Source organism: Zingiber officinale, chromosome 1A, assembly GCF_018446385.1.
Source record: "Zingiber officinale cultivar Zhangliang chromosome 1A, Zo_v1.1, whole genome shotgun sequence".
Lineage (NCBI taxonomy): Eukaryota > Viridiplantae > Streptophyta > Magnoliopsida > Zingiberales > Zingiberaceae > Zingiber > Zingiber officinale.
The window spans coordinates 100,720,137-100,792,225 of NC_055987.1; the positions used below are offsets into that span (position 1 = coordinate 100,720,137).

At 43.0% G+C, this 72,089-nt stretch overlaps 3 protein-coding genes across 7 annotated transcripts; all 3 read right to left on the minus strand.

The window, feature by feature from the left end:
* Positions 1-21,808: 21,808 nt before the first annotated feature.
* On the minus strand, positions 21,809-24,090 carry LOC122027645 (L-type lectin-domain containing receptor kinase SIT2-like). Its single transcript, XM_042586643.1, has one exon. It carries the CDS (start codon positions 24,088-24,090, stop codon positions 22,102-22,104), a length of 1,989 nt encoding a protein of 662 aa, XP_042442577.1. The 3' UTR covers positions 21,809-22,101.
* A 407-nt stretch (positions 24,091-24,497) lies between these two features.
* Positions 24,498-30,526, minus strand: LOC122027654 (uncharacterized CRM domain-containing protein At3g25440, chloroplastic-like). 5 transcript variants are annotated; one of them, XM_042586651.1, is made up of 5 exons: positions 30,311-30,526; positions 30,149-30,247; positions 28,775-29,096; positions 25,355-25,762; positions 24,498-25,242 (listed from the first exon to the last, which is right to left on the minus strand). In XM_042586651.1, the coding sequence occupies exons 1-5, from the start codon at positions 30,403-30,405 to the stop codon at positions 24,712-24,714; spliced, it is 1,455 nt and encodes a 484-aa protein (XP_042442585.1). In that variant the 5' UTR covers positions 30,406-30,526; the 3' UTR covers positions 24,498-24,711. The 5 variants fall into 5 exon arrangements, with proteins under 5 accessions (XP_042442585.1, XP_042442590.1, XP_042442613.1 ...); XM_042586679.1 differs by lacking the exon at positions 30,311-30,526 and having other exon boundaries at positions 24,506-25,242; positions 28,775-28,978; positions 29,055-29,096; XM_042586670.1 differs by lacking the exon at positions 30,311-30,526 and having other exon boundaries at positions 24,506-25,242; positions 28,775-28,971; positions 29,055-29,096; positions 30,149-30,245.
* Positions 30,527-33,578: 3,052 nt separating this feature from the next.
* Positions 33,579-36,908, minus strand: LOC122027635 (receptor-like protein kinase 7). Its single transcript, XM_042586632.1, has 2 exons — positions 34,204-36,908; positions 33,579-34,114 (listed from the first exon to the last, which is right to left on the minus strand). The coding sequence occupies exons 1-2, from the start codon at positions 36,818-36,820 to the stop codon at positions 33,804-33,806; spliced, it is 2,928 nt and encodes a 975-aa protein (XP_042442566.1). The 5' UTR covers positions 36,821-36,908; the 3' UTR covers positions 33,579-33,803.
* Between the last annotated feature and the right edge of the window lie 35,181 nt (positions 36,909-72,089).

Consider the following 72,089-nt stretch of genomic DNA (forward strand, 5'->3'; position numbering starts at 1 on the left):
AATACACGGACAAGCGTATAGGTCGGGATTATGCCTACCAATGATACAAGTTGGGACCTCTAGCCTTACTGCGCAAGATACACGGACAAGCGTACATGTCAGGATTGTGCCTACCAAGGATACAGGTCGGGACCTCTAGCCTTGTGGCGCAATATACACGAACAAGCATACCGGTCGAGATTGTGCCTACCAAGGATACAGGTCGGGACCTCTAGCCTTACGGTGCAAGATACACGGACAAGCGTACAGGTCGGGATTGTGCCTACCAAGGATACAGGTCGGGACCTCTAGCCTCGTGGTGCAAGATACATGGACAAGCGTACAGGTCAGGATTGTGCCTACCAAGGATACAGGTCGGGACTTCTAGCCTTGCGGCGCAAGATACACGGACAAGCGTACAGGCCAGGATTGTGCCTTCCAAGGATACAGGTCGGGACCTCTAGCCTTGCTGCGCAAGATACATGGACAAGCATACAGGTCGGGATTGTGCCTACCAAGAATACAGGTCGGGACTCAAGATAAGTGGAAGCAGACCGATGCATATAGGTCGGGATCAGCAAATATGAAGAGCCAATACAGGAGCAATGGAATAAGGAGGTCGGACGCTACACGACAAGCATGTCAAGGAATCGTAACCACCTGTCAGGGAATAATCACTACCTGTCATAGAATATGCCAATGGTTGGGGGCTCACAGCACTCTGATCCTTTCCTAGACCTATAGGAAGAAGCCACATGTCATCCACCGCCAGACAAAGATTGACATCCAACATTCCCTGACACCAGTCAGATTCCAGAAGCATCTGTTGCAGTATAAAAAGGAATGTTTTGTCCTTTACGCAGGTACGCTCACTCATCCTTTCTTACCAGCCTTTTACATTTTCTACTTTCTCTGTTTCTTCTGGGAAAAAAGTACCTGACTTAAGCGTCGGAGGGCCTGACCCGGAGACTTTTTCCTTGGTTTCTGGCCTCTAACGTGAGGGGGGCTCGTCTGAGTGTGCGCAGGATCAGTAACTTCGTCATCCCCGTCGTCAGCCGCTCGTGGAAGCCTTTCGGTGGGTTGCCAGGTCATCTAGGAGGCCCAACGACTTTCCGTCAACACCGGCGGCACCACGACCACCTTCATCCGAATCATCTTCCGGATGGGATCAATTTGGCACCGTCTGTGGGAACACAACTACCTGTTCCGGAATGGGTAGATGGAGGAGTCGGGTTGAATCAATGTCACCATGACCGCGGGAGAGTATGAACTCTTCAAAGAAGCCAAGAGGCAAGCGACCTCTGAAAAACAAGCAACTGTCTCACGACCGTGCCGAGCACTAGATGTCTCTAAGGAGCTCATTCCCGTATCAGATCGGGGCTCTAAGAGGAAGCAACCTGAAGAATTTCCCCAGGCTCTTTATCGTGAACCTGACCAGGGGTACTATCAACCAGGGCCCAATGGTCCCAGTTTCAAGAAGGAACAACCACATGTCTCAGCGGCCGAAAGCTCCCTCCCACGAGATTCAAGGAAGGGAAAAGCTATAATCCTTAGGGAGGAGCCCCACGTGGAACCCGGCGAGAAAGTGCCTTTCTCTTTCAGAATATTGGAGGAGAAGTTGCCTAAAGGGTATCGACCCCCAGCCATTGGAGAATATGACGGCAGCAAGGACCCCGAAGATCATCTTCGTAAATTTAGGAACGCTGCCTTGCTACATCAATACAGTGACGCTGTTAAGTGCCGAGTGTTTCTGAACTCTCTCTAGCTCGGCACAAAAGTGCTTTGATGGATTGCTGCATGGATCCATCACCTGCTTTCAAGATTTTAAGACCATCTTCTTGCGTCACTTCGCTAGTAGCAGGAAGTACCAGAAAATAGATCATTGCCTCTTCGCCCTTAAGCAGGGGTCAGCCGAACCCCTACAGAGTTATATCAAGCGATTTAATCAAGTGGCTCAGGACGTTCCATCAGTCACTTCTGAGATACTGATGAGCGCCTTTTCTCACGGACTGGCAGAGGGGGAATTCTTTCGTGATCTCATTCGAGATCCAGTTAAGAATTTTGATAGCATGCTGGAAAGAGCGGCCAATTATATTAACATGGAGGAGGCCTAAGCTGCTCGAAGGAAGTCAGACCGGACACCGGCCACTGCTAACAAATCGGAGAGGCGGACACCTCAACAGCCAGCTCAACCCCTTCCCCGGGCTCGGGAAGTCAGGCCTCTCTTTCAGCTCAGTCAGGAAGTTAAACCGACACCACGAGTCGCAACAGTTCATGCTCCCCGACCTGGACCATGGAACTCCCGGTACTGCACCTATCATCGGTCCCGTACTCACGATACTAACCATTACTTTCAGTTTACTCGGGATTCTAGGCAAGCTGCTGAGCTAGGGTTACCACCTCCTGAGTTATCTCCTCAAGTACTCAAAATGATGGAGGAGCAGCGCGCCGCAGCTGGGTCAGGAGGTCGACCCCACCCCGACCTAGCGGGATCCAATGCTCAGCAGCCCGGTCGGGTTGGGGAACCAGGAGAAGCACGGGAAGCCGAAAATCGCAGCAACGCAGCCGTCCGAGAGATAGCCATGATCTCTGGAGGCCCAATTGATGGAGATTCGGGGAGAGCGCGCAAGTCCCATGTGCGTCGCTTGGAGGTCCACACCGTCGGATGCAGCCCGGAGCAGGCTGCTGGCTCTGTCATCAGCTTCGGGCCGCAAGACCTAGAAGGTCTGGAGCTGCCCCATGACGACGCTCTTATCATCAAGGCCATTATTACCAATAGTCGAGTGGCCCGGGTTTTCGTTGACACCGGGAGCTCGGTTAATATTTTGTTCAGAACCGCATTCGAGGAAATGCAGATCGATGCCACTGAACTCCAGTCCATGGCCACTTCTCTATACGGCTTTACAGGCAATGAAGTAAAGCTAATGGGTCAGATCAAGCTGGCCATATCTCTGGGCACTGAGCCATTGGTACACATTAGGAGGAGCACTTTTATAGTGGTAGATTCTCCCTCCTCTTATAATGTCATCCTGGGAAGGCCAGCCCTACATGAGTTTAGGGCTGCGGTCTCTACTTTCCATCAAAAGATCAAATTCCCTATTGGCGAGCAGGTTGGGGAAGTTAAGGGAGAGCAGAAGGTCTCCCAGAGATGCTACATTGATATTATCTGGGTAGAAGCTCGGAAGAATCAAAGGATGCAAGATGGTGAAGTTCATGCCGTCCAAGAAGAGCCTCTACCCATGGTTAAATAACCCATCCCCTGGGAGGAGGTACAACTATATGTCGAATTCCCCGAAAGTCTTACTCGCATAGCAAGCGACCTGCCTCCTCCTCTCAAGAAAGAATTAATCCAGTGCTTGATCCGCAATCGGGATGTCTTTACCTGGTCTACAGAGGAGTTACCTGGAGTTAAACCTGAAGTAGCAGAGCACAAGTTACTGTTGGATCGAGACTGCGCTAGAGGGGGGGTGAATAACGCTCGTGGCTATTTCGTTTTTCGAGTTCGTAAATCGTACGAGAAACTATCAGAGTAATAAGCAGCGGAATAAAACAATCAACCACAGAGACACAGGGAATTACTTCGTTCGGAGCCTAAGGCGACTCCTACTCGAAGGCCCGCGATCCTTGATTGCTTCCGGTGGGCAACAACTATAATCTCGATAAGAATTACAAGCTTCTTACAAAGAAAGTATTATAATAAAGTTATACCGACAACTTAAAGAAGAAGAAAGCGGAGCTCCGGGTTGTCGGAATGTTGTAGCAGCACTTCGGAATGATTTTGTTAGCAGCACGTTGAAGAAGGAAAGCCTCAAACTTGATATTTTGAAGTGCGGGTCGAAACCCCCTTATAAAGGGTGTTCAAGGTGCCTTGAAGGCTGTTCAAGGCGACTCCATGCTGCCTGGTCTTCCGCGTGGATCAAAACTGACCTGGTCGAATTTCATCCATTCAAGGCACCTTATAGCCCTCTCAAGGTGCCTTCCAAGACGCCTTCTGCCTGCTTCAAGGTGCCTCCAGTGGTGCTTCGAAGCCAGCTTAGCTTTAGGTTGCTCCTTTGCACCTGCAAGATACGTTAGTCCCAAACACTATCCTGCAGCACAAAGTTAGCACAATAAACATGATAAATGAAGTATAGACAGTCTCCGGACCGTCTGAGTCTACGGATTTCCAACCGGAACCCTAGGTCGACCTGACGCTTACTGTTCCCTACGGGGAAGCGTCCTCACCTACTCCACTCGGGAGATTTATGTCAGCACGATCCTCCAGATCGATTGGACTTTGCTCAAGACTGATGCTTCCGGACTTCATGGACATCCGCTTCCCGCTAGTCCAGCTTTTCACCGGTTCGCGACACGGGACTTTCCACCTAGGGTTACCACCCCTAGGACTTTTGCCCAAGCCATCGACCGCCAAGACTTCCGCATAGGGTTACCACCCCCTATGACCTAGGGTTACCGCACCCTAGGGTTTTCCCTTTGCCTAACCGCAGCTAGGACTTTCCTGAAATCCTCAAGTAGACTTGTTAGACTACAAAACATCTTAACTTTGAATTCTTTGTCGTTATCAAAACACGAGTTCGATCGTCGGATGCTTCCCGCACCAACAATCTCCCCCTTTTTGATTATGGCAACTCAAATTCAAAGTTAAGTAAACAACCGAATAGATAGATATTTTTAACACAGGCAAATCTGCTAAGTATAGATGAACAAGGTAACTTAAGCAAATTTGCCCTATATGCTCCCCCTTAACTTTTGCTCCCCCTTAATTTTTAACATGAATTTTATGTTTATGTTTACATTTTTGCTACTCTCCCCCTTTGCCATAACTCAAAAATGGGCAATAATGAGTTGTACATGAATTTATTAAGGTTAACAGGTTAGCAATGTTCAACAGGGTTTTAAGGTCAATTGGAATAATATTTTAAGTTTTAGGACAAGGTTATTCATTTAAGTTCAGTTGGTCCTTAAGTCCAAGCACAACTCATGTTCACTAGATTGATATATTAGGTATCAGAGCCATAAAGAACAAAACATTCTTAACTAAAAAAATTGAGTATTCTTTACCAACTGTCTAACCTTTAGTTACTTGCTGATTGTCTACAGGACAATAGCTTTCACTAGGTTAGTCAAGTTAAGTTATTTTGGTCCAGATAGTCTTGACTAGAACTGGAGAACTTAACTTGATTAATGTTTATTGCATATTTAACGCCCAGACTCATATTGATGCACAGATATAAGCATTCTTGAGTCCAGGCTATACCCTATGCATCTCACGCCGTTCTATGTTCTTCAACCACAATCAAGGTAAACCTAGGTGTTTGTGAGATGCTCTGGCTTAATTCTAGGGGAACATGATTTCTAGGGGAAAAGCCTAGGCTAATTCCAGAAAATTTTAAAAATCTAGCAAAATTGGGGTTTTGAAAACTGGTTTTCCTAGAATTTAAAAAAAAACAATAAAAGAAATAATGGTAAGATGTCTACTCTACCCAACACATTCCTATTTGCCTTCTAAGTCCACTGAACTCAAGTTCAGGTAAGGGTTTTGTAAAGATGTCAGCTAGGTTTGATTTGGACTCAACATGGTTGAGTGCAATTTCACCTTTAGCTACATGATCCCTTATAAAGTGGTGTTTTACCTCTATGTGTTTGGTCCTAGAATGGTGAATAGGATTTTTGGTCAGATTAATCGAGCTGATATTATCAATAAAGATTTTAGTATTTTTATAGTCTAGTTGATAGTCTTTTAGTGTATGCATCATCCATAACAATTGAGATGCACATTCTCCTAGAGCTATGTATTCAGCTTCTGTAGTGGATAAAGCAACACAATGTTATTTTCTGCTTGACCAACTTACTACGCACTGACCTAGAATTTGGCAGCTATCACTTGTACTTTTCCTATCTAACTTGCACCCAGCATAGTCTGAATCAGAATAGCCATAAAGGTCAAAGGTGCAAGTTCTTGGATACCAAAGTCCTACATTTAGAGTTCCTTTAATATACCTAAGTATTCTTTTAACATATGTTAGGTGTGACTCTTTTGCACATGATTGGTATCTTGCACACATACCTACTGCAAACAGTATGTCAGGTCGACTTGTAGTTAGATAAAGTAAACTACCTATGGCACTCCTATAGTATTTTGGGTCTACAGGTTTTCCTTCAGGGTCAGAGTCAATGTTTATGTTGGTTGCCATTGGAGTATTTATAATTTTTGAATTTTCCATGCTGAATTTTTTGATTAACTCCTTAGCATATTTAGTTTGATATATGTAGATTCCATCTTTGGTTTGTTTTATTTGTAAGCCTAAGAAAAAGTTGAGTTCCCCAACCATGCTCATTTCAAATTCACTTTCCATTAATTTAACAAATTCTTTCAAAAATTTTGAATTAGTTGAACCAAAGATTATGTCGTCAACATAGATTTGGGCTATAAAGATGTCTTTTTCTATAGTTTTTACGAACAAGGTCGGATCGATTTGTCCTTGGTTAAAGTCTTTGGAAATTAAGTAATTAGATAATCTTTCATACCATGCTCTAGGGGCTTGTTTTAGTCCATATAATGCCTTTTTTAATTTAAATACATGGTTAGGATAGTCTATGTCTTCAAACCCTGGGGGTTGGCTTACGTAAACCTCTTCCTTGATAAAACCATTTAAGAAGGCTGACTTAACGTCCATTTGGTACAATATGAACCCTTTATTTGCTGCATAGGCTAATAACATTCTAATGGACTCGAGTCTAGCTACCGGAGCATAAGTTTCATCATAGTCTAAGCCTTCGACTTGACTAAACCCTTTGGCTACTAGCCTAGCTTTGTTTCTTATTATTTCACCATGATCATCCAACTTGTTCCTAAAAACCCATTTGGTGTCTATTATTGATTTATCTATGGGTTTAGGTACAAGGTCCCAGACTTGGTTTCTCTCAAATTGTGCTAATTCTTCTTGCATTGCAATGGTCCAGTCTGGGTCAGGAAGAGCTTCATCTATAGTTTTAGGTTCAATTTTGGAAATGAGGGCAATCTGACTAAGGTTTCTATGGGATGATCTAGTTCTGACTCCTAGGTTTGGGTCACCCAGAATTTGGTCAGGTGGGTGAGAAGTACTTACTCTAGTTGGTCTTGGTTGTGGTTCAGGTACTGGTTCTTCTACCTCATTAAGATTAGGTTGGATTTCATCATCTTCTACAACTCTTGGATGAATGTCAACATTGTCAATTATATTAGGTAAATTGTTTTCTTCATCAAATATTACATTAGTTGTTTCTTCAACTTTTAAGGTGTGTTGATTATAAACTCTAAAGGCTCTACTGGTTGAGGAGTATCCTAAAAATATTCCTTGGTTAGACTTGGGTGTAAATTTTCCTAAGTAATCTTTAGTATTTAAAATGTGAACCTTACAACCAAATACTTTTAAATAGTTTAGGTTGGGAATTTTATGATAGTAGAGTTCATACGGTGTTTTATTGTGATATTTGTTTATTAAAATTCTGTTTTGAATATAATTTGCCGTATTTATTGCTTCAGCCCAAAATTGATAACTTAACTTATATTCGTTTAACATTGTCCTAGCGGCTTCTTGTAGTGTTCTATTTTTTCGTTCTACTAGTCCATTTTGTTGGAGGGTTCTAGGACATGAAAATTCATGTTGGTATCCATTTATTTTACAAAATTCGGTAAACCTATGATTTTCAAATTCTCCCCCGTGATCACTTCTTATTCTTTTAATTTTAGTATCTTTTTCATTTTCCGTCAATTTGCAAAAATTACTAAATATTTCGTAGGTTTCATCTTTTGTTTTTAGGAATTTTACCCATGTGTACCTAGAGTAGTCGTCAATTATTACTAAGCAATATTGGTTCTTACTTAGTGACTTGGCTCCATGTGAGTCAAATAGGTCAATATGAAGGAGCTCGAGTATGGTGTTGGTTCTTTCTAGATTGGTTGATTTGTGGATTGACTTGGTTTGTTTCCCTTTTTGACACGCATCACAGATTGAGTTTTCAATGAATTTTAATTTGGGCAAACCTCTAACTAGACCATTGTGACTCATTTTTGAAATGAGTCTGGTGTGAGTGTGACCCAGCCTTCTGTGCCACAGTTGAGTTTCCTCTTGATGTGCCAATAGACACTTTATTGAGGATAATGATAAGTCAATTGTGTAGATGTTATTCTTTCTAAGTCCCTTAAGCCTAATTTCAGGGTTTTCGATGTTTTTAACTAAACATCCAGATTTGTCAAAATTGACTAGATATCCGCTGTCACATAATTGACTTATACTTAGTAAATTAAAATTAAAATTTTCAACCAATAAGACATTTCGAATAATGAAATCGGAACTAAGTTCAATATTACCTTTTCCGATTACTTTAAGTTTACCGTCGTTGCCGAATGCAACTGATCCTAACTTCTTGTACTTGAGTTTAGTAAACTTCAATCTATCTCCAGTCATATGTCTAGAGCATCCACTATCCAACATCCATTGTTCCAATTCAGCGGAGTCTGGCCCTTCGGAAACGGATGTGGATCCGTGGCTTTGCTCGGAGTCGGCTTCTGATTCGCTCTCGGTCTCGACGATCTGGTCCCGGGCCATCAGTGCGAGTAGACTTGTTTGATCAAGTTCATCATCGTTGTCCTCCAAAGAAGATTCATCCCATGTTGCCTTCAGGGCCTTCTTCCTTCTTTGCTTTTTGGCCTCCTTTTGGTTGGGACAGTTGGCCTTGATATGCCCCTTCTGGTTGCACCCGAAACATGTGACTTCGAATTTTACCTTTGAATTCGATTGGGCCTCCTTAGATTGAACTGCCAGATCTTTCTTGTTGAAGCCCTTCTTCTTCTTGTAGAGCTTCTTTACAAGATTCACAAGTTCGCTGGTCAGTTCATCTTCTGTATCTTCTGAATCGGCTACGTCTTCTGATTCCGATTCAATTTTTTGCCGTCCTCTTGATTCCCGTGTTCGACTCGTACCTGCAATCAAAGAAATACCTTTCTCGGATGGCTGTGCATTAGTTTGTTCATGGAGTTCAAATTCACTAAATAGTTCGTCTAATTTTAAGGAAGATAAATCCTTAGAGACTTTGTAGGCATCTACCATTGATGCCCATAATGTACTCCTAGGAAATGAATTAAGAGAATACCTTATTATATCTCTGTTTTCTGTCTTCTGCCCGATTCCATGAAGAGAATTCAGGATATCTTGAATTCGAGCATGTAAAGAACTTGCCGTCTCGCCTTCCTGCATTTTCAAATTGTATAGTTTATTAAGTAACAAATCACGCTTACTTACTTTGGTTTCCGAGGTGCCCTCGTGAAGTTCGATCAGTTTCTCCCATAGTTCCTTTGCGGAGGAGAATGGACCGACTCTGTTGAGCTCTTCTTTGGTAAGACCGCACTGGATGGTGCAGGTGGCTTTGGCGTCGGCTTCCACTTTTTTGATAAATGCTGGCTCCCAGTTCTCACAGGATGTAGGCTTACCGTCTGTACCAGTTGGTAGTTGCAGTCCTGTTTTGACGATCATCCAGGTGTCGAACTGGATCTTCAGATATATCTCCATTCGCCCCTTCCAATATCCGAAGTCTTCTTCGGAAAATAGTGGGGGACGAACGGTGCTATATCCTTCTTGTTGGGCCATTTAGATTTACAAAAACAGAAACAACAAGATTTATTCCAAGACTGAGTCTTGGATTAGTAGTGCGGGAGGAAGAAAAAAATAACAGGCTCAAGTGGTATTGACCAACTTTGAGCAGAAAATCGATTCGTGAAAAGAAATTAGAATATAGCTATGAGGCTAGATTCTAATTGACCAAAAAAAATTTAAATACCACGTGAAACTTGTTTTGAACAGTGGTTACACTGATTCAAAACGACCCCGCTCTGATACCAATTGTTGGATCGAGACTGCGCTAGAGGGGGGTGAATAGCGCTCGTGGCTATTTCGTTTTTCGAGTTCGTAAATCGTACGAGAAACTATCAGAGTAATAAGCAGCGGAATAAAACAATCAACCACAGAGACACAGGGAATTACTTCGTTCGGAGCCTAAGGCGACTCCTACTCGAAGACCCGCGATCCTTGATCGCTTCCGGTGGGCAACAACTATAATCTCGATAAGAATTACAAGCTTCTTACAAAGAAAGTATTATAATAAAGTTATACCGACAACTTAAAGAAGAGGAAAGCGGAGCTCCGGGTTGTCGGAATGTTGTAGCAGCACTTCGGAATGATTTTGTTAGCAGCACGTTGAAGAAAGAAAGCCTCAAACTTAATACCTTGAAGTGCTGGTCGAAACCCCCTTATAAAGGGTGTTCAAGGCGCCTCTATGCTGCCTGGTCTTCCGCGTGGATCAAAACTGACCTGGTCGAATTTCATCTATTCAAGGCGCCTTATAGCCCTCTCAAGGCGCCTTCCAAGGCACCTTCTGCCTGCTTCAAGGTGCCTCCAGTGGTGCTTCGAAGCCAGCTCAGCTTTTGCACCCGAGACGCCTCCAAGCTCCATGGAGGCGCCTCGGACACTGTTCATCCGAGGCTTTAGGTTGCTCCTTTGCACCTGCAAGATACGTTAGTCCCAAACACTATCCTGCAGCACAAAGTTAGCACAATAAACATGATAAATGAAGTATAGACAGTCTCCGAACTGTCCGAGTCTGACTTCGGATTTCCAATCAGAAACCCTAGGTCGACCCGACGCCTATTGTTCCCTCTACGGGGAACGCGTCCTCACCTACTCCACTCAGGAGATTTACCTGTTACCAGTCGATCCTCCAGATCGACTGGACTTTTGCTCAGCACTCGATGCTTCCGGACTTTCTGCTGGACATCCGCTTCCCGGCTAGTCCAGTCTTTCACCTGGTTCGCGACACCAGGACTTTCCACCTAGGGTTACCACCCCCTAGGACTTTTGCCTGAAGCCATCGACCTGCCAAGACTTTCCGCATAGGGTTACCACCCCCTATGACCTAGGGTTACCGCCCCCTAGGGTTTTCCCTTTGCCTAACCGCAGCTAGGACTTTCCTGAAATCCTCAAGTAGACTTGTTAGACTACAAAACATCTTAACTTTGAATTCTTTGCCGTTATCAAAACACGAGTTCGATCGTCGGATGCTTCCCGCACCAACAGTTACATCTACTACCGGACTCCCAGTCGGTCAAACAGAAGAAAAGGAACTTCTCAGCCGACCAGAACAAAATAATCAGAGCTGAGGTGGACCAGCTCAGGAAAGCAGGCCACGTCCGAGAGGTGTAGTTCCCATCCTGGCTCTCCAATGTAGTCTTAGTGAAGAAGCCCAACAATAAGTGGAGAGTATGTATAGATTTCAGAGATCTAAATCGAGCTAGTCCCAAGGATTGCTATCCCCTGCCCCGGATTGACCAGATGGTGGACTCAACTGCCGATTGTGAGAGGATCTGCATGTTGGATGCGCATCAGGGGTATCATCAGATCCCCTTAGCGGCGGAAGATCAAGAAAAGGTTAGCTTCATTACAGCTGACGATACTTTCTGCTACACTATCATGCCCTTTGGTCTCAGAAATGCAGGAGCCACTTATCAGAGAATGATGGATAAGATCTTCCGGGAGCAGATCGGGCGCAACGTGGAGGTTTATTTGGACGATATACTCATTAAGTCCCCTTTAGCGGTGAATTTGATCATGGATGTAGAAGAAACCTGCGGGACTCTCCGACAATACGGGCTGAAGCTAAACCCATTGAAATGTTTGTTCGGAGCTAAAGGAGGAAAGTTCTTGGGATATCTGGTGACTGAGCGAGGAATAGAAGCCAATCCAGAAAAGGTTTGGGCACTATGGGATATGCAAGTTCCTCAGAATTTAAAGGAAACACAAAAGCTGGTAGGCCGAATAGCAGCCCTATCAAGGTTCATTTCCAGATCTGCCGATCGAGCTGCTCCTTTCTTCAAAGTGCTTAGGAAGGCCTCCAAGTTTCAGTGGGACGAAGAATGTACCCAAGCTTTTGAGGAACTGAAGAAATATTTGGAGGCTCTGCCATCATATTCAAACCGATTGTCGGAGAACCACTGTGGGTTTACTTGTCTGGTACCCCTGAGGTTGTGGGAGCTGTGCTTGTTAAAGAACAGGATAATGTACAATGGCCAATGTATTTCTTCAGCCATCTATTGAAAGGGGTCGAGTCTCGATATATGATCCTGGAAAAGTTGATTTATGGATTGGTTCTTATGGCTCAGCGGTTAAGACCGTATTTCCTGGTGCACCCTATCACGGTCTTGACTAATAGTACCATGGGAAGAGCTCTAATTAATGTAGAAATAGTAGATCGGCTTATCAAGTGGGCAACAGAGCTAGGAGAATACGACATACAATACCAGATACGCACAGCCATGAAAGTGCAGGCCTTGGCAGATTTTTTAACAGAAATTCATCAGACTAACTCTGAGGAAACTTGAAAAATCTACGTAGATGGGTCAACAACTCACAAAGGAAGTGGGGTCGGGATTCTCTTGATATCTCCTCAAGGATATATATTGCAGTTGGTTGTTCGGCTTAATTTCAGAGCCACTAACAACGAGACAGAATATGAGGCTTTGTTGGCAAGGCTGCAGGCAGCCCGACACGTAGGGGCTACCCGGGTAATCATTTACTCAGATTCCCAGTTAGTAACTCAACAAGTGGTCGGCAACTTTGTGGTAAATTGTGATAAGTTACAAGTATACCGGGAAGCATATGAGAAAATGAAGGAAGGATTTGTGGAAGTTACAGTGACTAAGATCCCCAGGGCAGAGAACAAGAAAGCGGATGAGTTGGCAAAGATGGCCAGTTCCCTAACTACATGGGTGTTGGATAGATCAATAGCGCAAACCTTCCTTATAGCCCAGATAGATTTGCAGAATAATAGGGAAGTACCCATTGATTGGCGGCCACCCCTGATTAGTTATCTTCTGCAGGGTACCTTATCGGCTGACCCAGAGGAATCACGGCTGGTTAGGAAACAAGCTCACGCATATGTCATGATAGGGGACTAACTATACAAGAGGTCCTTCTTTAGACCATTACTCAAATGTCTGGGTATGGAGGAGGTGGATCAAGCCTTACGAGAAATACATCTGGCATGCTGTGGTAGTCATGTGGGAGGTCGGATATTAGCTCGCAGTGTACTCCTGGCCGGATATTTCTGGCCCACTTTACAGAGGGATGCTCAGATGTTGGTAAACACCTGCCTGTCATGCCAAAAACATCAGAATCTGACACACCAACCAACTGCGCTGTTGAGAACATCTATAGTCTCGTGTCCCTTTGATCAGTGGGGCATGGATATTGTAAGACCATTTCCAATGACCCCAGGTCAGAAGCGTTTCTTACTGGTAGCGGTGGATTATTTCTCCAAGTGGGTGGAAGCAGAGGCCCTGGCTAGAATTACAAAGGGAGCTGTCATTCAGTTTTTATGGAAGAACATTCTATGCAGGTTCGACATGCCCCATAAGCTGGTATCAGACAACGGCAGACAATTTCAGGGCCAGAAAATCCAGGCCTGGTGTAAAGGGTTCGGCATAACCCAGGCTTTCACATCAGTGGCTTATCCCTAAAGCAATGGACAAACTGAAGTAGTTAACCGGGAGATTGTTAGAGGGCTCAAGGTCAAGTTAGATCACGTAGGGGGCGATTGGGTGGAAGAATTACCGAGCATCCTATGGGCCTACCGTACAACGCCTAGAGAAAGCACATGCTTGACACCCTTTCATCTGGTATACGGTAATGAAGTAGTGGTACCTATAGAGGTTGGGGTGCCGTTTGTTAGAAGGATACTGTATGATGAGGGAAATACCAAGCGACGATTAGCAGAACTGGATCTCATCAGCGAAATACATGAATGGATAGCAGCCAGATTGGAGGCTTATCGACAAAGGATAAGGTAGAATTACAATAGAAGAGTGATTCCTTGGTTCTTTGGGGAAGGAGACCTGGTTTGGAAGCAAGTGAAACCCATAGGAGACGTGGCCAAGTTAGCACCACAGTGGGAAGGGCCCTACAAGGTCATCAAGAAATAGGTGTCCGGAGCTCACTATTTACAAGATGGCCAGGGCAGGAAGTTAGATCGGCCTTGGAGTGCTAACTACCTGCGACCTTACCGAGTTTAGATAATTTTATAAAGTGGATGAAGCTGGGTTGTAGAGTGTCGGCCAGACTAGGTGGTGAACGTTAGTAAGAGGATACGTCTGATCGGGAATTGTATATCCTAGCATCTCTTTCAGTAGACTATAAGACATTTCAGCAAATTAAAACTTAAAGTGCAAATGGTTATGTAAGAAGTAAAGTGTTTCGCATGATATCATTAAGTCACATTATGCATAGGCAGTCAGTACTAATCATTTGAAAGGAGCAAAAGTATCGTTCGGAATCTCTTTGAGGATCCGGTTATGATCCAGAAACTCGGCGGGAGGAGCGGATTTCAGGTAACCTTGTTCATATAGTTGTCTTAGAGCCCCAGCCGCACCATAGATAACAGCCGTGGAAAAACGTTGTCCCGCTTGAGCGCAAAACTCTGGAGAGCGTAAGTACAATTCGCGGCTCTGCTTGTAGCGGTTGTTTTCCCCTTCTCTGTAGACCGTCAAGGCTGTGGACACTTCCTCTGTAGTAGTACGACCCTGAGATAGTTCAGCCCGGACGCCCAGAAGTTCTACTACTTGAGACGCTAGTTGCGCCGCCTGGGACTCTAATCTTTTGTTCTGCTCTTGTACTAGGACCTCTTTGGAATGTAGCTCCTGTGTTAACTGGTCCGTGGCCCGTTGATACACCAGAGCTTGTTGATCTAAGTGTTGCTGGTGCACAGTATCAATCTGGCTCTTTTCTTCTTGAAGGCCTTTAAGCTCATGGTTGGCCTGCACCAGGGATAATTCTAGGCAGGCGTTCTTTCTGGTCAGGTCCTTTATCTCATCTCTCAAGGCATAACTAGCCTTCGTGGGATCATTCAACTGGAGCTCCAAATCTGTTACCTTGTCCCGCAACATCTTATTCTGGTGATGAATGACATGAAAGGATTGATTTATTATCAGGGACTCAGCACAAGCCTGAAACGAAAAGGAAGTTAATAAGAGTAGGAGAGGTAGTAAGTATTGAAATAACTAAAGCTTACCCTGGTATATAGCTCTGAAAATCTATCCATCTGGGCGGGTGGAGGCAAGAGTTCCATCTGATTCATACATTCCACCCATAAAGTAGCCAAATGACCTTTCATTGTCAAGATGTTGGTGGGAACATCTTGCCTTGACCTTAATCCAGCCTCAGAGGGGGTGGTGGTACGACAATAATAATAAGTAGGCGGTGGTGGTTGTGAAGGCCCAGCAGCTGAGCCAGAGGGAGCTGAAGGGGACGTACGAGAAGGCCCCGGTGGTGAGGTGGCTGGTGAAAGGCGATGTGATGGGCCGGCTCCTGTGCTCCTGGGCTATTGAGAAGTTGAAGGTTGAGATAGTGGAATCCCGGCAGGAACATCGAGTGGATCATGAGGAGCATCTGACGGGCCCGGGATAGGAGTGGGGGAGACAACAAAAGGCGAGGGATGAGGAGTAGGGGAAGGGCTCGAAGCTTGGCCAGGATTGGTGGTTCTGCGGCGAGATTTGTGAGCCAGAGGCTGATCGTCAGAATCAGAATCTTCGGAGGGCGATCGGGTCCGGTGCCGAGAAGAAGAGGGTGTATCTCGACTCAAGCGGTCAGTTTCAGAACGTGCACAACGAGACGCCTGAGATGTTTCTCTGAAGGTAGGGCTGGCATAAGTTACATTGGTTGATCTTCGACCATGGTTGCGACCCGGGCCAGAAGTCAGTCGGGAAGGAATAGCCGGTCGGGGATGAATAGAGGTGGCAGGCCGGGACGTAGGCGAGGCCCTGGGATGAGCAGAGGAGGCTGGCCGGGCAATAGATGAGGCCCTGGGATGAACAGAGGAGGTAGGCCGAGAAGTAGACGAGGCCCTCGGAGGACGACTGGGTCGGGGGATTATAGAGGCATTTATCTCGACCTGGGTGGAAGTCGAGTAGGGGAGTGACCTCCTCTCTAGGATGACTCAACCTCGTCGCATTATCTCCATGTCACTTAAAGGAAGAGGTTGGACCTCTGAGGCACGGGTTAAAGTATTAGCTGCATAAGCCAAAGTAGGGGTGTCAATTACGGTAAGTAGAGAAAAATGCGTAAAGTCATAGAAGAATCAAAAGAGAAGCTTACCCAGGGAGTGGGGTGTTTCAGAAGTAAGGTGGCTCAGTCTGAAATAGGACAACAATTCCTCAGATAATAATAGCGTCAAGTTTAGTTGCCATCCTGCCAATCGAGAGGAAGCCTCTATATAGAAGGTCTCAAGGTAGAACTCTTCTAATTGCGGGGTTGGGGGAAGCAGCGGTTGCCATTGCAAAGGCCATTCCACCTCATGAGGAAATCGAATGAAGAAGAATTTGCTCTTCCAGTTCGCTTCAGAAGGCGGAAGGGGTGAGAAAAAAGCAGTTCGAATGCGTGGCTAGAAATAGAATAAGCCTTCTTCTTGCCGGCGAAAGACGAAGAAACAGTGGAACAGGGGGCAGACCAAGATAGCTCACATACTCCACAGAGTATTACAAATCCGCAGAGGAGCCTTACAGAATTAGGCGTTAGTTGGCCCATGGGAATTTTGAAGTAGCGGCACACATCAGAAAAGAAGGGGTGAGGAGGAAGACGAAGACCGACAGTGAATTGCTCTTTGAAAAAGGTGCAGTAGCCGGTGGGAGGAGCAAAAAATTGGTGCATTCCAGTTGGGATAATTACATGAGTGTTGGCAGCGACTCCGTAGTTATATCGCAGATTATCCAGGTCTAATTCATTGAAGGTGGACGAACCAGGAAAATACATTGCCGCAAGAGAAGACAGATAAGAGGAAGATGCCATGTGGAAAGAAACTGATGGGGAAAAAATCAAGCAAGGAGCTATCGACGGAAGAAGAAAGGCTTAAGTGCGGTTACGGATTCAGGATGGAAGAAAGTGAAAGCTGGGAAAAGTTTGGAGGCAGAAGCAAGGGGAGAGTATTTATAGCCGTTGGGCGAAAGGGCAATTTAGTCAGTTATCATCCATCGGTCCACAAAAATTGGCGAGAGCAAAAAAGGCCGATGGATCGTCTTAGAAAACAGTGCCCAAGGGTATATCTAGAAAAGCATCAGTGCGAAGTACGAGGAGACAGACTTCGGGAAAAGGCGTGACAGTTATAAGTGTCCCATGAACTCCTAACCCTCACTTTCTCGCTCTGGTTTTGTCTTATGCCAGACTAAGGAAGGACGGTGGAGAAAGCAGACCAGGGTGGCTGGCTGAGCCAGGGTGGTAAGCGGGGAAAGGAGAATGAAACCAGGTCAGGGTAAGGAATTGAGCCCCGACCGTGACCGGTTAAAGCCTAAACAAGAAGGTCGAAGTACACATTCATATAGCCATAGTTCCTACTGGTCTGGAAAGGCGCATAGACATTGTTGAGAGATTAACAAGCCGAGGGAAGGTCAAAAACAGGCAGTCATATCATGAAAGGGTTAAGCAGTCCTAGATAGTAATAAGTTTGAAAATACAAGTAAACAATATCGACAAAAATTTTATAGCTCCATTTCTACATCAAGGTTCGGCATCAGCTGAGGGTGCTGGGAGGAGAAAGAGGTCGTCGTTGTCCTTGAAGGAAGGATAAGACCCTGCAGGAAGTTCGCGCATCAGGTGATTAGTGTCCAAGAAATTCTCCGAAGGTGCAGAGTGGAGTAGGCCTTGCTCAAACAGTTGACGAGCCCCGCCGGCCACACCATAACATAACAAAAGGTTCATCAAACCTCCCATCTTCCTCAAGAAGAAAGGAGATGTGACGTAGGATATCCTGTACACTCTAAGACGACCGGCCTCACCTGCCTGGTAATCCACTAGCTCTGCCTTGGTCTTCTCAGCATCGGCTCGGATCAGAGCCAAATCTTTTTGACCCTGGGAAGCATTCTCCTGGGCCCTCAGAAGATCGGCTTGTAGTGATTTGATCGTGGCTTGGCTAGCATCCCATTTACTTTGAATAGCTTGTTCCCGGTCGGTTGTCCCAGACTCTCGCCCCAGTGCGAGTTATAAGTGAGCACGACTCTCACGCCCAACGACCTTCCTGGTCGACTGTCCCAGACTCTCGCCCCAATGCGAGTTATAAGTGAACTAAGCTCTCACGCCCAACGACCTTCCCGGTCGGCTGTCCCAGACTCTTGCCCCAGTCCTAGTTATAAGTGAGCACGGCTCTCACGTCCAACGACCTTCCCGGTCGGCGGTCCCAGACTCTCGCCCCAGTGCGAGTTATAAGTGAGCACGACTCTCACGCCCAACGACTTTCTCGGTCGACTGTCCCAGACTCTCGCCCCAGTGCAAGTTATAAGTGAGCATGACTCTCACGCCCAACGACCTTCCCGGTCGGCTATCCCAAACTCTTGCTCTAGTGCAAGTTATAAGTGAGCACGGCTCTCACGCCCAAGGACCTTCCCGGTCGACTGTCCCAGACTCTCGCGCCGGTGCGAGTTATAAGTGAGCACGACTCTCACGCCAACGACTTTCCCAGTCGGCAGTCCCAGACTCTCACCTCAGTGCGAGTTATAAGTGAACTAAGCTCTCAAGCCCAATGACCTTCTCGGTCGGCTGCCCCAGACTCTCGCCCCAGTGCGAGTTATAAGTGAGCACGACTCTCATGCCCAACGACCTTCCCGGTCGGCTGTCCCAGACTCTCGCCCCAGTGCGAGTTATAAGTGAGTACGACTCTCACGCCCAACGACCTTCTCGGTCGGCTGTCCCAGACTCTCGCCTCAGTGCGAGTTATAAGTGAGCATGACTCTCACACCCAACGACCTTCCCGGTATCCCAGACTCTCGCCCCAGTGCGAGTTATAAGTGAGCTAAGCTCTCACGCCCAACGCCTTTTCCGGTCGGTATTCCTTACATGCACCATGGTAAAATACAACAAAGCATACTCCCGCGCGCGACTAGCATATTCTCAGGCGTCTTGACTTCCCAGCCCTTATGGTGAGAAGTAAGAAGAAGGTCGGGTAAGTAAGTTATCCTTATTATTTTTACTAGAGATATTAGAAAAACATAGGTAATGCAAAAGTAAGGCGGCATAGATCTGCACCATAATAAACGAAATCCAGGAAACATGTTTTCTTTCATAAAAAAAAAATGAACATTTATCAGGGGCTTCAATTGCTACCAGACCTAGACGCATGATCCTTTCCCTCTAAACGAGCCCTTGCTCGAGCCAACTCTTTTTGGACATGTTCAAGGGTATTCTGCAGTTGGTCGACGGTCTCATCCTTTATCCGACTCTCCTCTTTCAGCAAGGCCTCTTTGTCCTCGTGTTTCATCTTTAGATATAGAATATGATGGATCTGACTCTGGAAGTCCGCTTGCTCCTTCATCTTGAGAGCTATCTCGGCCCGAGTTCTATATTTGGCGACCTGCCAGAGCTCTTCCATTTCCCTACGGAGGGAGGTTTGAAGATCCCTGGTTAGTGTCATGTCACGCAAAGCTTTTTCTTTAAGGGCCAGCTGGCAACGTAAAGAAGATAGCTCGGTGGGCTCCATGAGCTAGAGGAGGATAGCCGGGAAAAAGAAAAGATAGAAGTATGTGTGGCAGTGGAAGGGGGCACGAACCTTTTTATAAGGAGGAAGAAGGTGAAGGGATTCCTCGAAACTTGAGTTGACGCTTGGAGAACAGTGTGACACTTATAGGAAAAAGGTATGCGCGGAAATCGAAGAATCAATATACACGTATCAACAATTCCGCTTATCTACTGGGAAGCCGAGAAATTCTAAAGGAGATAGAGGGAAGCAGGTCAGCAGGAGATGCGAAAACCAGGTCAGATAACAAAGGGACTTGGGTCTAGTCAGTCGGACTAGAGCCTCTTTCGACTAGACTTGAGGGGGAGACTTGTGATACGGTCCATGAGAAGGGGGCAGACGGCTGACGTGGCCAAAAGTCAAGCCCATGGGATGGTCATAAGTCCGGCCCCCGTGGAGGTCAGAAGTCAAGCTTGCATGGCAGTGGTCAGAGCTTCAGCTGACGGGGCAGTCAAAGGTCAAGATTACAGGTGGGACAAGATCCAACCTCAGTGATAATTAGGGGGCGGACCCACAGGCTGGGTATGAATAAAGGTTGGGCCCACAGGCTAGGTAAGGGCACGGAAGGAAAGGTTTCTGATGCAGAACAGACCAAGTGTTAAAGCGTACAGGTCGGGATTGTGTCTACCAAGGATACAGGTCGGGACCTCTAGCCTTGCGGCGTAAGATATACGGACAAGCGTACAGGTCGAGATTGTGCCTACCAAGGATACAGGTCGGGACCTCTAGCCTTGCGGCGCAAGATACATGGACAAACATACAGGTCGGGATTGTGCCTATCAAGGATACAGGTCGGGACCTCTAGCCTTGCGGCGCAAGATACATGGACAAGCGTACAGGTCGGGATTGTGCCTACCAAGGATACAGGCCGGGACCTCTAGTCTTGCGGTGCAAGATACATGGACAAGCGTACAGGTCAGGATTGTGCCTACCAAGGATACAGGTCGGGACTTCTAGCCTTGTGGCGCAAGATACACGGATAAGCGTATAGGTCGGGATTGTGCCTACCAAGGATACAAGTCGGGACCTCTAGCCTTGCGGCGCAAGATACACGGACAAGCGTACAGGTCGGGTTTGTGCCTACCAACGATATAGGTCGGGACCTCTAGCCTTGCGGCGCAAGAACATGGACAAGCGTACAGGTCGGGATTGTGCCTACCAAGGATACAGGTCGGGACCTCTAGCCTTGCGGGGCAAGATACATGGACAAGCGTACAGGTCGGGATTGTGCCTACCAAGGATATAGGTCGGGACTTCTAGCCTTACGACGCAAGATACACGGATAAGCGTACAGGTCGGGATTGTGCCTTCCAAGGATACAGGTCGGGACCCCTAGCCTTGCTGCGCAAGATACATGGACAAGCGTACAGATCGGGATTGTGCCTACCAAGGATACAGGTCGGGACTCAAGATAAGCGAAAGCAGACCGATGCATACAGGTCGGGATCATTAAATATGAAGAGCCAATACAAGAGCAATGGAATAAGGAGGTCAGACGCTACACGACAAGCATGTCAAAGAATCGTAACCACCTGTCAGAGAATAATCACTACCTGTCATAGAATATGCTAATGGTTGGGGGCTCACAACACTCTGATTCTTTCCTAGACCTATAGGAAGAAGCCACATGTTATCCAACGCTAGACAAAGGCTGACATCCGACATTCCTTGACACCTGTCAGATTCCAGAAGCATCTGTTACAGTATAAAAAGGGATGCTTTGTCCCTTACGCAGGTACGCTCACTCGTCCTTTCTTACCAGTTTTTTACTTTTTCTACTTTTTCTGTTTCTTCTGGAAAAAAAGTACTTGATTTAAGCGTTGGAGGGTCTGATCCGGGGACTTTTTTCTTAGTTTTTGGCCTCTAATGTGAGGAGGGCTCGTCTGAGTGTGCGCAGGATCAGTAACTTCGTCATCCCCGTCATCAGCCACTCGTGGAAGCTTTTCGGCGGGTTGTCAGGTCATCTAGGAGGCCCAACGACTTTCCGTCAACACCGGCGGCACCGCGACCGTCTTTATCTGATTCAGCTTCCGGACGAGATCAATGTATTTTGTATTTTGTATGATTCTAATTTTAATAGCATAATACATTTACCTATCCAAAAAAAGAAATATTCGACATCAACATTATAAAAAGGGTCCGTAAACGTGGACAGAGCTGTGCGAGAACCCTTCCTCCATGTTTCGGTGATTCCTCTATAAACTTTCTCCTTTCCATTGAAGCTACAGCGAAGCTTTCGCAACTCCAGTCAACACAATTTTCAGCTCTCGCAGGATCAAGTCGCTTAAGGAGAATATGTTTTCAAGCACATAATTCTTGATGTTAGTGGAGCACAAGTGCTACTGATCGCCCATTCGTTGTAGTTGTGAAATAATAGCTTTGTTGCACGACTATTTATAAAGAGATTAGTAGTTCATTTGCCAATTTGTACATGCTGAACCAAAGTGGACATAGTAAATCACTGACTGTGGCAACAATCAATCCAAATATTTAACTTGATATCCTAATCTTCAAATTCCAGTCATCGGAAATTCTCTCCTCTTATTCACCTGAAACATACACACTGGACGCAGTCGCTGTCGCCGTCGGCGACATCAGGTAATCGTCAAATCCGTCGTTATGAAGCAGCTCAAGAAGACTGAAGCTCATGTACGTCGGCGACAGCTCCGGCAGTGGCTCCTCCCCTTCCAGATACCGCATCGTCTGCCTCATGCTCGGCCTCGCCGCCGGCAACGGGTGCGAGCACAGCAGTCCGACCTTCAGCAACAGCTCCACCTCCTCGGTCTCGTAATCCTCCTCCCCCATCCTCGCGTCCCTCGTCGCCGTAATCGACCCCGTTCTCCAGTTCTCCACAACCCAATCCACCAGCACCACCTGCTCCCCCATCGAGGAGCTCAGCGGCCGCCGGCCACAAACGACCTCCAGCACGAACGTCCCGAACGCAAACACGTCGGTCGCGGTCGAGGACTTCCCGGTCCGAGCGAGCTCCGGCGCAAGGTACCCCATGGTCCCGACCACGTTGGTGGATGTCAGATCAGCGCCGTGATCGTACAATCTTGCAAGGCCGAAATCTCCCAACCTCGCATTGAATTCCTCGTCGAGCAGCACGTTGCTGGCCTTGATGTCTCTGTGGATGACGACCTGCTCCCAATCTTGGTGGAGGTAGAGAAGCCCCGCCGCCACGCCTTTGATGATCTTAAACCGCGCCGCCCAGCTCAGCACCGGCTTGCCGGAATCATGGAGGAACTTGTCGAGGCTACCGTTGCGCATGTAGTCGTAGACGAGGAGGAGCTCACGTTTCCGGCGGCAGTACCCTAGCAAGGGCACCAAATTCCGGTGGCGGAGCCGGCCGAGACTCACCACCTCTGCGACGAACTCCCTCATCCCCTGTCTCGACTCATGGGACACTCTTTTCACGGCGATCTCCGTTCTAGAGCTCGGAAGAACGCCCTTGTAGACCCTACCGAAGCCGCCGATCCCAAGCAGCTCCTTGTCCCGGAAACCTCTCGTCGCTCTGTGCAAATCCTTGTAGGAGAACCGATGGGAGCTGTAATCCATCTCCCACTGCTCTAGTTCCTCTGCGTACTTCATCTTCCTCCTCACGAACAACAGAGCAACGGTAATTGCCACAAGAACAAAGATAGCAGAAGCTAAAGGCAGCAAGACATACAAGAGCTTCGATCGGTTACTCGATTTCGTGCGAGGGAGCGACGGCAGCAAGGAGAAGTTCAGAGCTTGAGCCGTGCCGTTGATGCTGAAGCTCCAGCCCAGAATGTAATGAGACGTCAAGTAAGACCCGGAGGAAGAGGCGAAGCCGACGAACATGGAATCCATCAGAACTCCGGCGAGATCAATTTTGGTAGATAACAGAGGCTTCTTTGGCTTGGCTATCGACGCCGGAGCCAAGGTGACATCAACTCGCCTCTCCCTGCCGTCGTAGTCAACCCAAACTTGCATTACTTGACCGCTCCAGAGGGTTAAGTTGTGGAAAGGTTGGCCGTTGTCGGGATAGTACCCGGCGGGGCTGGAGTTGCTGGACCTCAGGCCGTTGATGTCGACTCCGACATGGTTTTCATTGATGTCCCGGAACTCCGGGTTGAGGATGGTGTCGAGCTCGACGGCGAAGAGATGGTTGGAGGAGTTGCCATTGCTGCTGAGATTGGAGAGGCCCAGGTATTGGCTTCCGATGGCTCTGGAGAAGTCCTCGGTGGGGGAGATGACGAAGGCGATACCGTGGCCGCTGAGATTGGGGTCGACGGAGATGATGCCGAAGGCAAAGGTGGTGGAGAAGGAGAAGACGGAGCCATCAGAGGGATTCCTGAAGTTGAACTTGGATGGGTGGAAGGCGTGGCCGGTGATCTCCTTGGTCATGTTGTTGAGCATCAGGAGACCAGTCGTAGTTATCGTTGCGAAGCCTTCGAGCGTAAGGTTTACACCTCGGAAGCCATTGAAGAGGAAACCATCAAAGGAAGTAGCAATGGTTTGGAGGAGGAGGAAGAGGAGAAGGAAGAGACAAGTCTTGAGGAGCATTGCTTGGCACAATACTAGTCTTCGAGAGTAAGGTTTACACCTCGGAAGCCATTGAAGAGGAAACCATCAAAGGAAGCAGCAATGATTTGCAGAAGGAGGAAGAAGAGGAGGAGAAGCAGGAAGAGCGAGTTTTGAGGAGCATTGCTTGGCACAATACTAGTCTATTGGAAGTCTACTATTCAATGTTTTCAGGTTTTGCCTGGAAGGAGCAAAGTGGTCGACTTTGAATTCAAAATCTTTGACAAGTCTTCAAGGTTAAGATTCCTCTAGGATGGAAAAAGACTCCATGGAAATATAATTACATTTTTTTTATCTAAATATCCAATTCCTTACCCGGCCAATTATTTTAGAAGACTCCTAATCAGATTCCTGCAGAAATCAAAAGAGAAGTTAGTGAAGCTGGGAATTCTCAGTGTGTATGCCGGAATAAAAGGAGTGGATGAATATTCTTAGTATCCAAACGAGCTCTTCAACTTTCAATTTTTGCCTGGACTGAGTGCCCAAATGGAACAAGAGTCCATGAATTACATCACAAAAGTTCAGTTAGAAGTCGACCTCATGGATAAGAATCTAGTGTTACTTTACCAATGTCGGCCATGGAAGCCATGTGGCTTAAAATTGTCATCTTCTTTTCTTCAATAAGGCACTGGCTCTAAGGAAAATCTTATCGACCTCATCCAAGTCACCTAATTTCACTTCTTTGGTAGATAAGTTAGCTCTCTTTGAGGCAGCAGCAATTTGGCGTAGATGCTCCTCAAAGTCCTCTGGCTCTTTACCCATGTTAGATGGAAATTTTTCTAGTGCGTCTAGATACAGCGGACGCTCTGATTGTTCAGTCTCCGCTTCAGAATCTGTCTCAAATATATCTGAAAGGTCCTCTGATTCTGACCATGAACTCGATGCAACCAGTGCATCATCGTCAATGGGCTCGTGCCTAGCTTCTTCCACCTCAAGCTCCTTTAAGCTTTTCATATTACTACATGGAGCTATTTTGTTTTCTACAACATTTGAAGTTGCTCCCTCAATGGCTATGTTTATACTTTCTCCCTCTCTTTTCATCCGCTCGTGTAGGTCCTCTAGGTCTTGATGAAGCTTAGGAATGAACCTCCTGACTGCATGTAAGCCATCTCGGTATTTTGACTTGTCAAGAGCCTGTTAGAAATTAGAATACAGTGAGAAAGAAAAAATTGCAAATGGTGCTATAGTTATCATATTAGATAAATGGCTTAATAGGATAGCAAAATAAACTTAAGAAAAAGGTGACCTTCTTTCTCGAAAGAGTGACCTTCGGTGACATAATCTCTGTTGGGGGTTGCACATAGTTCTTTCCCCTGTACATGATAATGGTGTTTTCCTCATGTATATCAAGCACAATTCCACCACTTAATCTAGCTAATTCTTCAGCAATCTCACGAACTTCCTCTGGCAAAAATGTCTTCACCACCACCTGCAGTGTCTGATGCTTTTTCCAGTGCAAATGCATGTTCAGAATCACTCCCTGGAAAACACCACGTCTACCAACAGGTACATAATTTTTGCATTTAAGACCCATCTTGAGGAAGTAAAAGTGCTCTTCCGGGGTAAGTATCTCAGGATCATGGGTAGTTTCTGAAGAGGCTGTAGGTTCGATTTTCTTCATTGCCTCAACAAGTCTTTCCTCCTTCCTTTTAGCCTGTGAGAAATGACAATATAGTCACAACTGACAAGAATAAATGGTGTGAGTTTTTTTTTAACCATATTGTTGTATCAAACTCATCCATGAAAAACTAACCAAACAAAATAATGTTGTTTGGAAAGAAGACTCAAAGGATCTTCTCTGACTTCATATCTTTCTCTCTTGTTTCATAAGCTAAACTATGCTAACAAAACTATTGTTTGAGTTAAAGCGTTGGAACCATAATCTTGACTACAACACCCAAAAATCTGTCCAGATATTTGGGCTCAGATACACAGTCCTTAATCCATTAAATGAGACTACATTGCTTATCCAGAACTCTCAAATTACTTTTAGACTGTGTATACTAACAGGGAAAGAGAATATGATATACAGAGATACAAAATGAGAGGAACAGAAAATGGCATTTCTCCCGTAGTGTTCCATGAAGGAAAGAATAAGGACAAGCATATGTTCCATTATAGATTCTTCTTCGGAAGGTCAACCAAAGAGACAGCAAGGAATCATAGTTAGGAGTAGCGATTGAGGCAACAAGGACAGCAATACACGGAGGAGGTTGATGCAAATTGAAAACTAACTTTGATTAGAATTTTGAATTTACAATTGATTTTGATAATTGCTTTTTTCTAAGTGTCAAGGTTTGGTAACTTTTAATTTGGTGTTTAATAAATATCTTTTAGCATGGTTGATTTTATAATTTTCTTTGGATGATTGTTGTTTTTCAGGAAACAAAGAGTTCCACTTTGTATTTGAGAGTTAAATATGTAGATACTAGGAACTTGTAATGGATATGATTATTATAAAGTATACAGTGATACTATAAATTTTCATGTTCTTCCATTTATTAATTCAAATTTCTTCGTTTTATATATCAATTTTATTTGAAGGGGAGCCCTTCCCCAGGACCCCGCATGGCGGGAGCTTCATGCACCGGGCTGCCCTTTTCTATATATCAATTTTATTTGCTAATGTTGAGAGCATATTGATTAGAATGTTTGTTCACTTATCTTGCTAAGTATTAGTTCAATTTTCAAATTGAATAATATGCTAACTTGTTAGTAACTTGTACATCTGTCTTCATATGTATACTTTGCCACAAGTTGTGTTTCTACATATTCATCCACCATATTACCTCTTTCATTCCTAGTGACTATAATTACTACATGGATATCATCTTCTCCCCATGATAAGCTAAAGCATTTTCTCATTTGTTGGAAGGGGCGACCAAAAAGAAAGGAAACAAAGTAAAATCCTCAAAGAACACTCTTTATTTCTTATCCACTAGAAGGGATGTCCACAAAACAAAAACTTTATGGTACACGAAGGACATGAATTAAATGATGCAATCATTGTTCCTTGCACGTTGGAATGCACGATCTAATTAAAGATGCTCACAACTCATGTGGAGTCATGTTGGAATGCTTGATCTAATTAAAGATGCTCACAACTCATGTGGAGTCATGTTCTCCTCAATGGAGAAAGACTGAATCAAATCAGGAATTAATTTTAGCTGGAATTTTGAATTTGCAACTGATTTTGGTAATTATTCTAATTTAGGTATTGAACTTTCATAACTTTTAATACAGTAGGAATTTAATTTGTTAGAGTTTACTGAGTATCTTCTTGCATGGTCAGGGTTCTTTGATTTAGTAATTTCTGTAGGATCATTGTGTTTCTCAATCAATGGTATTTCGTTCCTATATTAGTTGACATTGAATTGGGATTACTTATAAAAGTGGTGTCATGTCTATGTAATATTCTTTGACCATTGAAATTTTCTCTTTGATAATCTTTTTGTGAGAGTTTCCCTTTGCTTTATCAATTTTGTCAAAAGCTATATATGGTTTGATAGTTCAATTTTGGTGTTACTTTTTTAATTTTAATTTTCACCAAATTTAAACAAACCAATTTCAAAGGAACGAACAGAAAGTTTTGTTTCTGCTTTCTTTCCCTAGCCATGTTTCTCTCCTAGGAAACAACTAATTTTATTTCTGCTCCCCTTCCTCTCAAATAAAAGAGAGCCTTAACTAAGTTGAGTTTTACTTGTTTCTCCTCTAACTCTCATATCTTCAATTCTAAATTATAATTAATTAAGTTTATAGAATTTATTCATCTTTGAACATGTCAACCTCATATGCTCTAACATTTTTTATTTTTTGGCGCAACAACTAACTACTCTCCAATAATAGTACTTAATCCTATTTTTTGTTGTAACCTCACAAACTCATCTTAGCAAATTTCATCTCTCACATTAACTTTCTATATAAACTGCACAGCAACTAAACATAACTGTGTTCATAGGCTCATTATGTGACAAAACTAATGAACTAGTTTCTGATAAGGACTAAGCTCCAACAGGAGATCTCCACTATAGCCAAACATGAAATAACAACCATACTTAACCACAAGTAGGCAAGTAGGTTAAGGAAAAAGTGTAGACTCTGTAAAAGTGCAAAAACATTTAATTCAGACAGTATAATTATGCATTAGTAGTTCTGACTTCCAACCTTGCCTAGTGAGATAAGGCTTGGTTATTATTGGTGTTATTGTAGTAGTAGTAGTAGTTCTGACTTCTTTCTAAACATATTGCATATACATATGTGTAGGTGGCCTACTAGTCAAGACATAAGAGGAGTTGAAGAAGTTTCTCCTCTTGCCAATCAACACACAAAATCACAAACTCTCCAAAACATTCCTCGTTTTTGTACTTATCTTAGATTGTGAAAAAATTCTGTTCCAAATTAGCATGATAATTGACAAGCAATAAAAACTCTATGTAGTATGCACCATAAAATCACTCAAAACCAGATCAATATATTCGGAATTATGAAGAATTTGCATTACTTTCACCTCTAGACTATCCAGTCAGTTATATTTGTAATGTTGTGTTAAATCATGAATAATTATATATATACAGGACTAAAACAAGATGAATCATTGAAACTTATGATGTATAAAGATGCTTTTGTACATAATGATGCAAAGATTAAAAAAAAAAAGTGGGAGTACCTTTTTCAACTTGAATAAAATTTTCTCTTCAGCAGTCATTCTTTCATACTCTTTTTTCTTTTTAAACCTAAAATATTTGAGCCACTTTACAACAGCCCTTCTACCTTTTAGTTTTTTCCTCTTTAGTTTTGCACCGCATTGGTCGTTAACAGGTACCTCAGTTTCCATAGCATTTAGAGATTCCACTACATCCTGCCCTGTATTCTTGAGTGGCTGATAGCTATGAACATTACGCAACCCATTGACATTAATGCCAATCAAATAACTGGACACTCCATACCTTGTACTTTGACAATGGACCTTAGAATATTTATTAGAACAACTACAAAGAAACAAAAACATGAAAAACAATGAGTTTCTTGATGCATTTATCAGAAATGCAAATTTCATAGATACAGACGAAGAAGCCAAATAAACAGAAGTCACTATTAGAGGGATTGAGTTAGAAACAACTCTGAAGATTGCAGCCCATATGTTGAAGAGTGACTAATATCTACCCTGTGGGTTTGCATAAACAAAATAAATGATTAATAGGAAAGAATTTTGAAAATAATTCCATGCTGAATAAAATTTGACCATGAATTATATTATCTATGCAAGTTAGATGATCGAGAAGGATAACAATATCTAGGCAAAGATTTCAATACAAGTCTGTCTAGTTTGTTGAATCAGTACAATATAAGTATTGACCAATGCATCATCTGTTAATACAAGATGGTAGCGGTCAATCAGCAATAGAAGGATGAAGGAAGGAGGCTCATCTTTAATGAGTCAGCTCACAGTGTACACTCAAACCATCATCTAATAATGTTTATAAAGTCAGTCTTATATAAAGAGTTCTAATAGACATCTGCAGATTGATGAGTAATTTCATAATTTTCTTATTAGTTGTTGGTGACCATTTTTCCCTTAGTAAACTCTACGTGTGACTACTAAGTTCTTTATCTTCATAACTGAGAGTTTTGCAACTGCTCACATTAACTTAACCTTCATTTCTTAAGGAAATATATTGCTGTGAGGATCCTGCATCATCTCGAGTAAAACTAGGAAAGTTGCATATTATTGGAACAAATGCCATTGACGTTGGTATATTGGACAGCTAGAGCAACTGAGCAAACACGTACAAAAAAAAAAATACAAAGTTCTGTTAAGATGAAGAAATTTAGAAGATTATGCAGGAAAATGAGCAAATGTAGAATAAAAAATCACCTGAAACACACAAAAAAAAAAAAAAAAAAAAAAAGAAGAAGAAGATTTTGTGCAACTACTTGGGGACTTCAAAAGGGCCAAAGATCAAATTCAATAAAAAGATGAAATGTAGTCACTAACCATTTTACTAAAAATCAAAGAAAAAAAAAAGGGGGGCTTCCGTACCTTTCCAAACTTACACTGGGTGTAAGCAGCTGCGGCAAGGAACACGCGCCTCCTTGTATCGTTCCTCGTGGATCAAATTTTTCGAGGAGCCTTCGACACCTTCAGGAAATACGAAATCAGCGAACGAAGTGATCAAAGTGGAGGAAGAATGAATCAATTTACCTGAAAAGAAGTGGAGTGGAGTCGTTAGGGATCTGAGGAGGAGGGCAGCGGAGCAGGAGGCGAGAAAGGTGACATGTTAGCGTGCGGCTAACCATGCGTTGACTGCCACCGTAAGCGGCGCGGGGGGTGTCGGAGGTGACAGTGGCGACGGGCGAGTTGCGATTCACTGGCTGCGCCGCAGCGTCGGCCTGGGACTTGCGGACGACGACACTAACACAGCACTTTAGATCTTAGTGCCTTTGATCTGATCTCAGCAGTAGAGTTATCAACGGCCACGATTAACTCTTCTTAAGGCTCATTAAATTCAATGGGTTTCTAAGAAAATACGGCAATTTACCAAAGGACGCATGTAGAGATCTGAATTTACCAAAAGACGCACGTTATATTAACATTTACCAAAACACGTACCTTTTTAAGTGCATTTCCTATTTTACCCTCATGATAATTTAACTTTTTCTACCGCTTTTTTCCACTATTTTTCTCTCTCTTTGCTTTTTTATATCGGCATGCAGAAAAAAATATGAATAACAATAGTCCCTGAATCTTTTAATAATATTTTAATACATTTGAAAAAGTCAAAAAAAATAATGGACACCATATTTGAAATCCTTGGAACATCAAAAATCCGTAGGAACTAAAATGGATCCAATTGGAGCTCTCTAGGTCCATCAGTGGGTTTCGGTCAAAACCCACTGATGGACCTAGAGAGCTCCGATTGGACTCATTTCAGTTCCTATGGATTTCTGATGTTGCAAGGATTTCAAATATGGTGTCCATTATTTTTTTTTGACTTTTCATAGATGTTAATATATAAAATCAAAGAATCGACAAAAAAATACCACTTTGAGCCTGATATGGACTCATATCAGGCCCACGTTGGGCCTGATATGAGTCCATATCAGGTCCAACGTTGGCCTGATATGGAATGAGCTAATTGTTGGAAAATTATTTCAGGTGTCTAAGAAAATAATGCAAAATGCAAAGAACATATATCCACACAACACACCAACCACAAAAGAAGCCTACTACTACATAATTATCTTTGAAAGGTTCTTCCCACAGGTATAGAATTGTACTACAAACCCAATTATACACTCTCCTAACTATTGTCATGAGCATTGTCGAGATGTTGAATCCATTTATATGTGCAGAACTCTGTAAGGTTGACTGTGCCTGGGGGTCCTAGTATGGATTGAGCAGAGTTAGCTCATTCCATATCAGGCCTAACGTGGGCCTGATATGAGTCCATATCAGGCCAAAAGTGGCCTTTTTTTGCCGATTCTTTGATTTTATAGATTATCATCTATGAAAAGTCAAAAAAAATAATGAACACCATATTTGAAATCCTTGCAACATCAGAAATCCATAGGAACTGAAATGGATCAAATCAGAGTTCTCTAGGTCCATCAGTGAGTTTTGGTCAAAACCCACTGATGGACCTAGAGAGTTCCGATTTGACCCATTTCACTTCCTATGGATTTCTGATGTTGCAAGGATTTCAAATATGGTGTCCATTATTTTTTTTGACTTTTCATAGATGTTAATTTATAAAATCAAAGTATCGGTAAAAAAGACCACTTTGGGCCTGATATGAGTCCATATCAGGCCCACGTTGGGCCTGATATGATTCCATATCAGGCCCAACGTGGGCCTGATATAGAATGAGCTAATTGTTGGAAATTACTTCAGGTGTCTAAGAAAATAATGCAAAATGCAAAGAACATATATCCACACAACACACCAACCACAAAAGAAGCCTACTACTACATAATTATCTTTGAAAGGTTCTTCCCACAGGTATAGAATTGTACTACAAATCCAATTATGGACTCTCCTAACTATTGTCATGAGCATTGCCGAGATGTTGAATCCATTTATATGTGTAGAACTCTGCAAGGTTGACTGTTCCTGGGGGTCGTAGTGTGGATTGAGCAGAGTTAGCTCATTCCATATCAGGCCCACGTTGGGCCTGATATGATTCTATATCAGGCCCACATTGGGCTTGATATGATTCCATATCAGGCCCAACGTGGGTCTGATATGGAATGAGCTAATTGTTGGAAAATTACTTCTGGTGTCTAAGAAAATGATGCAAAATGCAAAGAACATATATCCACACAACATACCAACCACAAAAGAAGCCTACTATTACAGAATTATCTTTGAAAGGTTCTTCCCACAGGTATAGAATTGTACTACAAATCCAATTATGGACTCTCCTAACTATTGTCATGAGCATTGTCGAGATGTTGAATCCATTTATATGTGCAAAACTCTGCACGGTTGACTGTGCTTGGGGGTCCTAGTATGGATTGAGCAGAGTTAGCTCATTCCATATCAGGCCCACGTTGGGCCTGATATGGAATCATATCAGGCCCAACGTGGGCCTGATATGAGTCCATATCAGGCCCAAAGTGACCTTTTTTTGCCGATTTCTTTAAAAAAATAATGAACACCATATTTGAAATCCTTGCAACATCAGAAATCCATAGGAACTGAAATGGGTCCAATCGGAGCTCTCTAGGTCCATTAGTGGGTTTCGGTTAAAACCCACTGATGGACCTAGAGAGCTCTGATTGGACTCATTTCAGTTCCTATGGATTTCTGATGTTGCAAAGATTTCAAATATGGTGTCCATTATTTTTTATTCCTTCTTCAAATGTATTAAAATGTTATTAAAAGATTCGGGGACTAATGTTATTCATATTTTTTTTCTATGTCGATAAAAAAAAACGAAGAGAGAGAAAAAAATAGTGGAGAAAAGCGGTAGAAAAAGTTAAATTATCATGAGGGTAAAATAGGAAATGCATTTAAAAATATGCGTGTTTTGGTAAATGTTAAAGTAACGTGCGCCTTTTGGTAAATTCAGATATTTACATGCGCCCTTTGATAAATTGCCGAAGAAAATACTATTGATTAAACTTTGTAAAATTTAATTATAAATTTATTTCTTAATTTTTTATTATATTTATTAACTTTTATAAATTTAATTAATAATAATATTATAAGCTATCTCAATTAGGATTGAGCACGAACCAATTAACTTTTTAATAAAAATTGAATAAATTAAATTAATAAAATATCGACTAATTCTATCAAATAAAAAAAATTATCATACAATCGACTCAATTAGTAATTTTAAACTCTACAATTTACTGTTAATATTGGTTTCATTAAATTCGAACTTTTAAAATTAAGACCATATCAAATACCCAAAATAATAAATATTTTTTAAAATTTAAATTTCTGAAGTAATCAATTCAATCGGTTAAGACTTGTAATCTCGATAAAGTTTTTAATAAATAAACTCAATAAACTTGCACAGCTAAATTTAATTCGGTTCCACTTGTTTAGGCCTGAATTATTTATTGAGCCCATTGGGCATATTGGGCCATCAAAATAAATACATCTAATTGACCCATTTAAATTATCCGGATTCTTTTAGCCACTGAGGCCTGAACCATCATTCTCCGCCGGCGGCGACAACTGGCACTCAGGCGCCAATTGTCTCCTCCAGAATCTGAACTACCGTCCTCATCGATGGCCGCATGGCCGGAAGCCTCGCCGTGCACAGCACTGCAACCCTCAGCATCTTGACGGCCGCTTCCCTCGCCCACTCCGGCCTTATTCTGCTGTCCACCGCGCTCTCCGGCGCCGCGTGCCTCGTTGACACCCAGTGGACGATGTCCTTTGCCTCGCCGTACTCCGCCTCGATCGGCTGCCGGCCTGTCACCAGCTCCATCAGCACCACGCCGAAGCTGTACACGTCGCTCTTCTCATTCACCTTCCATGTGTACGCGTACTCTGCAACTCAAACCAGAATCTTCAGAAGAAAGAACAGAGCTAGATCAATTAGATTGATTGAGAAATAGAGTGAAGTAGATCATTTTCACCTGGAGCGATGTAGCCGTGAGTACCGGCGATGATAGGAGCAGAGCAAACTTCCCCTGCTGCTCCGGCCACCGCAGCGGAGCACAGGATCTTGGCGAGGCCGAAGTCGGCGATGCGGGGCTTGAGACACTCGTCGAGGAGGATATTGCTGGATTTGACATCTCGGTGAAGTATAGGGCGGTCCCAACCGTGGTGGAGATACTCCAGCCCTCGCGCCGCTCCCAGCGCAACCTGACACCTCTCATCCCACCCCAGCTCTGCCGCCTTCTCCGGCGGCTCCGTTGCCGGTCCATGGAGCTTGTCCCAGAGGCTCCCGTTGGGCAGGTGCTCGTATACCAGCAGGCTCCACTCCTCGCTCGTGATGCTGCAGTAGAGCTTCACCACATTGACGTGGCGCACTTCGCTCAGCGTCCGCACCTCCGCCTCGAACTCCCTAGCCGCCTCCGGCCGCCTCCGTCTCCTCCCTAGCATCGCTGCGGTGCTCCGCTCCTTGCCGTCTCCCCTGTTCCTGTCGCACAATATCTGCTTCACCGCGACCACCTCTCCGTTCGTCAGCTTCACCCGGTATACCTCGCCGGAGCTGCCCTTTCCGACGAGGTTCTCTGGCTTGATCCCCTCCACAATCTCCTTCTGGTCGAAGGTCACAACATGGAACGGTTTCATGTCCCACGACAAGTTCTTCGCGAATTCGGGGTCACATGAGGAATTCTTCTGCTGGTTCCTTAACATAATGTAGAGACCGAGGCCGGCGAGGAAGACGGCGGTGACCGAGAGTATGCAGGTGAGGGGGGTGCGCAACTTGCTGGCGGAACCTCTCGCGAAGGCGGAGCAACGTCTGACCGAACGGAGATTCTCGGCGCTGCTGCTGTCGACGCAGAGGCCCGGATTCCCCAAGAAGCTGCCGCTATAGGCCGAGATGGCAAGCTCCGCCGGAATGTCGCCGGTGAGGCTATTGTTAGAAAGGTTGAGGGAGGAGAGCTTTAGAGTTGCAAGGTTAGCGGGGATTTCGCCGGAGATCTGGTTGTTGGACAAATCCAGTGAGTTGAGCCTCATCAACTCGCCTAGGCTGGACGGGATCTGGCCGGAGAGCTTGTTCCCGGCGAGGTTCAATGCGCTTAACGCAACGCACGAGCCGAGCTCTTCTGGAATCTCGCCGGAGAATACGTTGTTCTGCAGATAAAGACTCACGAGGTTCTGCAACCGTTCGATTCTTACCGGAATATTGCCGGAGAAGTTGTTATTATACAACTCCACGTTGACTATCGCCGTAGCGTCACCAATCTCCGGAGGAATACTGCCGGAGAACCGGTTGTCGGAAATAAACAGCTGGTTCAGTGATTTGGCTGCCCCGATCCCGGCGTCAATCGTGCCTTCGAATTGGTTGATAGCGAGATCGATGACGTTCAAGTTCGGCAAGCTCCAAAGCCCGGCGGGAACCTGGCCGGAGAGAGAATTGTTACTGACCCTGAAGCGAATCAGAGATGAGCAATTGGCGTAGCTCGCCGGGATCTCCCCGGTAAACTTGTTCTCCAGCATCAGAAGCCTCTGCATGCTTCCCTTCCGGCACATCTCCGGCGGGATCGGACCAGTGAAGAAGTTCGTCGACACGTCGATGTAATTGAACTCTGACCAACTCCCGAGCATCAAAGGCAGCGTCCCACTTAACCTGTTCGAGTACAGAGATAAGTTGGTGAGAAAACGGAAGTCACCAAACTCCGGCGGCACCTCGCCGGAGAGATCGTTTTCGAAGAGTTGCAACGAGACGAGGCTTGTCAAGCCCCGGAGTTCCGAGAGGTCGCCCTCCAATCTGTTCATGGACGCATCGAAAAAGGCCAACTTTGAGAGGTTTCCGAACCCGGTCGGGATACGGCCCTCGAGCGAATTGTTATAAAGCTCGAGCTGCCGTAAATTCGAGAGCTTGGTAATCTCCGGCGGGATCAAGCCGGTGAGGAAGCTGTCAGCTATCTCGAGGTTGATGAGCCTCGTCAGGTTGCCAATCGCCGGCGGGATTTTCCCATGGATGTTGCAGTGCGAGAGATAAAGACAATTGAGCTTGGTCAAATTCAGCACCACGTCGGGGAACATACTAGGATCGAACGAGTTGTCGCCGACGTTGAGGGCCTCCAACTCGCTCATTCCAGCGAGGGAGCTCCAAGGGAAGGCGCCGGAGAAGCCATTGCTGGTAAAGTTCAAAACTCGGAGCTCGTCAAGCGGCGAAAGGTCTGGAACTGCACCGGACAGGCCATTGAACGCCAGGTCAAGGATCTGGAGGCCGGTGCAGTTGCGAAGGTCGTCGGAGACACCACCGGAAAGGTAATTAGACCCGAGGGAGAGCGCGGACAGGGAGCCGAGGCGGCAGAGGAGGTCAAACCGGATTCCGCCGGAGAGTCCGGAGGCGGTGAGGTTGATTTGGGAGACAGAGCCAGCGGAGTCACAGTGGATTCCAGCAAAGCCGCCGCAGACTGGGTTGTTGGCGTTCCATGACGGGAAGACGGTCTCATTGGCGCTGTTAAACGAGGATTTAAACCGGAGTAGAATTTCAAGCTCCTCCGCCGGAGTGGAAGCTCCTCCGGCGGCAAAGACGGCGAAGTGAAGGAGGAAGAGAAAGAGGAGGCGCATGGTGTGAGATCGCCGCCGACGCTACGTTTCGGAGCGAAAGGAATCAAGAGAGTGACATAGTAGCAGTGATGACTTCCGGGAAGGAGGAGGGTGATTAATTTGGCGTTCGCGTCGACTACTTTTCGGGGATTTTGTCGCCGTGTGAAACTTCGTGGCCGCCGCGTTTGACTCCCGGAATCGTCGTGTCCGGCTAGTCGTCGGTCGGTAGATGCCACGTCAGACACTGATGCAGTCCAGCAGAAAAGATGGAAACCGAACAGAATTACATTATTAGTCAACTAGAATTTTTCCACGTTTTTTTCTCTATTTTTCCCCCATAAATTCAATGCCCATCTGCCTCAAGTCAAATGAGTTGACTGGTTTTTTCCTCACACTTTCGTTGCTCAACTACCAATTTACCTTTTTTGTTTTCTTCACCACCAAATTCAAATCCATCTAGAGACACAATGATGGAAATGGTTGTTAACGTGGGATTGGTAAGATTGATTGAGCAACACAAACCCATATAAAAAATAATGACAAAAATATTTTTTTTTTTGAAAAAAAAGGATTATTCCTGTTATTGTGCAATGAAGCCGGAGCAAGTAATGGTGGAGTGTTCAAAAACATTGTGCACAATGTGTTAGGGCCCATGATCTTGTTTGTTTGGACAAGATTGCAGGGATTGTGTCTTTGTTTTGTTTGATGTATAGCTTGACGGCATGGCGCGTGGGGTTTGTGTGTTGGACAACTGTTTGTTTGCGTCGATAAATGATTATTCAGTTTTAATTTTGGGACCAAAAATATATATGAATCTCTTTTATTGAGATTCTTTCAATGAATTATTATAATTTAACCTAAGTCTTCTACTTGATTAGACAAACGTTTTATTTTTACTTGTATGTTGAAAATGCGAATAAAAATAGATTTAAAAAATTATAAGGCAAATAAGTTAACTTATATTGAATTATACGATTAAAATAATATTTCCACATGTGCGCCCAAATTAAAGGGGGACAAATTCATGATCCAATTTGCACTAAAAGTAGGTGACTTATGTGTCAGTGTGACCTACGTCCATCTAATGCCGTATTGATCAAGATAAAAATTGTCTATATAATGTAACTCATATTTGGACCCAAGTGATAATAATAATAATAACCATCATTAAACATATCCATGACTAACTATTAATTGCACTTAATCATGATAGAAAATATGTGATAATAGATTGTGAATCATTAATAGTTATATGACTAGCTCGTAAAAAGTTGAGCCTCCAATTTTAAATTCCTAATTTATCAACTAGAAGACTTAACCATTCTATCCCCGGAGCTATATAACTAACTGGTAGTGATTATTAATTGTGGTTACATGATTAATAGTGACCATTAATCCTTGTAGCAGAGGATTAATGTTCACCATTAATCCTCCTTATATGGCTAGTAGTGATGGAAAGTGATCCGATGGTGAAGGAGGAGGCCCGACCGTACAGGGGGGAATAACACGTGGAAGTCAAAGTCAAGAGGGTCAGTCCGATGGTCTTGCCAAGCGGGAAGGTCACCTCGTCGATCGGCCGCGATAGTGCCCAGGCCGGTGCGAAAACAGCTCGATCACAGGTTGGGTTTCCGATGCTCAGGTGTTCTCATATTAAAGAGTCGATGCACCGAGCGGCATGTCCGCTCGGCCGAGCTACTGAACAACTAAGGTTGAATGCCCGTCCGAATATGCGACCGAGTGGTTCTCCCGCTCGGCCTAGTAACGGACAAGAGAGAAGAGGACAAAATGGGCAGCTGGCGATATCCTTCTCGAAACATGCGCGCGCCGACAGACGGCATGGTCGGCGACCAGACCGGACAGAAGAGCGTACGATGGAAGTTTCCACTGTCATGTCGGAAGATATGCTCGGACGGTTGCAGTATGGCGTCAGACACACTTTTCCGATACGTCCATTTTGAGGTATGCTTTGGGAAGCGTGCAAGCCTCGACGGGCGTGCACGCCCCCCGACGGGGATCCTATATAAGTGCTCCTAGACTTCAACGAAGGTATGCGATATTCTTCACTGTAGCTACAGTCTCCTTACTCTGTTTCTACTTCATCTCGTCATTGCCTGACTTGAGCGTTGGAGGATCGTCGCCGGGAATCCCTTCCCGGCTCGGCTTTGCTGCAGGTTTGCCAGAGGTACACGCCATCTTGGAAGTCATCCGAAGATAGTATAGAGCGTCACGTCCCCAGCGTCCGTCAACTCGACTCTCGGACAGGATCAAATTGGCGCCGTCTGTGGGAACACACCTGAATCTGAGAGGCGAAGATAGAAGGAGCTGGACGACCGCACACCGTGATGCTCTCTCAAGAGGAGCTCGAAACCCTTATCGAGGTGAGAATAGCAAAAATCATGGAGCAGCAGCAAGAAAAAGCGTTAGCCGAGCGGATGGAGCAGCAAGCGACCTCAGCATCAGACGGTCGAGCGGCGCAAGAAGATCAACCGGAACAGTACTCCACTTGGGCACAGAATAAAGGGCAGACCGGCACACCAGGAGATCCGTCGCTCGCCCCCATTCCGTTCCATCGGGCCCTGTTCCAAACTCCGTCTGAGCTAGCTCAAGCCAACCGAGGATCATCTGATGAAGCACCCGCCCAGGATGTCAAAAAGGGTAAGGCGCCTCAGACTGGGTCATCTCCCGAGCGGATCAATCGCCAATTCTCCGAGGCGATCTTACAGGACCCGCTCCCGAAGCATAACGCCCCACTGGCGATCGGGGAGTATAGCGGCGTAACCGATCCTGATGACCACCTCGATAAATTCGACAATGCCGCTACCCTCCACCAATATACTGACGGAGTCAAGTGTCGAATCTTCCTTACTACGCTGTCCGGTTCGGCTCAACGTGGGTTCCGGAGACTGCCGGACGGATCAATTCGGACCTTTAAAGACTTTCGAACGGCATTCCTCCACCACTTCGCCAGCAGTCGACACTATCAGAAGACCAATGTCAGCCTGTTTTCTATGAAACAAGGGTCGAGAGAAACTCTCCGAGCGTACATCCAGCGCTTCAACCAAGCGGCGATGGACATCCCCACGGTCTCATCCGAGACAATGATGCATGCCTTCACTCAGGGCCTAGTCGAGGAGGATTTCTTCCGTTTACTCATCAGAAAACCACCTCGCGACTACGATCATATGCTGAAGAAGGCCAGCGAATATATCAATGTAGAGGAAGCTCAGGCGGCTAGGAAGAAAGAAACACCGTCCGAGCCTCTGTCTTCAGCCGAGCTGCATCCGATGGTCAGCCATCAGCCACCAAGAGGACCCCGCGTTGAGGGAATGCGCTCTCATCAGGAATTTACAAGGCCGCACACTGTCCAACATGTGGCAGTCGATCGGCCCAAGCAAAAAGGAAAGGTATGGACTCCCATGTTTTGTTCGCTTCACCAGTCAGCAACTCACAACACCCGTGATTGTCGGAGTCTCGACCCGATTGCTCACCCCGGCGCCGAGAAGCTATCGACGCCGATCACCTTCGCCCGATCGACGCCATCTACACCAGAGTACCGAGCAACGGGTGACTAGGGAGTCCCCCGAACGACAACATCATCATCAGCCGAGGGTTAATCCCGGACTCTCGCGGGAGCGAATGAAACCGTTTGCTCAGGAGGAAGAAAACAAGAGCAACACTGCTCGGGGTGAGATCAACATCATTGTTGGTGGACCAACAGGCGGTGACTCAAACCGGGCCAGAAAGTCGCACGCTCGATAGCTAAGGATCCATGCAGTAGGCTAGAGTCGGGAGCGAGCACATGGCCCCGAGATTAGCTTCGGGCCCATAGACCTAGAAGGAGTTGAAGTGCCGCACGAAGACACTCATCATCCGAGCGGTAATAGCAAATTATACTATTCATCGCATATTCATTGATACAGGTAGCTCGGTTAACATTATTTTCAAGAAGGCGTTCGATCAATTGTAAATCAACCAGGTTGAACTGCTGCCCATGACAACCCCGCTATATGAATTTACTGGCAATGAGGTTCTGCCGGTCGGGTAAACTAGGTTGGCCATCTTGCTAGGAGAGGAGCCGCTTCGAAGGATGTGGACCACTAACTTCATCGTGGTCGATGCCCCTTCCGCCTACAACGTGATACTGGGATGACCGACTCTCAACGAGTTCCGGGCGGTCGTCTCAACTTTCTGTTAGAAGATCAAATTTCCCGTGGAGGACAAGGTGGGAGAAGTCCGCGGAGATCAGCTGGGCACCCGGTGATGTTATATTGAGATGATTCGAGCTGAATCAAAGTCCGCTCGAAAGGCGCCACGCCTCGAGGTAAACACCATAATCGAAAACCCTCCCACCTTAGTTTATAAAGAAAAGCAGGAGGTGCAGATCCGGGATGGCCGACCGGAGGCCACCACATTCATTGCATCAGACCTGGAAGCGGGCCCGAAGGAGGAGCTGATCAGGTGCCTACAGCGCAACCACGACATCTTCGCGTGGCTAACGCACGAGCTACCAGGCATCTCGCCGATCGTCGCACAGCACGAGCTCCATGTCTGGCGCAGACGCTTGGCCTGTCAAGCAGAGGAAGCGGGACTTCAGTGCGGAGCAGAACGTCATAATCCGAGCGGAAGTCAAAAAACTCCTGGAGGTCGGCCACGTACGGGAGGTGCAATTCTCAAGCTGGCTCGCGAATGTGGTGTTGGTCTCCAAGCCAGGCAATAAATGGAGGGTCTGCATCGACTTCCGGGATCTGAATAAGGCGTGCCCAAAAGACTTTTACCCTCTACCCCGAATTGACCAGATTATAGACTCGACCGCTGGATGCGAGCTGATAAGCATGCTGGATGCCTATCAGGGTTACCACCAAGTGCCGCTCACCCGGAAAGACCAGGAGAAAGTGAGCTTCATTAGGGCAGATGACACCTACAACGTAATGCTGTTCGGACTGAAGAACGTCGGTGCCACATACCAGCGACTCATGAACAAGGTGTTTTGGAAGCAGATCGGGTGAAACCTAGAGATATATGTTGATGGCATACTTATTAAATCAATTCGAGCGGCCAACCTTTGTGCAGATATAGAGGAAACCTTCCAGATGCTGAGGACATATGGAGTCAAGCTAAATCCCTAGAAGTGTCTGTTCAGAGCAAAGAGCGGTTGCTTTTCTGGGGTACATTGTTACCGAGCGGGGCATAGAGGCAAATCCCAGCAAAGTGAAAGCGTTGCAAGACATGCCGTCTCCCCGAAACTTGAGGGAAGTGCAACGCCTTACCGGTCGGATAACGGCCTTGTCGCGGTTCATCTCCAAGATGACCAATCGAAGCTTGCCTTTCTTCAAAATTCTGCGCAAGCCACCAAATTCCAGTGGGACGGAGAATACGACCAGGCGTTTGAGGAATTAAAGGTTTATCTAAACTCTTTGCCTATATTAGCTAAGCCCAATACCGGCGAGTCGCTCCGCATCTACTTATCCTCGACCGAGCATGCTGTAGGCTCAGCGTTAGTGCGACAGGACGGCGAAGAACAGCCCGTGTATTTTCTGAGTTACATTCTAAAGGATGTTGAGTCTCACTATACTAGTCTCAAAATGCTTGCCTTTGCGCTAGTCCTCGCCGTGCAGAGGCTTCGACCTTATTTCCTCGCCACACGATAATCGTCATGACAAATAGCCCTTTGGGGAGAGTTTTCCTCAACCCGAAAGCATCCGGACGGTTGATCAAGTGGACAACTGAGCTCAGTGAATTCGATATCCAGTATCAGCCCTGCACGGCAATTAAGGTGCAATCCTTGGCAGATTTCGTCACCAAAGTGCATAATCTCGAGCCCGAATCTTTATGGAAAGTATATGTGGACGGGTCCTCCACTCGGCTCGGGAGCGGTATTGATATTTTATTGATTTCTCCCCAGGAAGAGTGGGTGCAGCTGTCCGTCTGGCTGGATTATCGGGCAACCAATAATAAAGCAGAATATGAAGCCCTCATCGCTGGATTGTAGGCTGCTCAGCACGTAGGAGCAAGCTGGGTGATGATCTACTCGGATTCTCAGCTTGCTGCTCAACAACTCTCAGGAGTTTTCGAGATAAACAATGCAAGACTCAAGCTCTATGCGGAGGCCTTCGAAAAGCTCAAGGCCAACTTCAGTGAGGTGGTCATACAAAAGATCCCCCGAATGGAAAACCAGCTGGCGGATGAGTTGGCTAAGCTTGTAAGTTCGATATCTCTGATCGTCATACAATAACCAATTGAGCAGGTGTCATTAGTGGCTCGAATTGACGAGATGGAGGGCCTCACGTTCCCGAACGACTAGAGGACAACCATAGTGGAAATTTTACGATCGGGAACTACGTCGCCCGGTCGGAAAGAGGCCCAGTTGATAAGGAAGAAAGCGGGTCGGTTCACCCTTATCGGGGATCAGTTCTACAAAAAAGCTTTTTCTCGTCCATTACTAAAGTGCGTCAACTCGGAAGACGCGGAGTATATACTAAAGGAAGTGCATCAAGAATCTTGCGGAGGACACCCGGGCGGTCGCTCGTTGGCGAGAAAGATTATGCTGGCCGGGTACTTTTAGCCGACTCTGCAGGAAGATGCTGCTTGAACCGTCACTACCTACCTGTCCTGTCAAAGATATCATAACTTCTCCCATCGGCCAACGGAGGAAATAAAGGCGTCCACAGTGTCATGTCCATTCGACCAGTGGGGCATGGATATTGTGGGACCTTTCCCTATGACGACCGGGCAGCGAAAGTTTTTACTCGTGGCGGTGGACTATTTCTCCAAATAAGTCGAGGTCGAGCCATTGGCTAAGATAACCGAGCAGATGGTCAAGAAGTTCATCTGACAGCACATAATATGTCGGTTCGACATTCCACGTCAGCTCGTGTCCAACAATGGGCGACAGTTCGTCGGGCAGCAGCTCCGAGAATGGTGCGAGGGGTACGACATTCAGCAGCACTTCACCTCCATGGCCTATCTGCAAAGCAACGGGCAGGTCGAAGTCGCCAATCAGGAGATCTTTAGGATTCTTCGAGTTCGGCTCGACCATGTCGAAGGTAGCTGGGTAGATGAGCTCCCAGGCGTATTGTGGGCGATCCGCACTACCCCTAAGAAGGGAACGGGGGTCACACCCTTTCACTTGGTGTACGGAGGGGAAGTTGTCGTTCCCGTGGAGGTCGAAGTAGAATCTGATCGAGTGCAACAGTACGATGCGAGTAATGTCGAACGGAGGCAACTGGAGTTGGACTTGATAGACGAGGTGTGAGCCAAAGCAGTCGTCCGCCTAATGGCGTACCGGCAGAGAATGAAGCAGAATTACAGCAGGCGAGTGATTCCCAGGGCATTCCAGGTCGGCAACTTTGTATGGAAGAAGGTGAAGCCGGTCGACGATGTGAGCAAACTGGAGGCTCCCTGGGCTGGGCCCTTCAAGGTCATCGAGAAGCTCCGATCGGGCGTCTACTACCTGAAAGATGAAGACGGACGACAACTAGAACGACCATGGAGCGCTATCCATCTCCAGCCGTACCGGGCTGGGTGAAAGGTGCGCCAATGTAATCAGTTATGTGTATTTCCGTTCTTCGATACCCTTTGACTGCATGAATGAAATCATGAAACACAAGGCTATAACAAGTTCGCACCGAACGGCTACGCTCCATCAAACCGTTGAGTGGCGACGTTAAACTCTAGAGTCGAACCGGCGACTATAAACCCCCGGCCTGAGGACTGTCGAGCGGCGACGTTAAACTCTAGAGTCGAACCGGCGACTATAAACCCCTCAGCCTAAAGACCGTCGAGCGACGACGTTAAACTCTAGAGTCGAACCGGCGACTATAAACCCCCCTGTCTGAAGACCGTCAAGCGGCGACGTTAAACTCTAGAGTCGAACCGGCGACTATAAACCACCCGGCCTGAAGACCTTCGAGCGGCGACGTTAAACTCTAGAGTCGAACCGGCGACTATAAACCCCCTGGCCTGAAGACCGTCGAGCGGCGACGTTAAACTCTAGAGTCGAACCGACGACTTTAAACCCCCCGGCCTGAAGACCGTCGAGCGGTGACGTTAAACTCTAGAGTCGAGCTGGCGACTTTAAACCCCCCCGGTTTGAAGACCGTCGAGCGACGACGTTAAACTCTAGAGTCAAATTGACGACTTTAAACCCCTCGGCCTGAAGATCGTCGAGCGGCGACATTAAACTCTAGGATCGGACCGACAACCATAAATCCCCCGGCCCGAAGACCGTCGAGTGGTGACATTAGACGCCATAGTCGTATATAATTGTCGACATCGCCTCGGAGATTAAAAGAGGAGGCTCTCATGAATTCAGTGGCGATCAAGGGAGCAGATAGCTCTCACGAATATAACCACGATATAACAAGCAAACAATGAAAGGCCAAAAAAGTTCATTAATCAAAATAGGCCAAACGGCAAGTACATGCAGTGAAATAGGCCGAACGACCAGTACACATCCACGACTTCACTCTAGATAAGCAAAGATCTCATCTGGAATCGTGGTAAGAAGCTCGGCATGGTCATGGACAGCGATGGTGAAATCCTTAGGAAGCTGGCCCTTTGTCTTCGGATACTCATCCATGGCAGTGATGGCCAGCTCGAACGCGTGGACGAGCTGAGCGCAGGCTTTCTCTACAAATTTCTCTGAACGGATGTAGTTCTGCTGCATGACAGCGAATCGGCTAGGGCTCGGCCTCCTGATATTCTTTGAGGGCGGTTCGGGAGGCCTCAAGTGCATCCTGAAGGGTCTTCAGGTCGTCCTGGAGAGCGATCACCTCCGCTGAGCGACCCACTTTCTCGTCGGTGAGCAGATCAGTTAACTCCTTGACCTTCTGCTTGAGCGCTTGGGCCTTGACATTCTTTGCCTCCAGGTCGGTGATGGCCCTATTCTTTCTGGTGTTGGCCTGCTCGATCTTTCTGTCATAGGTCTTAACCTCGGTCTGGAGCCGATCCACCATAGTTTGCAGGCCGGAGGATTTGTACTGCTCGGCCTCCAGCAGTCTCTTGGTCTTGTCGAGCTCTGCCTTTAGCACGGCATAAGGGGGGCCTTGAAGGGGAGCCCCACCAGAGACCTTGAGCTTTTTGAACTCCTCTTCTAGGAGCATCAGGCGGTTGCTTACCGTAATGCTTTCCACCCAATACTGCAACCAGATTGGAAGGGAAAGGGTCAGTGCCGAATCGAAAGGGAAAGGAGCAGGTTATAATAACAGTTACCTCGGTGGCCTGTTGTATGTGGTTGTTGCCGAGCAGCCCCGGGGGCATTAGAGCCACGCACGCTCGAGCGTCCTCCCAAACTTTCGCGAGGGGTCCCCGGATGGTTATTTGGTGTTCAGGGCTCGCCGGCTATTCGGCCGCTTGTAGATATTCCTCTGTCGGTAGGTGAAGTAAGGCCTTGATAGTCCTGCGCCGGCCCGGGGTAGACTGAGTAGACGCTGAAGGGGCAGAGGACTAGCCGACCGGATTGGAATGGATGAGGGATCGCCTGATCATCCGTCAAGCAGGAGGAAGTGAGCTGAGGGGTTGAGTAGCGATGGGGTCGGAAGGCCAATCACCTTGAGATGGGGTCCGGTCGGAAGATAGCGTTTCCACAGTCGTCGGAGCCAATGGAGGAGGATCGCCCATCTGCTCGGACACGTGTACAGCTGAGGTGGCCGAGCGGGTAGGTGTGCCCGTTCGGCGGCGTTTGCGTCCAACCAGCAGAAGTTCGTCATCGGAAGACCCGGCTTCCTCGAGCCGAGTGGCCGGTTTAGTACCTGACGGAGCAGTCTCTCCTGCTGCATCGGTAGTGACGGTTCGAGCGGCAGACGCGTCGCCCGCTGTCTGCACCTCTTCGCTCTCGCCTTCATGAGAGCTGACCGGGGCGATGCCGAGTCTCTCCACCTCCTGCGCTGCGGCCACCTCTATCTCAGCAGCCTTACGTTTTAGCATGCCGAGTGCCACCGATTTCATCATGGTCGCAGCTGCAAGAAAGAGAAAGGAAATCAGTTAGACCCAAAGAAAAGGAGAGAAAGTTATTCCTTACCAGGGCCGTTCGGAAGCCGCGTTCGGATCGGGCTTAAGCCAAATAGATACAACATCCCTTCAGACAGTAGCTTGTGGATGTCCAGCTTCAGCCCGGCCAACAGGTTAGCCGCGTGTAGAAAAGCGGGCTTGGTCCTATACCTTTTTAGGTCGGAGGGACGTGGTAGAGCAGTTTTCCATTGGGTTCGGAAAGGTGGCAGCTCGAGAAGACTCAAAAAGAAAAAATAATCTTTCCAGTGCTTGTTGGAGGTAGACATCTTATCAAAGAAAACCAAGCCGATCCGAGATTGGAACAAGAAGGTGTCTATCTCGGACTGCTTGGGATAGTAAAAAGAATGAAAAATATGAGGCTTGAGGGGAATGTTGTCCACTCGGAAGAGCACAACTACGCCACACAGCAGCCTAAAGGAGTTGGGCACAAGCTGGCCGAGCGGAATACGAAAGTAGTTACATACTTCTATGATGAATGGGTGGATGAGAAACCTAAGGCCAGCTACGAATTGGTCGCGGAAGAAAGTGACAGTGCCGACCGGCGGGTCATGGGGGCGATCGGACGGCTCGGCCAAGGTAATCTTGTGGTCGGCAAGGATATCATAAGCATTAATCAAATTAGAGGCATCTCCCGAGTCGAACCGACTCTCCATGGTTTGGTACCAAAGGCTAGGAGAGGGGTTGGAAGAACTAGCCATGATCGGAAAAGGAAAACACAAAAGGTTCGTCGAAAAGATTGACGGAAAGAGCAGCGAGAGAGACGATGCCAAGGAAAGAAAAGGGAAGCAAATGCGAAAACAAGAGAGGATCAGAGAGCTTACAAAAGGATACCTAGGAGAGAAAGGTAGAAGATCGCCGGAACGCTGGAGGCCGAAGAAGTCGATGAAGCACGCGAAGGCAGCAACGATGGAACAGAAGTCGGCGACGGTAACGATTGGGCTCGGTCAACCCTAGCCGCCCGATCTAGGTCGCGAAGATCGAAGTCGGCATCTGGCCGTCGAATTCAAACCGCTGCGTGTCCCATTGGCGTCGACGCCCCTGTCGCACGATGACGTCGACAGCTCCACGTGGCACTAGGTTACAGGGCATCATTTAATGAACTCCATTGTGCCGGCATGGTCGCGTGCTCGACCTTAATGGCAAGGATTTGCACGAATTCTGAGGAGATCCTACAGACGTCAGCATTAATCGCCCTCGGGTCGGCAAGGTAATCAGCGGCAAGCAAAACTTTCTAAGGTTTAGCAGGTGGGCCGCCGAGCGATTGCATGGCACCCTCACAGTGCTCGAGCGGAGAAGCACTCACATCAGTGGCTGAGCGCCCGTTACACCACCAAACTAATAGTCCAGTTAGTCGGACTTTCAACCTACTTCGACTAGACTTGAGGGGAAGGCACGTGATCCGGTGGTGAAGGAGGGGGCCTGACCGTACAGGGGTCAATAACACGTGGAAGTCAAAGTCAAGAGGGTCAGCCTGATGGTCTTGCCAAGCGGGGAGGTCACCTCGCCGATCGGCCGTGATAGTGCCCAGGCCGACGCGAAGACAGATCAATCGCAGGTCAGGTTTCCGATGCTCAGGGGTTCTCGTATTAAAGAGCCGATGCGCCAAGCGGCATGTCCGCTCGGTCGAGCTACCGAACAACTAAGGCTGCATGCCCGTCTGAGTATGCGACCGAGCGACTCTCCCGCTTGGCCTAGTAACGGACAAGAGAGAAGAGGACAAAATGGACAGCTGGCGATATCCTTCTCGAGACATGCGTCGCCGATAGACGGCATAGTCGGCGACCAGACCGGACAGAAGAGCGTACGGTGGAAGTTTCCACTATCATGTCGGAAGATATGCTCAGACGGTTGCGGTATGGCGTCAGACACACTTTTCTGACACGCCCATTTTAAGGTATGCTTTGGGAAGCGTGCAAGACTCGACGGGCATGCACGCCCCCCCGGGTATCCTATATAAGGGCCCCTAGACTTCAACGGAGGTATGCGATATTCTTCACTATAGTTACAGTCTCGTTACTCTGTTTCTACTTCATCTCGTCGTTGCCTGACTTGAGCGTCGGAGGGTCGTCGCCGGAAACCCCTTCCCGGTTCGGCTTTGCTGCAAGTTCGCCGGAGGTACACGCCATCTTGGAAGTCATCCAAAGACAGTATAGAGCGCCACGTCCCCAGCGTCCGTCGACTCGACTCTCGGACAGGATCAGAATGCAATGACAATATATCAAATTAAATCAATGATGTATTTACTGGATTTAGTTATCATCTGCAATAAGGCAAAACGAAATTGAAATTGAAACAATGAAATGCTTACTTGAATCCAGTGCTAAAGCCATTTTAACCCTTGTCACCAAAGCAATTCTTGCAATACAAAAGTTTTTCTACGGGGAATGGGTAACAACTGGATCTTGGTCTCAATGGGAAATAATCTAAAGAAGAAGGGTCAACAATTCAACAGGATGTCCAAATGAATTTTGAGCTCTCCCTTTTTTTACCAAGCTCATCCGGCATGGATCATCCACATTTTGCATGGATCATCCACCATAAAACTCATTGATGTTAACAAACTTAATGAATCTATACATGCAATCTACATCCAATAAGCTAAACCCTCTTCATACTTCAAGCATTAGACCACTTAATTAGGGTTTAATTTCTTAATGGCAAAATAATTATGTGTGTTGTTAATCTTGTATTAGTTCACTAAATGGAAATTTAATCCTTCAATCTCCCACTTGGACTATACATGATATTATATATACCACATAATACATTAGTTGAGCTCAATATGACAAAATTTTAAGGGTAAATACCCCTTAAACAATTTGATTCATTAATTTAATTAATACAGGACTAAATAAATCAGAGTTACTATAACTATAACAAAATCCAACATTAACCAGAACATTAATTTAACTGACAACATATATCAAATGTATATGTGTAACATAAAAAATGACACGAAATGTGATTTGTTCATGCCCATTTTCAAGAGTCCTCCTTATGACTCAAACTGGACACAAATCATATTTATTGATACTTTATGTTAAATCACAGTGGTAAATCATGATTCAACCTTATGACTTAAAATAGAGTCGTACATCATATTTACAAATACCGTATTCAAAATCACAATAGTAAATTATGATGTATTTATGTCAAAGAGTCAAAACATTACACACATGTAAAAACTTAGTACATACAATAAGTCAAAATACATGTGTTCATTTAAATAGAGCATTACACTAAATACATATTCCTATCAAATGAGTACTTCATCAAAAGGAAGAACCCTCACATTCATCACATGCTGATGAAACACCTTAGGTGACAAACTCTTGGTGAACAGATCTATCAACATGGAATCTATCTTATATGCTCTATCATAATTTGACTATTTAGAACTCTTTCTTTAATTGCCAAATTTTTATGTTGATATATTTAGACTTCAACGAACTATAGTTATTCTTAGAATATAATTCTATAATTTTATTATCACAATTAATCCTCAATGACTTATGAATGTCGCCAATGATCTATAATCTTATGATGAGATTTTGCATCCATATCTTGTGGGTGGAAGTTCCGTAGCAGACTATAAATTATGCCTCCATTGTGGAAGTGATTATTAGTATTTGTTTGACACTTTTGCATAATATTGCCCTTCTCGTCAACATAAAGACATAACCTGAGGTGAACTTGATCTTGCTATCTAAGTATCCAACAAAATTAGAATTTGAATATCCGATAATTTTTAGATGACTCGATCTCTAATATGTGAGCATATAATCCTTAGTTCTTTGTAAATACCTTATTACCCTCTTTACAACTTTTTAATTTCTGGTCTAAGATTACTCAAATATCTACCTAACATTCCTACAATGTACATAAGATCCGGATATGTACATACTTGAGTATACATTAAACTCTCTACTTCTGATGCATAAGGAAATTGATGCATTTTCTTAATCTCAAGTTCATGGAATAGATATTACTGCAAGCTATATGTCTAAGAGAAAGGATGCATCACCAAGATTCTTCATTTCAAATTCACCTAATAGAAATGACTTGATCTCTAGCAATAGACTTTTATCATTGTTTGTCAATAATATATCATTCACATATAGAATAAGTATGGTAAACTTACTCTCACTAAACTTGATATACAAATATTGATCAACTTGATTCTCCTTAAAATCATATGAACAAACCACTTGATCAAACTTCTGGTACCACTGATGAGATGTCTGCTTTAACCCATAAATATACTTCCTTAATTTGCAAATTAGGTGTAGATAGTTTCCTCAATGTTTTTATTGAGAAATGAAGTCTTTACATCCATTTATTGGAACTCTCAGTCATAATAAGCTATAAGTGTAATGATTACCCTAAGAAAGTCTTTTATCGAAATCAACAAAAAAAAAGTCTCCTTGTAATCATTCCCCCTTCTGAGTGAATCCCTTGGCGACAAAGCACCCCTTATACTTTTCTATATTGTCATGTGAATCTAGTTTGGTTTTAAATATTCATTTACAATAAACAAGTTTCACTCCTTTAGGAAATTTGACAAGTTATCAAACATTATTGTCCATCATAAACTTCATCTCTTCCCCTATGACTTTGATATATTTTTCTAGATGAGGGTAGTATTTAACTTCTCGAAAGGATGTGAGACATCTTTCAACCCAATGTCAAACTCATACTCTTGAAAATATACATAATCACTAAACATAGTAGATCTCCTTTTCCTAATGGATCTCCTTAGTGATACTTGGTGGTAGGGAGTCATGCACAACCATAGGAGAAAATACCTCTATTTGAGCTGACACCCCCTCCATTTGAATTGGAGGTGATATGGGAATATCGTGGTCAACTATCTATTTTAGTTGTGCAACTTTAACTATATACAGAATAATAACCATTTCACTATCAACTGCATCAGTAATTACCATATTATGATCATCAATGGTCTTCTCAAATAATATTTTCCTAATTTTATCTCTCTCAACATTCTTAATGAGTTTGATATTATCCGTCTCAAAAAAGGACTCACTTGAGGGGTTGAAAAACTTAAAGCCTTTTGAGTTTTCAGAGTATCTTATAAAATAGCAACAAACAGTTCTTTAGTCTAATTTTCTTTTGTTAGACCCATAGGGTCTAGCGTTTGTTGGACAATACTAGACATGTAGATGCCTAATTACTAGGTGTTCTACTTGTCCACAACTCGTAAGGGATTTTCGTTACTATCTTACTAGGAACTCTATTGAGTAAGTAAATAATAATCTTAAATGTCTCACACCCACAAACACTTTAGTAAAGAAGAAAATGTCATCATACTTCTCACCATGTTTTTTAGGATCCGGTTTTCATCTCTTTGTTTTGTCATTTTATTGAGAAGACCCAAGCATAGTGTATTGCGTTATGATTCAGCACTCAACAAGGTATCCATAAATGACCTAGGGCGTTGATCACTTGACTTGTCAGATCTATAATTACTACCACAATCTAATCTGACAACCTTAATCTTCTTACCTAGCTAATTTTTAACTTCGATTTTGAAGGTTTTGAATATGTTCAGGAATTACAACTTCTTGTGAATAAAGTACAAGTACCTATATATGGAATAGTCATTTATGAAGTTGATAAAGTATGTTTGACCATTCTAGAAAGCTTTAAGGAATGATTTTTATATATTTGTATGTATCAGCTCTAAGATCTCATTATATCATCTTGAGCGCTTATTACTTTTGTTAGTTGGCTTACCCTAATTGCAGTTCTATCAGCGTCCCCCTCCCCTTTCCCTCCCTCTTCAAACTGTCGCCCCCCCCCCTCTCCGACTCTTTGAACCCCTTTCCGGTCCTCTTCTATCGGTGCTACCCCCCCTTCGGATCTTCAAACTGTTGCACCCCCTTTCCCTTCCTCTTCTACCACCCCTCCCTCTTCGAGCAGCTCTGTGTTACCCCTCTCTTCGAGCTCTGTCAGTAGCAAAGGCGTAGCACCCCCGTCCCTCTCCGAGCTCCTTCACTAACAGAGGCACAACACTCCATCCCTCTCCGAGCTTCTTCAACAATAGAGGCACATCATCCCCCTAGTGAATAAGTGGCAGAGGTCCCCTCTCTCGAGCACTATTAATTGTAGAACCCCAACATGGTTTGATACTATATTTCAATCACTAACTTGGGTTGGAGTCAATATCTTAATCTGCAAAAGCTTGAGGAAAAAATGAGTTTGTTCTTAAAAAGTTTGATATGTATATATAATCGACAATATAAACAAAAAGTTAGAAAATGGGAAAAATATGAATAAAATGCAATAGATGAATTTCAAATGATATTATATTCTTCTTAAAATCTTGGAATTTTTTAATAAAGTATACTTGTACATTTTGATTTATTTATACTATTTTGTAGGAAAATATAGGCAAGAGGCATATCGGGAGTGGACTCTAACGCTTCATCTAATATATCACAATATTTTCATCATAAAGAGACAATTGATGATGCCAAAAATGATAAAAAAAAAAAAAAGAGGACAGGTCCATCAAAATTAAATTTATCTAGTGGTCATCAAAAGTCTAAAGAGCTAGAGCGTAATGAGTTTGAAAACTAATTGAAGTTAATTATGTGAAGTACGCTTCTTTTCTAGGTTGCATGGTAAAGGAATTTGTACCATATACATTAGATAGGTGGAATGACGTAGATGAAGAAGTGAAGAATAAGATGTGGAGTTGTCTTCAGGTAACGTCAAGAGTTGTTGAATCTTTTAAGAATATGTGAATTATAATATTGAAGAGTGGGAAAAGAAAACTATCTTTCAAAAGTTAGCTAAGTTGTGGCGTGATAGAAAATCCAAACTGCAAATATGTGTACGAGAAGCTGATGTAGGTAAACTAGCTTCACGAAATCTTAATATTTTGAAACTTGAATTTACGGGGCAAGAGGAATGGGAATTATTTATGAAGAGGACACTATCACCTGAATTACAAATAAGTATTAATTAATAATACTAGTCACTTAATGGATTTTGTTGTATTAGAAATATTTTATGGATTCAAATAGATAATCAATTATATATGAATATGTTAATATATTTTTCTTATCAAGAAAAGAGTGAAAAATTTAGAACAATTAGAGTAAATCAAGATCACATTCACATGTTTAGCCAGAGATGTTATGCTTGTTTGTTTAGAATCATGGTAAATATTATTATTTTTTTAAATGTTATGAAAAGTTCTACAAATATACTTAACATTATTATTTTTTCCTAACTATTTTTATAAAACACTATATATTTAGGAAAAAGAAAGTCCTGCAGATACATCAATTATAAGATCAAAAGTTTGGATTGAATGTTACACAAAGAAAAATAAACAACCTATTAGTCAAGTTGTTGCTAAGAAAATAGTAATAAAGTTATCTCTTGTTATTATATCTAAAAGTTTTCATACAAATGTCACTAGTAACCTAAACTTATTGTTTTATAAAGCTTGTATCTTGTTATTTGCAGAAAGAAATAGAAGAATGTCCATCTGAATCTCTAAACATAACTAACATTGCTGATTATGCAATTAGCCTTGTATTTGGCAAGAAATTTCAAGGTAGAGTGTGAGGAATGAGATTTAGAGTTATATCATCAAAAGTTGGAACATCTGTGCAACAAAATGGAACCATTAAACATCTTGAAATTATGATGTATAATCTTTCAATAAGAAATGCAAGAAATGAGGAGCAGACTTTTACAAAATCAAAGGCAACAAAATGAACAAGAACAAATTAGTAATTAAACAACATGCATTTAGTCTTAATTATTATGACTTTTTTATATTCATGTTATTGAAATTATATTATAGTGACATTACTATTGGATGGGGTGGGTCGTCTAGAGGATGGTGAATAGACGATCTACATAACAAGTTAGAATTTTCTCTTGCTTCTATCTTAGCAAGGACACACAATTAATTAATTAAAAATAATAACATAAAAATAAAGAAGAGGTCAGACATTACTTGGTTAAAATCTAGGTAATTGTTAATCCAAGACAAATGACAGCACTGAAATAAAACTCTTTCTTCGACAATAGTTGGAGGTGAAGAAGCCCCTTACAGTAGTTAGAAGCTTAGTGACTAAGTACAAAAGTTGATTCTTAGTGTGTGTCTTGAACTCCTAACTCTAATATGCTATTTATAGCATTTTGAAAAAAGTTATCATTTGCTGACATGGCATTGGAGGCGCCTCAGAACACTTGGATGCGCCTCTAGCTAGATAAAACTTTATCTAATGCTCAACGGTAGCCTAACAATTAATGTTCATTAGAGGCACCATCGATCAACTGAAGGCACCTCGACTACTGTTAATCTGAGGCGCCTTCATCCCATCAAAGGCAACTCGAATCCCATCTTTAGTAGCTTCATTTGCTGAACGTCTGAGACATCTCCAATCCAGTTGAAGGTGCCTCGAGCATTGTTCATCTGAATGGTCAATCTTCGTATTGACCATTCTTTTCCTCGTGCTCGCTTGGGTGATGCTTTGGTCATCCAGAGTTGAGCTCACCTGAACCCAACTCTGTCTTTCTCCCTGAGCAGGCTTTCTCCCCGACTTCTTGTCCATCAGACGCTCAGCGCGTGTCCTTCTCATTCACCGGTATACTCTTCAACAGCTTCTCATCCTTTAGATACACCGAGCCCATTGACTAGCTTCCTATAACATTCTTCTCGATCGCTCCATCTTCCACTCGACTTCTTATATTCCTATACACATAGCCTAACTTAATTTGGTTGATCACATCAAAACTAACTAGAGGTACTTACAATTACTTGACACAATTTGTTATAAAATTAAGTTGCTAATGGTGACATTGGTAGCAGTATTAGCAATTATGTTTGTGGCGGCATTGAAATCAATGATGCAATAAATAGTGACAATATTTATAATGTTAGCTAATAATAAGCTACAACTCAAGTAACTAACTTACTGTACTTAGCTATAAATATATGCATAATTTGTTGATCCCTAAACCCATAAAATCAAATCTAATAGTAGATTAGTAACTTAACTGATCTGGCGCTAGGTGAGCACTTATTGATCCAGGCAAGCACTAGGTTGTGTAAGGGATTGAACATGGACTAAAAGAAAGATTTAGATAGCAATGATATGGAGTATTTTGTTGTTCTATAGAAAATTTGGTCAGGCCTCATAACTTGAATTAAATGCCATGAAAATTTAAATCTAATCAGAATCCAATTAATTAAAAAGGAAGGCCTAATAAGACCAAGTCTAGCTCAATGCTACTACATGGGTTTTCACCATGTGAAGTAGATAGTATAATAAATGTTCTAGTACTCTAACATATTGTACTTAGCTTTTCCTTTTATTTTCTAATACATTCATTTCCTTTTTCTTTAAGGAATATTCACTTATTAATTTTTTTCTTTCATTGCCATGTCATGAATACTGAGAATAGATTTTTTTGGTTATATAGTCACAACTATAGAATTTGAGTTGTGAGATATCATTGTTAATACTGAATATAAATTACTTTATTTGAGTATTAATGGATTTGTTGTAGAAGATTGAATTGCATCCATAGATCCAAAAGTAAAAGTGCATCATGTTCATTTTGGTGGAGCTTGTTGGAAAGTTTGCATTGATAGAGTCTTTGTGGACAAGGTGGACCTAATTCGACCAGATGATGAAATATTTTTTTCTCAAAGATGCAATAAGATGCATAGTTATTTGGTTATCTAAGTTCATAGTTTTCTGTGATTGTGTTACTGATTTTAGCATATACTTTTTAGAAAACTATTTATGATATTAAGTGAATTTGTGTGACTAGTTTGGAATGTATTTTGCTACTAAGGAAATTGTTATTTTGTTAAAGTATAATGTTGATGATTATTTGTGATATTATAAATATTTTAGTTTTGATTTTATAATTGAGTGTATGTGATATTATAATTGTTTGTGATATTTATATGTATATATGGGGTATAATAGCATCCGCAGCGTGCTGTCGCATGCTGCGATTAAGTGCATCCACAGTGCATTATCGTGTGTTGTGATTAAGTGCATCTATAGTGCACGGTCACGCGCTGAGGATGCCTTTATCGTAGTGTGTGGCCGCACGCTGTCAATATGTTATGACTTTTAACAATTTGGAGTTGTGCAACATGCGATGCACACTGTGGATATATATAATAATTGCGTGTTACGGAAAGATATATTTGTTGTAGTGACAACATTATCTGTATGAATTTTAGTGTATAATCTGTATAGTTTGTAAATCAAAGAACTAGATCGCAAAAAATAGAATTTCAAAAAAAAAAAAAGAAATTTTCATTTCCAAATGAATAAGTGTATTCAGATTTGTCCAAATATAAAATAGAAATTAAGTTTCATCTAACATGATGGCACTACAAATATTTTTTTAGAAAATTCAAAAGTACATTGTTCCTAGAAAATCTCTAAAGATAGTTATAGCCTCTCTTTCACTTTCGTGTTAGTTCTTGTATAGATGAATCTTTCAGCATCAATTGAAATTCGACTCTGATGGCAACCCTCCACAGTTACATTTGTGTGAATATTTACACTCTTATCTATCCACCATGTGGTACAGTAGTAAGATTGACTTCTAAACTAACAAAGTTGAGAAATTTACATTTCTTGACACGGTAGTTGGTATATTTAGGATAATCCTTCTTCAGGTGATCTTTTTTTTACAAAAGTAACAAGTTGGATTTGAATCTTATTGCTTTTGTACCTTTATGCCCTGAAGCCCCAATCAATGCAAGTTATTTACCCTTACTCTTATAAACATTTTTTTCTTCTTCTTGTTTGAATACTAAGATGAAAACACAAAGTGACCACTTTGAGATGTGTCATGTCTCTCTTCCTCCTGTACACACTAAGCTATGAACTCATTTAGTGTCCACTTTTTCTTTTGAGCATTGTAATTATGTTAAAATGAGTGAACTATGTAGGAAAAGAGATCAACACTAGATTCACAAGGATGCTTTCAGACATTTCTAACTTTAGTATCCTAAGCATTGTAACCAAATTTGACATCTCCATAATGTACTTTCTTATGCTACCCTTCTCGTTATACTACATGGACAACAACTTCGTAAGAAGTGTGGTAGTCTAAACCTTTTAATTTGAGGCGAATCAATATGCTAACTCCTTGATGAAAGTTTTGGCATTCTCATTCTTAGTTATGGAACCCCTAATGGATTCGTGCATGGCAATCAAGCCTAAATGAAAAGTCTAAATTCATGCAACCTAATAATACCATAATATGTTCTTTCCATTAAGCAAAGTTATATAAGTAAATACGGGGATGTTGTTTAGATTGACATATATTCAGAGTGATATATAAACAAAAGCAAAAACATAGCTCAGTTTAACAAACAATATATGTATCTTTATATTTATGCAGTAACAAAATGAAATAAAAAATATATAAAATTTTATGGGCATTCAATGAGATACCTAGTATAGCATTATATTAAAATTTTGGACTAAAATATAATTTTCTAGTGGTACTCTCCAAATAACTCATAATTAATTATCTTCATTTGTCATACAATGTGCCTTCCTTTGGGCAACATCTCATGCACATAATTAACCTTATATATAAGATTCCTTAGTTAGCTTATGTTTTCAAGTATCACTCATAACACTCCTAGTGCATCTTCTTTTGGGTTGACATACTACGCATTTGACTTAGAAACCAAACTAGATTTGTGAGGTTCCTAAAACATACATTCGACATAAAGAATGATTTTTCTTTAGGCCAACTATCTTTAGCATGGATATACATTCATCTATGCAAATACCCCTAGCCTCCCTAGTAGTTCTCACTTTGGCCATAATATTAGCTCGACTAAGTGGCAAGTGAGAAGAAGAATACAGGAAAAACGGTTGAAAATATAGTTAATTAGATATCAATCAATTCATATCAGTTACCAGACAATCAATAATTTCATCAGTTGATTGCCTTTATGCAACAATAGACTAATAACTCCTTATGTACCAAGTTCAGGGCACAACAATCGATTGCCCACTAATGGCAAGTGATTGCTCCATAGTAGTCAAGTTCCCAATCAATTGGGAAAGCTTCTATCTATTGGGACCGAAAAGTAGCTAGAGGGGGGGGGGGGGGGGAATAGCTCGTCGTTGGCTCGTTGCTCGGCGTTGCTTGTTTCTTCAAAGATGCGCAGCGGAAAATACAGAAACAAACCACACAACGCTAACAAGGTTGGTTTACTTGGTATCCACCTCATAAGAGGCGACTAGTCCAAGGATCCACACCTACAAACACACCCTCCACTAATAAAACTCTCCTTTATGGTAACTACCAAGGGTGGAGAAGCCCTACAAGATTCAATACAAGAAGAAAGGGAAAGGTAATGAAATACAAGCTTACAATGAGAGCAAAAACCCTAACCCTAGTTTCTTCTTCTTGCTTTGATCCGCCTCTTGACTTGGAAGAACCTCCAAGAGCCTTCAAGAACTGGAGATCTCGAGCTTGAGAAGAGCTGTGGAGAAGCTGGTGAAGATCTGAAATGAATCGGTGAAGAGATGCCGAAGGAAATGAACGCCTGCGGCTTAAATCGACGCTAACGGTCGAATCCCGATCGATTGGAATACTCCCAATCGATTGGGGAGGCTTTGGATCGATCCACGGATCAATCCAGAGCGCCTCTGTGCTCTGGAAAAATGCCTGGATCGATCCACAGATCAATCCAGCGCTTATCGCGCGAAGCAGCAGCGTCCCAATCGATCCACTGATCGATTGGGACCTCTGGATTGATCCACCGATCGATCCAGAGGGGTTCTGTTCACGGGGACTCACCGGATCGATCGACCGATCGATCCAGATCTTCTGGATCGATCCACTGATCGATCCAGATCTGCTGGATCGATCGGCTAATCAATCTAGATCTGGGTTTTTGTCCAAAACCAAGTCCAAAGCCCCCTAAACCAACATCTAGTCAACCATGACTTGTTGGTACATAAGACCTAGCATCCGGTCACCCTTGACCAGCTAGGACTCTCTCACCAAGTGTCTGGTCAAACCCTTTGACCCACTTGGACTTTTCTCTTCTTGCCAAGTATCCGGTCACTCCCTAAGACCTACTTGGACTTTTCTTCCTCGTGCAAAGTATCCGGTCAATCCCTTGGACTCTCACCAGATGTCTGGTCAACCTTGACCCATCTGAATTTCTCTTGCCTGACTTCACTCACCAGGACTTTCCTCCTGCCTAGCTTCACTCACTAGGACTTCCCAATTGCCTAGCTTCACTCACTAGGTCTTTCACCTGGCTTCACTCACCAGGATTTTCCTCCTGCCTAGCTTCACTCACTAGGTCTTTCCTTCTGCCTAACATCCCAGTTAGGACTTCCTCAGTCAAGTATCCGGTCAACCTTGACCTACTTGACTCTTCTTCAACCAACTTGATCAGACCCTGATCAGAGGAGAATTGCACCAAACAATATCCCCAAATGTACAACTGCATTGTCAAACATCGAAACCCAAACCAAGACTCAAGCTTGGTCAACCAGGTCTGCCTTGACCTGAGGGATATTGCACCAACAATCTCCCCTTTTTTGATGTTTGACAATACCACATTTAAGTTAGGCTAATCCCATAGCCTCAACCTCCTTCATGCCACTAGGTAATGAAGATCTAAGTTAAACCCTTCATTCTCCTCCTAAGAGGGCAAATTCTCTCTAGGTAATGAAGTCCTAACTTAAACCCTTCATTCTCCCCCTATTGACACACATCAACAAATGCCCTATCTTTGGGCACACATCAACAAATTCACATGTTGAACATTCTCCCCTTTGAGACTCTCCCCCTGAAGAGTTGCTCATCGTTGTTCACAACTTCACTCATTGTGATCAACACGATAATGAAGGTCCCATACCCTTCATTATCAACCCTACATTTTCCCATTAATGTAGTCAAATGCCCATCCTTGAGCATTTTTAACTTAACCACTTGAACAATGAGGATATCCACTCCCCATTAAAGTTCAAACGCTCAACCTTGAGCATGTTCTGAAAAGAAGGTTAACCAACCTTCCAAGGTTCATGAAAAATAGTTTTCATGTCTTTAAATAGTCCCTCCCACTAAAGACATGGTGGTAACTTCTGTCATTGCACCAACAATGACTTGGAATCCCTAAACCTTTAGGAAATCCAAATTTAGAAGTTTTGAGGTTCAAAAATTCAATATTGAAACCAACCTCAACCTAAACTTCACTTTAGTCTTCCTTAACCAATCCATCTTTGTTTTCAATATGAAAACACCCTTTTTATGTATACACATGTATTTTGAGGGGTTAGGAATGGTTACCTAGACTAAAATAGGTTCAATATGCTGAAAATAATCTTTCCCAGTCAAAATCAGCATCTTCGATCGATTGGAGTTGGGTTCCAATCGATTGAACCCTGCTGAATCGATCCACTCATCGATTCAGTCTTCTTGGATCGATCGGCTGATCGATCCAGCGAGCTTCTGCTCGCTAGAATTGCCTTCTAAATCGATCCACTGATCGATTCAGACACTCCAATCGATCCATGGATCGATCGGAGCTCTGATAGTTGCTGAATTTTAAATTCAACTCACTTCAGAAACCCCTAGAAAATTCTACAAAAATCCAAAAATCATGAAATTTCGTGTAGACATTATTTAGGGCATACTTTATCATGGAAAAATAGTTTTCTATGAAAATACATCATATTTTCAAAGATTGACACAAGCTTGAAAACTTGCTAAAACTTTAGCGTTCTCTTCAAGTTTGTGTCTAACTATTCAATGGTGATTACTATCAAAAGATAGCCTTCACCAAGGTTTTCCAAAAGCCTTTTAAAATAATTTTCAAAACCAATATCCCATCACATTCCTTGGGCTTAATGCACATGACTTGTACATTAGCTTTCCCAATGATGGGAAAACACATAACTATGTGTTTTGATGAACCTAAAACTCAAAAGAATGCACTAAATCAACATCTTGAGTTTTGTTCATCTTCCTAACATCTCACTTGTATCTAATGTGCACTAAAACACATACAAGTCACCTTATGGTCCTTGTGAGATGTGAGATTTTCGTTTTGCCCTATTCTAGAGATCATGCATATCTATCTAGGCATTTTAGAGATATTAGACATCCACCTAGGATGTCACTTGTTAATAAGTGTTGTTAAATGACATTTGTCCTTAATTACAAGGAATTTAAACTTAATGCATGATTATGTTATGGCATACATCCAAAAGAAATAACGTTCAAAAGAAAGATTCCTATAACTACATGATCTATGTATGACATGACATTGTATTTTTGGATTTTTCATAATAAAACATGAATGCAAAAATAGACATGATGTCATGGCATATGATGGGCAAATAATCATGGCAAGGTTTAGCATAAATAAAATATACCTAGATTACCTATCTAAGTATCCTTAACCACTTAGCTAACTCAAAATATACAACTTGTTTTAACTTAAAACGTTAAACCTAGATTGCCCTAAATGCTTCAAAGAAATGTCAAAACCTAAATTGACATTTATATTTCTCTTGATTTGTTTATGCCACTTAAAAATTAAGCATATCCTCAAATGTTGGCATATTCCATTTTTCCTCAAGAGTAATCACATAAATCAAGGCCCGGATTGCCTTAAATTTCTAAGAGAATACCAAAATCCCAACTTGGTATTTCTCTAGGTTTTCCCAATTTATGCCATTTTAAGATAAAATCAATTGTCCACCATTAGGCACATTTTACTCTTTCAAGGAGTAAATAATAATTCCATTTCATTTTCAAAGGTTAACAAAAACCTTGAAAATGCTCCTTAAGTGTCAATTTCCTCAAAGTTGGGTTAACTACCCTTCTAATCGGAGTTGACACTCTCTAACCCATTTATGGGGTAGAGAAGATGCTCCTAGGAACCCAACACCTATTGGTGCTCCTTGGATGCTCTAGGTACTCACTAGGGATAACTTCCCTAGATACCTTCCTAGTGACCTTGTTGGGCTTCTTAGAAGCCTTGGTCACATTTTCTAGGTCAACTCTAGGGATAGCCTCCCTTGTGACCTTGTTAGTGACTTTCTTAGACTTCTTAGAAGTCTTAGTCACTTTGGTTGCAAAGATACTTCTAGGGATATCTTCCCTTGTATCCTTGACTTGACCTCTAGACTTAGGGTTTGTTCCATACCTATATGGAACCCTATGATAACTAGGCACATCCTTTTTAGCTTTGGGTTTGTATCCCAACCCTCTATGGTCATTGGATGACCCTTGTAGTACTCCTAAACCTAGGTTTTGCTCATTTTGCCCTTTTAGGATATTTTCCATCATTTTTAGGGTCTTTTCCATTTTATCAAGTCTTGACCTCAAGACTTGATTTTCTTCCCACAAATCTCTAGATTTAGGTTTTCTATTTAATCCTTGAACATTTTTATTTCTAGACTTACAGTTATTGACCTTAGTGTTCTTGCCTAGATTTTTATCTACATTCCTAGCCCTAGGTGTAGTGGTTTTAGCATGAAAAGCTACATGATTTTCTTTAACTTTATCATGCCTCCTATTTTCATGGTAAATAACATTAAAATGATAAAAATTAGAACTATCATGTTTTTTACCATAACGCAATGGGGTAGACTCAATAAATGTTACCTTCTTCTTTACCTTGGAGGCTCTCCCTTGACTAGTGCCTCCTTGAGCCTTAATCATCTTCTTCCCCTTGGGGCATTGACTTCGGTAATGCCCTTTTTGTTGACACATGAAACACACAATGTGCTCCTTGCTCTTCTTTGTCCCGGGGGTGGTCTCCTTGGGTTTCTCCTTGCCCTTCTGTGTCACTTGACCCTTCTTCTTGGCCAAGTTGGGACACTTGCTCTTGTAGTGCCCACTTTCCCTACACTCAAAACATATTATATGATTTTTATTTTTAATTGAAACATTTATACCTTCTTGTGTAGGGATGACACTTGCTCCTCCATTTGATATTTCTTGAATTTTGGAGGTGGCACCATCTTCTTCTTCTTCACTTGACCCGGATGTGGAGGCCTCTTCTTGCTCCGGGTTCATTGATCTACACTCCCCCTCAATCCTAGAGGTGAAGGCTTCATCATCTTGTACATGGAACAAGGAGTATGCTCTCTCCTTGTTCTCTTCATTGCACTCCCTTGAAGATGAAGCTTCTTCTTGGATTTCCTCTTCTTCGGAAGTTGAGCATCTTTCAACTTCGGAGTCCTCCTCTTGGTCTTGCTCCAATGAGTCGCCCTCTTTGGATTCTTCTTGATTCGGTAAAGTGGAGGGGATCTCATGAATTAATGTCAATTTGCTCCAAAGCTCCTTGGCATCTTCAAACTCTCCAATTTGCTCCAGGATGTTGCTTGGCAATAAATTGACCAAAAGCTTGGTCACTTTGTCATTGGCCTCACATCTTTGGATTTGGTCTTGGCTCCACTTGCTCCTCTTGAGTACTTTGCCCTTTGAGTTTGTTGGAGTCTTGAAGCCTTCCATAAGAGCAAACCATTGCTCTATCTCCATCATAAGAAAATTTTCGATTCTTGATTTCCAAGAATCAAAGCTCGTAGAAGTGTATGGTGGAGCCACCCTCGTGTCGAATCCGAGCCCATCTCGGAATTCCATTGTAGAAGTTGAGCTTTTGAATTTCTTTGACTTTGACAATTTTGCTTCAACTTCTTCACCCTCTAGCTCTTCTTGTTATGCTTGACCCTTCCGGCGATGATTCCGGTGAAGAGCGGCCTTGCTCTGATACCACTTGTTGGGACCGAAAAGTAGCTAGAGGGGGGGGGTGAATAGCTCATCGTTGGCTCGTTGCTCGGCGTTGCTTGTTTCTTCAAAGATGCGCAGCGGAAAATACAGAAACGAACCACACAATGCTAACAAGGTTGGTTTACTTGGTATCCACCTCACAAGAGGTGACTAGTCCAAGGATCCACACCTACACACACACCCTCCACTAATAAAACTCTCCTTTATGGTAACTACCAAGGGCGGAGAAGCCCTACAAGATTCAATACAAGAAGAAAGGGAAAGGTAATGAAATACAAGCTTACAAGCTTACAATGAGAGCAAAAACCCTAACCCTAGTTTCTTCTTCTTGCTTTGATCCGCCTCTTGACTTGGAAGAACCTCCAAGAGCCTTCAAGAACTGGCGATCTCGAGCTTGAGAAGAGCTGTGGAGAAGCTGGTGAAGATCTGAAATGAATCGATGAAGAGATGCCGAAGGAAATGAATGCCTGCGGCTTAAATTGACGCTAACGGTCGAATCCCGATCGATTGGAATACTCCCAATCGATCAGGGAGGCTTTGGATCGATCCACGGATCGATCCAGAGCGCCTCTGTGCTCTGGAAAAATGCCTGGATCGATCCACGGATCGATCCAGCGCTTATCGCGCGAAGCAGCAGCGTCCCAATCGATCCACTGATCGATTGGGACCTCTGGATCGATCCACCGATCGATCCAGAGGGGTTCTGTTCGTGGGGACTCACCGGATCGATCGGCCGATCGATCCAGATCTTCTGGATCGATCCACTGATTGATCCACATCTGCTGGATCGATCGGCTGATCAATCCAGATCTTGGTTTTTGCCCAAAACCAAGTCCAAAGCCCCCTAAACCAACATCTAGTCAACCATGACTTGTTGGTACATAAGACCTAGCATCCGGTCACCCTTGACCAGCTAGGACTCTCTCACCAAGTGTCTGGTCAAACCCTTTGACCCACTTGGACTTTTCTCTTCTTGCCAAGTATCCGGTCACTCCCTAAGACCTACTTGGACTTTTCTTCCTCGTGCAAAGTATCCGGTCAATCCCTTGGACTCTCACCAGATGTCTGGTCAACCTTGACCCATCTGGATTTCTCTTGCCTGACTTCACTCACCAGGACTTTCCTCCTGCCTAGCTTCACTCACTAGGACTTCCCAATTGCCTAGCTTCACTCACTAGGTCTTTCACCTGGCTTCACTCATCAGGATTTTCCTCCTGCCTAGCTTCACTCACTAGGTCTTTCCTTCTGCCTAACATCCCAGTTAGGACTTCCTCAGTCAAGTATCCGGTCAACCTTGACCTACTTGGCTCTTCTTCAACCAACCTGATCAGACCTTGATCAGAGGAGAATTGCACCAAACAATATCCCCAAATGTACAACTGCATTGTCAAACATCTAAATCCAAACCAAGACTCAAGCTTGGTCAACCAGGTCAGCCTTGACCTGAGGGATATTGCATCAACACTATCCACATCCACATCAATTGATTGACGTTTTACAACAATTGATTGATTACCATCAGTTAAACCCACCAATTGACTTGGAGACCTTATGTGGACAACCCTATGAACATCAATTGATTGGTCTTTATGACAATCAACTAATGAAGACCAATTAAATTGCCTAATCAACTCTAAAGCCTTTTGTTCGCAACCCTAGGTTCATCGGTTGATTGGTTCTCATGGCAATCAACGAGTGAACACTAGTTGAACTACCCAATCAACTCTAGACCATTCTGTGCATGACTCTAAGCTTAGCAATTAATTGTTCCTTATGGAAATCAACTGGTGACCACCAATTGAACTACCTAATCAATTCCAGCCTATTCTGTGCTCAATTTTACGCTTATCAATCGATTGGTGAACTCCACTAGTCGAATGATAATTGAAAACTTGATTTTTGCACGCGATTTTTCAACTAAACAAATCCTAAAATCGAGTCATTATTTACATTTTTTGCATACAATATGAAAAAAAAACTCAATTTCTAAGTTAAATACTAACCTATCCATACTGCAATTCGATGAACATGCATCAATTTGAAGCTCCACAATGGAATTGAACGCAAAAATGATACATATGATTCTTACACCTTAAAGAAGATGATAAACTAATTTTAAGTTCTGATACCAATTGAAAGCGTAGCTATATGTCAAACTAAATCAATGATGCGTCTACAAGATCTAGTTATCATCGACAATAAGGTAAAACAAAACTGAAATCAAAACAATGACATTCCGAATGTTGACCTGAATCCAACACTAAAGCCATTGTAACCTTTACTTGCTGCCAGAGCAATTCTTGCAATGCAGTGAAAATCTTTATTTAGGGATTGGGAAACAATTGGATCTTGATTTCAATGGGGGAAAGTCCAAGGAAGGAGAGTCAACAATTCAACAAGATGCCGAAATAAATTTTTAGCTTTCCCTTTTATACCAAGCCCATTATGCAGGGATCATCCATCATAAAATCTATAACTCATTAACAGTCCATTGATATTAACGCATTGGGTTAACAGATCTACACATGCAATTCACATCCAATAATCTAAACTCTCTTCATGATTCAAGTATTAAATCACTTAATTGAGGTTTAATTCCTTAATGACAAAATAGTTGTGCATGTTGTTAATCTCATTTTAGCCCACCAAATAGAGACTTAATCCTTCAATGGCTATTAACTATTTTTTTTAAAATAGCACCAAATATACATCCTTTTGGGCTGACTAATCCTAAGGATTAACAGTTTGATCCATATAAGTTTTCCATCAGCTGTCAGGATAAATCTAGAAGTGCTCAGAATGAATGATCTAATAGCCCAACATCCCAAATTTATCATTTTACGGGAGACAAATATTCTATCATGCACTGCAATTGAGAATCGAATTATTAATGCTTGGGAGACTCAACGAATATTATGTCGCTGCACCATAGCTAGGGGGATTGAATGACCATTAATTGTGGTTATATGAGTGATAGTACTAGTAGACGGATAGTATAAATCCAGACTAACCTCACTGAGTAGTGGAAGAAGAGATGTAAATCAAATCCAACAGTCTCTCCTTATAATCCCTCCTCCGTGTTCTTTCTTAGGCTTTTCAATTCTCCTTTCTTCTCCCTTTAGTGCTTCCAGTGGCAACCGTTCAAGCACCGAATTCAATTCGCCATAAATAATCATTGCTTAATTGCTAGAATAGTTTAAACAGAATTAAAGAGTTGTCCTTGCCATTAGTAGCAAAGACAACATTTACAATAATGCATAACAAATTGACGACGTTAATATAAAGAGAAGGGGTAAAAAATTAGTATGCATCTTGAGTATTTTATGCCAAGGAAATTATAATTACATTTTAATAATCATACTTTGACATTCAATACAAAAGTCTTTTGAAAAATTACTTTGCAAAATAATTTTGAAATTAATTTTCCAAATAATAATTTACCTTAATTCATTTTGATTAATGACATTCTAATTTTTTTCATTTAATTTAAATGAGTTAAACTAAGGATAGCTACTATTTACATTTTGTCATTTAATTTAGCAAGTACCTTACTCATAAAATTTTAAAAACTAATATGTATATACCCATCTATTTAACTAAATAGATATATTATATATGAATAAGTAGTCATTACCGTTCTCTCAAATTTCTTCCGAGAATAAAAATATATTTTAGATTAATATTAAATAATAAATATATTAGTCAACTAGTAATAAAATTATGAAACTATCATAACTAAGAGACTTATTTGACATAAATATAAAGTTTTGATTGGTTTACCAGCTTTAACAAAATCTTTTTTTATGTTACTTTTACCAGCTTTAATAATTAACATCATATCAAATTATTCTTTAAAAAGAAAAAATTATCTTAAAATTTTAAAACATCTTTAATAATTTTATTTTTATCATTCTACCTTTCAATTTCATATTTTTGAAATATTTCCACTCTTGTTATTATTTTATAAACATTTGTACATGTTTCTATTTCAACTCTTCTTCATTAAAAGAGTTGGAGAGGGACTGTAAATGAGCAAAGTTGAGCCACATCCAGGCTTATATTGTTTAAGTTTTTTATAAAATAATCAAATCAAGCTAATCTGTACGTACGTAAAATGAATCAAGATAGATAGCCAAATTTAAATAGATTTATTTTTTACAAATTTAAACTTGATTTAATTCATTTAAATCTTATCAAACTCGGTTAAACTTTATTTTAATATTTAAATTGTTTATATTTTTAAACTTATTTATTAATTAATAAATTTGTATATATATATATATATATATATATATATATATATATATATATATATATATATATATATATATATATATATGATAATCTCAGTTAGCCTATGTAACGACTCGGTCCCTCGACCTTTTTGGCAGTCCAATTAGTGGTTCATTTGGTGACTCCTTATATCGTCGACCAACGACCCTCGGCCATGCCGTTATTCACTAGGTCTTCCCACCCTCGGCCGGTGGATTTTTGCCTTCCCCAGGATTCGAATTCTAGACCTCCAGGCTAAGTACTAGAGTTTATGAATCATGGTAGCCAAGTGAGCGACCGCCAGTTGGGCCGAGGGGTCGGGTCGTTACAATAAAAGGCGCCTTTTTATTGTAACGACCCGGCCTCTCGGCCCCTTGGGCGGCCCAACTGGCAGCCCATTTGATGACCCCTTATATCGTCGATCGACGACCCTCAATCGTATCGTTACTCACTAGGTCTTCCCACCCCTGGCCAATGGATTTTTGTCTTCTCCAGAATTTCCAGGCTAAGTACTAAAGTTTATGAATCTTGGTAGCCAAGTGAGTAATGCTCACTTGGCTACCAGGATTCATAAACTCTAGTACTTAGCCTGGAGGTCTAGAGTTTGAATCCTGAGGAAGGTAAAAATCCACTGGCCAGAGGTGGGAAGACCTAGTGAGTAACAGCACAGCCCAGGGTTGTCGGTCGACGATATAAGGGGACGTCAAATGGGCTGCCCAAGGGACCGGGTCGTTACAGCCTCATTGACTATCTTCTATCAGTATAAATCGGGAAGCGCACGTGGTGACCAGCCCAACATCTTTTAGTTACACCTCTCATTTAAAAAAAAAATTCCTACAAATACGTCCTACAAAAATTTTAATTTGTAATTTATTTTATACTGAATATTACAACGTAACTCCTAAATTCTAAAGTTAAAAATCTTATTAATATAACCGGAGCTTAAAAAATAATAAAAATAAATAAATTGAAAACAGCGCTGTTGCAGACTAGATCCGCAGTGTACCATCCCAGCAGAAAATCGTTGTATATATATAGTTTTATTATCCTACATATTCAATCTTCTAGTATTAATTTTTTTACTCTCTTTAGCCTACATAATATACCCTAAATTTTAAATAAATTAACACTAGATATCCACTAGATGTTTACGGATGGATGTGTAACATATCAAATCCATGTGTGTGTATATATATATATAATTTTGATATGCTGTCTACCTTACGCCGCGCACCCTGTGAACACTTAGTGTAATTAATTTTTTTTAATTAATTATTTATTTTTTTAAGCTCTCGATTATCCTAATTAGATTTTGCCTTTAGAGTTTAAGGGTTTAATTATAATATTAAGTAAAAAAAATTAAATAAAAATAAAGTTTTAGGTGCACACGAGATGTGCAACGTAAGGTGGATAGTGTATCAAAACTCTATATATATCCTCGTGTGTGCCTAAATTTTGTTTCGATTTAATTTTTTTATATGTTTAATACTATAACTCAATCCCTAAACCTTAACCCTCTGTTTGGATGGAGTGAGAGAAAGTTCATTAACGGAAGGGAAAGAGAGGGGAAGGGAGGGGAAGTGAGGGGAAGTAAAGTATTTAACTTCTTCTTGTTTGGGAGGGAGGGAAGGTTCATTAACGTAACATGTGTTACTTTGTTTGGGAGAAAAGGAAGAGAAATGAAGGTTAAATAGATAAAGTTACAAAAATATCCTTACTTTTTAAATTAGAAAATTTTCATATAATTAATATTTATTTTATAAATATAAATTAGATATTTTTAATAATAAATTAATTATTTATATTATCATTTAAATTAGTTATTGCTTTTAATAAAAAAATTAATCTTTTTATATTATTCATAACAAAACAATGAATTACCGATAATCAACTAATTAAATGACAAATAATGAAAATAATGATTTTAGAAACCTTAAATAAAAAAATTTGAAAGATAACGTTGAAATTCCTATTCTTTAAAAATTTATTAAATTTTGATGGAAAAATTAAAAAATAGTAGATATCCTCTTAAATTTTGATGGAAAAATTAAAAAATAGTAGATATCCTCTTAAATTTGGACAACAAAAATTGTTTCTCCCTTCAATTCAGTTAGAAGACGTGTCAGATCTCCTCCTCGAATAATCTGGCAGCAAGCAAGCTGTGAAGAAGGCGAGGAAATTGAACTCCGGCGACATAGCAAAATTAGAAATTGGAACATTTCTTAAACTATTAAGAACAGAGATAAAATTGGAATAAAAATTTTTTGTTTTCCCTTCCCCCTCCTTACACCTCAATTCGGGGTGTAAGAAAATCTCTCTTTTCATGGGTAATGAAGGTTAAAGCTTACCCTTCCTTACTTTTCCTTTCCTTTCCTCACTCCTTCCCAAACGAGGTTCAAAGTTTCTCTTCCCCTTATTTCTCCTTCCTTCCCCTTCACTCGCCTCCTCCCAAACAGAAGTAAAATTTAATTCGGATAATTGAGAGTTTAAAAAAAAATAATTACACTATGTGTTTATGGGATGTGCGATGTAAGATGGAGAACAAATCTCTTGGTCTTTTTTTTTTGTAGACTAGGAGATGGATCATTCGTAATTGCGATCGGATCGTGGTCGTAATCCGACCGCAATTAGTTGTGATCCCTTCCTGGGTTTACCGTGTTGTATTCTATAAGCAATAATACAGTAATGTATTTGCATAAAAAAACAGCTAGCATGCAATAAACAGATAAATAAAAGAGTAGGGTTAGAAAATAGTTATCCGGGGTTGAAGCGTCGGCGTGCCGACTGTCCTTAGAGAATTTATCGCCGCCCCACGGTGCAAAGGCTCTCCGGCAGAATCCTCCCAAGATCCGACAATCACTCGTGACGATCATAGGTGCACTCCAAGACGATTGTCACACTCGAACCCAACCTCAGATCGCACAGACCAAGCTTCAGGACTGTAAAACTCGGGAACCAGAAAAGACCTCAGATCGCAGAGAAGAGAGGAGAAGAAAGCAGGAATAGCTTGAGTGAATAAGAGAGGCACAGCGCCTCCCCTTTTATTCACTATGAAGAGACTCGAAGCACTGCTTCGCTAGCGAACAAACGCGTCGCTGTTTCGCCTCCTGCATCCTTTCCTCACACAAGAGTGTCGCTTCGCCTTCTGAGTCCGGAGGCTAGCAAAAAACGAACATAACCGGAGAATCAAACCAACTGGTTTGGTTCA

Excerpts from the sequence above, each read along its gene's own strand:
- LOC122027645 (XM_042586643.1), bottom strand. The coding sequence starts at position 24,090 with ATGCTCCTCAAGACTTGTCTCTTCCTTCTCCTCTTCCTCCTCCTCCAA.
- LOC122027654 (XM_042586651.1), bottom strand. The coding sequence starts at position 30,405 with ATGGTTAGCCGCACGCTAACATGTCACCTTTCTCGCCTCCTGCTCCGC. Across the intron at positions 30,248-30,310 it reads TCCACTCCACTTCTTTTCAG|GTGTCGAAGGCTCCTCGAAA; the intron begins GTAAATTGATTC and ends TATTTCCTGAAG. Across the intron at positions 25,243-25,354 it reads TCACTCTTTCGAGAAAGAAG|GCTCTTGACAAGTCAAAATA; the intron begins GTCACCTTTTTC and ends AATTTCTAACAG.
- LOC122027635 (XM_042586632.1), bottom strand. The coding sequence starts at position 36,820 with ATGCGCCTCCTCTTTCTCTTCCTCCTTCACTTCGCCGTCTTTGCCGCC. Across the intron at positions 34,115-34,203 it reads TCACGGCTACATCGCTCCAG|AGTACGCGTACACATGGAAG; the intron begins GTGAAAATGATC and ends TTTGAGTTGCAG.